The 72,089-nt window shown below is 33.5% G+C and overlaps 1 protein-coding gene and 1 long non-coding RNA gene across 2 annotated transcripts; one reads left to right on the top strand and one right to left on the bottom strand.

Annotated features, from left to right (window-relative positions):
- Positions 1 to 29,773: 29,773 nt before the first annotated feature.
- Positions 29,774 to 40,366, bottom strand: LOC114405955. The gene is made up of 2 exons (XR_003665315.1): positions 40,180 to 40,366; positions 29,774 to 30,113 (listed from the first exon to the last, which is right to left on the bottom strand). It is a non-coding gene; the product is annotated as an uncharacterized LOC114405955 (long non-coding RNA).
- Positions 40,367 to 43,417: 3,051 nt separating this feature from the next.
- On the top strand, positions 43,418 to 46,271 carry LOC114405954 (putative disease resistance RPP13-like protein 1). Its single transcript, XM_028368488.1, has one exon. It carries the CDS (start codon positions 43,668 to 43,670, stop codon positions 45,153 to 45,155), a length of 1,488 nt encoding a protein of 495 aa, XP_028224289.1. The 5' UTR covers positions 43,418 to 43,667; the 3' UTR covers positions 45,156 to 46,271.
- The last annotated feature ends 25,818 nt before the right edge of the window (positions 46,272 to 72,089 follow it).

Genomic DNA, 72,089 nt, shown 5'->3' with positions numbered 1-72,089 from the left:
GAAAGTTAGTTCCTAACACTATTTTATCTTGAATTTATATTTTATCTAAATCTTTTATCTTTTTCTTTACCTTTTAATTTTATCTTTAATTTCTTTATCTTTTTCTTTATCTTCTATTTTTCGCTTTAAATATTTATCTTATCTATTATCTTTCTTTATCTTTTATTTTAAATCTCTTATCTCTTGCTTGAAATTTGGGATTTTGCATTAATCTCAGTACAAACAAAGTCCCTATGGATTCGACACTCGGACTTCCGAGTACTTTACTACTTGTGACAATTTGGTGCACTTGCCAAAGAGTCAACACACACAGACATGTCATGTGTGATTTTTGTCTGACTGAGATTAGGACTAATGATAAGAAACTATAGTCAAAATCCCTTGGGCATCAAAGAATCATTCTTCAACATTCCTCTGCGTTTTCACACAACCCACTATAGTTTCTTCTATACCTTCCTTATGGATTTGTCACTATGACTTCGTCACTCGTGAAGATCCAAGGTGAAAAGGTCCTCACCAACGATTTTTAGGACCTTGCAATCAATTTTACATTTTCAAACCAAATCAAGCCAACTCCCAACTCAAGAAATTCACATGGATAAGTTTCTAACAGAACACATCAAAATAGTTTCATGGGTAGAAGAAGGTCAACAAAACCTTACCCCAAAATGCGATTCTGCTCGGTCCATTGCGTAAAGCACGAAAAAATGAGTGGGATAGCGATGTCTGAACTTGTTGTCGACCTTTCATAGTCGCGAGCTCTTTTTGCAAACCCTTGCTTTCATGATTGTCTCTTCTTGTTCTCCCTTCTCAAGGGTCACCACCAACCTAGCCATTGGCCACCATTGGCGCTGCCAGTCGTGCCACTGCTCGTGCCACTACTCGTGTCAGCGCCAACTACCACCAGTAACTTCCTTCAACTCTCAAACCTCACTTCTCTCTCAGTCTCTCTCTCACACTTGGCCCTCAAATCCACTTGTGTGTCGTAGGTGAAGAGAAGGAAATGATGAAAACAAAGAGGAGGGTTTTCTTTGGGGAAGGGGGGGTCCATGAGTGATTTTTGAGAGAAGGAGATTTGTTGTTGCCATGGGGAGGCACGGTTCAAGAGAAGAAAAAAAGAAAATGGGTTAGAATTATTGTTGTGTTGCTGCCATGGGGTTTCAAGGGAGGTTTGGGGGGCTTTGGAGACACAGTAGCGGTGGTGTGGAGTTGGTGGGGGACTGGTGGGGGTGGTTTGGGGGATTCGGGGACTTAATGATGTCGTTTTTTACTTTTTTCTATAAAAAAATAAAAAATCCTATGTGATCGGTTAACGATCACATATGAAGATAATGGATTTCGACTAACGGCAGGAACTTCGGACAAAGCTTTTTAAATATTAGGGACCCATCATAAAGCAAAAATTTATTAGGGACCAAATGCAAAAAATGAGTATAGAGACAAAAAATATATTTAAACCATTACCTAATTATAACTCACTATGTGATAAGTTTGTTGACTTTTAAAATAATTATTTTAAAGTAATTCAAACAATAATTTATGATAGTGTAAAATTATTTTACATCATCAATACATAAGTATTAAACTCGATCTCTCTCTCTCTCTATATATATTTTTCGTTCGAGATTGGTTGAAATTATCTTATTTGCTTAACATATTAAAATGCGTCATTTTTAATGATATTATTGGTCTATAGTTTTTATGTAATACATTTAATAATGTTTAGAAATATTTGTATATAAATAACTTTTATCTATTATTTCACCGGAGCCTATGAAATGTAAGCACAGGTTTGTTAATGAGTAGCACAACATGGACAGTTTGTCAAAGGCCCAAGAGCATCTTTAATGGGATTCTTGAACTCAAGAACCCTATCCACTAGATCTACTATTATTCTTATTAAGAGTTTTTTAAGATGGAGATTGGGTTCTAGGAAAAGAACTCCTATTTTTTCAAAAATATATTTTTTTTCTTGTGCTAGTAAAATCTAATAATCCAAATTGGATTCTACTACTAGAATAAAAAATGATAGAAGTTCTTGCATTCTATATAACATCATGGGACTCACAAAAAATAATTCAAGAACCTAAAATGAATTATTTGACCAAAAATGTTCTAAGAATCTCAATATTTTCCCACTTAAGAAATATAACTATCAAATCAATATAACATGAAACGAGTTCAATCTTTATTGATTCACTTGACGCAAGCTATATGCACAAGTGACATAATAGACTTTAATTCTAAATAACATGCAATAAAAATATAACAAACCTGCTCTGGAAAAAGCCTCCTCAAAATGAAGCACATTCGGTCCCCGCAATTTTTACAAGTCGGGGTCTTTATAAAAACTTCGTACCCCATTGCCCAGAGGCTCTTCGCTATGCGAAGGTATGGGGGAGGGATATATTGTACGCAGCCTTACCCTTGCATATGCAAAGAGACTGTTTCCGGATTCGAACCCATGACCAACAAGTCACCAAGGCACAACTTTACCGCTGCACCAGGGCTCGCCCTCAAGTCGGGGTCTTTATGCTGCATCAAAATATTCCATCATATCCCGCAAATGTTTCGTGCTATTAAGTTTATGTTAGTTGTCCCTTCATGATGCATGACTAACCAGCATATCATAAACAATCAGTTAATCCCTTATTCTGCGGAAATAGTCAGATTATCGTCAATCCCCCTTAAGGTGATTGTTTGATCCCGCCTGGCAGGGCCCAACTTTGAAAGTGAATCAACCTAAGCCTCTTTTATGGGCTTGATGCGTGATAGAAGATCGGAACATAATCCAATACATTCCAATCTGAACCAAAAGATAACCCCTTAGCTTCAAGCACACAGTGCGTAAAAGCTAAAGATGTAGAAGATCAGAACATGATCCGATCTAGACCAGAACAAAACCTAAAACCAAACTACTAACTGATCTATAATTTTTTATACATCATAAAACTAAAAAAACAAAGCAAACTAAGCACATAATCTTAGAATCCCTACTGCATTTACTAAAAGAGACACAGATAGTTGAGGTGGGAAATGTTGCCAAACCAGAAATGAATTATCACGCTCCAAATTAACTTTGGAAGCCAACCTGCACATACGTGTCTTCATGAAGAGTATGCTGAAGCTGGATCCTCCAATCTTGCTCCAGCAGTGAGCTGATTAAGTTGATGAGGGTAGCATACGTGAGGATGAAACTTGTTGGTTAATTACTTAATTTCTTCCTAGGACGAGTTTAAGAATCAGACTCAAACTAATAGAAGCCTAGATTCAAGGCATGACAGAGACCATAAAAGATGGCATGGAGTTCAGCCTTGAGATTGGTAGACACTCCACACGATCTTGATTTCATATTTTTTTTCTTAAAATAACTACTACATACATATTAAGTAGCATGGTTTTTGTTGTAACAATCATCCTTTGTTCTAACAGTTTTAAATTATGATTGTGATTACATTATGGTGAGTCATAAAATCTTTTTATATATTGCGGCTAATTAGGGAAAATATGGCTGATGTGGTTAAAATTAGGAGTCTTAATTCATCTTAAAGCATTAATATTTTTTAACTTAACAAATATAATTAAAGAGAAGTAACTAATAAGATAATGATCTAAAATTCTTGTATTGATTGAAAATAGCGTAAAAAGATGTTTCAAAGATAATGATACAAACTCTTTAAATGCAAATGGTTACATGCACAAAGCACGTGTATATATATATATATATATATATATATATATATATATATATATATATATATATATATATATATATATATATATATATATATATATATATATACACACGTACATTCATATATGTATGTATATGCAAACATATATACATGGATGCACATACAATGTTAGAGACAGAGTATCAGAAGCTAGAATTAGAGGTCTAGCACCTCAAGAGAAAAAGGAAGAAGCAGGACACGATAAAGGGAGGAAATCTTGTAAAATTCTCATTGCCTTTGCTTGTTATTACAAGGTTCTTATAGAATTCCTAGTACAGAATAATCCTAGGAATATTACAATAACCAATTCTTGATAAAAAGTTGCTCTGCAGGACCAACAATTCCAAGCAAGGTGATCTGGAGAAGATTTGGCAGAAGCTTCTGTTTTGGCAGTTTCGTCAAACGAAGTCGTGAAGGTAAGTGGGTCTCTTCACCTTTCTCTTGGGCTTTACTTCAGTATGCACCCCCTCTTTTGTGGTTTCCACCTCTGTAACTGCTGTGTCTTCTTCCTCCACTATTGGTGCAATGGTGTTCGTATCATCCCTCGGGCCTTGGAGAATCACCTTGTCCTCAAGGTGATATTCCTCCTGTAGTCTGGTCCAGTCTTCCCACGAGGTCTCATCAGGGGAGAGGCCCTGCCATTGGACTAACACCTCCCAAGGAGCTTTTGGTGATGTCCTGCGTTGGTCCAGAATGGCCAAAGGAGAGACCAGAGGTTGATCATTGAAGAAGGCTGATGGAAAAGCTCCTGTAATTGGAGGTATCAGTGTTCCTCTAAAGGGTTTGAGTTTGGAGCAATGAAATACTGGATGTATCTTAGCTTCGTCGGGTAATTTGAGCTTGTAAGCAACAGGGTCAATCCTTTCAACAATTTGAAATGGGCCATAAAATTGTTTCGCAAGCTTGGCAGAGGCTGATGAAGTACCCTTGGCAGATGACTGGCGGTAAGGTCTTAGCCGGAGTAGGACCCAATCTCCCACCTAATAATGCACCTCTCAACGCGTGTGATCTGCCTGTTTCTTCATGAGGTCATGTGCTTTGAGCAGTTTCTTGCGAATAGTTTGAAAGGTAGCATCTCTATCAGTTAACAAGTTCTCGACAGCTTCGATATTTGATGTGCCAGAGATATATTCCGGGAAACTAAATGGTTTCCGGCCAAACGTCACCTCGTAAGGAGTTGTGCTCGTCCCTGCATTCCACGAGGTGTTGTGTGACCATTCAATCCATGGAAGGAGCTTACCCGACCTATTGGGTCGTCGGGGAACGAAGGCTCACAGGTATTGTTCCTCAATTTTGTTGAGAACCTCTGTTTGCCCATCACTCTAAGGATGGTAAGCAGAGCTCATCCTCAAGTGAGTGCCGCTAGCCTGGAAAAGCTCTTGCCAGAAGCGGCTAATGAAAAGGGGATCACGGTCTGAAACCAGACTTTGAGGGACGCCGTGAAATTTGACCACCACTTCAATGAATAAGGTTGCCACCATGTGTGCCGTGTGGGCTGTTGGGAGCATGCCCAGATGAATCCCCTTCGAAAAGCGGTCCACCACAACGAGAATGGTGGTGTTTCCCTGGTAAGGTGGCAATCCAACGATAAAATCGAGGGAGAGGTCCTCCCATGGCCGATGAGGTATCGGAAGAGGGCATAATAGCCCCACCACCTTCTGTGTCTCGTACTTGGTCACCTGGCAATCCAAGCAATTAGTCACAAATTGTTTGACATCCTTTTGGAGGTCCGGCCAGCTAAAATTTTCTAATATCCTGGCCAGAGTTTTCGCGATTCCTGCATGATCCCCTGTGGGTGTAGTGTGGTATTCCATGAGCAGTGTGGAAGTGATAGGTAATCCTCGAGGCAACCAAATACGACCATTATTCATCACCAAATCCTGCGAGACCGTGAAGGTGGGGAAATTGGCCGGGTTCTGAGTGATCTCTTGTCGACGACGAGTGTAGTCTGGATGGGCATTCAATTGGCGACGAAGCTCTTCGAGGAAGGTTAAGGATGGAACAAAGAGAATCATGAAGAGAGAAGGATCCTGTTCTGGGAGTTGCGATAATGCGTCTGCGGCTTGGTTATGATTCCCAGCCCGATATTGAATGGTGTAGTCATAGCCCATGAGGCGAGCTAGGTACATGTGCTACTCCGGCGTCTGAATAACCTGGGCGAGGAGTTCTTTGAGACTGCGATGGTCGGTCAGAATGGTGAAGCATTGACCAAGAAGGTATTGGCGCCATTTCTTGATTGCGGCGGTGATGGCGAACAGCTCGCGGATATACGTCGAGGCGCGGAGGAGCTTGGGGCTGAAGGGTTTGCTGAAAAAAGCAATGGGGTGGCCATCCTGTGAGAGAACCAAACCCATTCCAATGCCGGAAGCATCAGTTTCCACCGTGAATGGAAGCTGAAAGTTTGGTAAGGTCAAAACGAGAGTCGTTGATAGAGCTGTTTTAAGGTGATTAAAAGCTAATTGCGCCTGAGGTGTCCACTTAAAGGGGTCCTTCGTGGTGAGCTTGACTAAGGGGGCAGCAATGGTGGCGTACCCCTTGATGAAGCGCCGGTAGAATCCCGCGAGTCCCAAGAAGCTACACACGGCCCTTGTAGACTGAGGCACTGGCCATTGAAGTATGGCCTCCACCTTCGAAGCCACAGGCTCCACTCCTTTCTGAGAGACCATATGTCCCAGATATTCGACCTGCATCTGCGCAAAGAAGCATTTGGATAATTTTAAAACAAATTGATTATCAAGGAGGATCTGAAATGTTGTTGCCAAGTGTTGAAGATGGGCCTCAAGGGAATTGCTATATATAAGGATGTCGTCAAAGAAGACGATGATGAAATGGCAGAGGTATTGTCTGAAGATGTTGTTCATAGTCGCCTAGAACGAGGATGGTGCATTGCAAAGACCAAACGGTATTACCTTGAACTCGTAATGGCCGTGGTGAGTTCTGAAAGCCATTTTAGGAATATCGGGGCCATGCATTCGTATCTGATGGTAACCTTGTAATAGGTCAAGTTTCGAGAAATATTGAGCACCGTCCAGCTCATCCAAGAGGTCGTCTATTGTTGGGATGGGAAACCGGTCTTGGACGGTGACTGCATTGAGGGCTTGATAGTCCACGCAGAACTGCCAGCTACCATCTTGCTTCCGCACGAGAAGGACCGGTGACGAGAAGGGGCTCGTGCTTGGTTGGATCAATCCCTTATGAAGCATGAGATTGACCTGAGTTTCAATTTCATTTTTTTGGTAGTGGGGATAGCGGTAGGGTCGCACGTTCACCGGTGTGGATTGGGGAATTAGGTGAATGTGATGATCTGTGTCCCTAACCGGCGGTAGCCCCTGAGGTTCCTGAAACAAGGCTGAGAATTGCTAAAGCAAGTGCTGAATGGGCTAAGGGAAAGGCGGAGGAGTTGTGGAGGAAGTATGAGGTTCAGTGAGGATGGCGATATGGAAGTAAGAGACTGGTTCCTGTGTGTGGCGAAGACGACAGAGCTGATGATGATTCAGAAGGCCCAATTGTGCTTCACTTTCCCCTTTTAACTGGACCAAGCGGTTCTGATAAAAGAATTGCATGCACAGGGAATTGTAATCAGTGAGGATGTGGCCTAATGTTTTAAGCCATTGGACACCTAACACAACATTTGCCTCGACAATGGGTAAAACGTAAAGGTCCACAGTGAACTCAATGTCCTGAATGGAGATGGGGACTGCTTCACAAATGGTGGTGCATTCCATGTGGTGGCCGTTACCTACCATGACTCGTAATGGTAGTGTGGAACAGCAAGGGAGTCCCAGTCGAGTAACCAGCTGCTGTTGGACAAAGTTATGGGTGCTACCTCCATCAACGAGGAGCACCAAGTGGTGATCTGTGATGACACCTTCAAAGCGCAACGTTTCAGGGGCGAGATGGCCTGATAACGAGTGAAGGCTTATTTGGGCCGGGTATGGGTCGGGTGCATCAGGTGGGTCGGGTTGTGGGTCATTAGGGTTAATATTAGCTGTTGCGGGTTCCTCTTCTTCAGTGATGAGAAGGAATACGTGAGAGGCGCAGCGGTGACCTCTGTGGTACCGCTCATCATAGTTGAAGCATAACCCACACTCTCGGCATGAGGTTATCTCCTCCGGTGTCAAGCGCTTCATCACAGGGGGTGGTTGGTGTGGTGGTGCGGGCAACAAAGGTGGTAAGGGAGGGGAGCGAGGTTGTCAGTGGTGTGGCTAGGGTTCGTGCGGATAAGGGCTGGTGGTGGTGGTGGAGGATGCGGCCGTGGCGGCGGACGGACGTCCACGAGTTTTTCTTCTTGCAAGCGCGCCAAGCCTGCTGCCTGCACCAAGGTCAGGGGCTGAAGGGCTTGGACCTCGCGACGTATCTCCGGGGATAACCCAAAGATAAAGCAGCTGAGGATGAAGGGAGGAGGGAGCCCGATGATGCGATTCGCCAGGTCCTCGAACTCAGACAGATATTGACCCACTGACCCTTTCTGAGTAAGCTTGAAAAGTGCACCCGTAGGGTCTTCGTATTGCGACGGGGCGAAACGGGTTTGCAATGCCTGCAAAAATTCAGGCCAGGAGGTGAACTGAGCATTGCTGGTCATCCATTGGAACCATGCAAGAGCTCGTCCCTCCATATAAAATGAGGCAATGCTGAGTCGGTCACGTTCCGGAGTGCCATGGTACTCAAAGTACTGATTAATCTTGAAGATCCAGTCATCCAATTTCAAGGTCACAGTGTTCATGGTGTCACCCAGGCGGAGGAGAATATCCTCAAGGTTACGGGATGAGTTGTCATGGGAGTGAGGGTCTGTCATGGTAGCACAGACAACGAGAGCACCAACAATGTTAGAGACAGAGTATCAGAAGCTAGAATTAGAGGTCTAGCACCTCAAGAGAAAAAGGAAGAAGCAGGACACGATAAAGGGAGGAAATCTTATAAAATTTTCATTGCCTTTGCTTGTTATTACAAGGTTCTTATAGAATTCCTAGTACAGAATAATCCTAGGAATATTACAATAACCAATTCTTGATAAAAGTTGCTCTGCAGGACCAACAATTCTAAGCAAGGCGATCTGGAGAAGATTTAGCAGAAGCTTCTGTTTTGGCCGTTTCCTCAAACGAAGTCGTGAAGGTAAGTGGGCCTCTTCACCTTTCTCTTGGGCTTTACTTCAGTATGCACCCCCTCTTTTGTGGTTTCCACCTCTGTAACTGCTGTGTCTTCTTCCTCCACTGTTGGTGTGATGGTGTTCGTATCATACAAACATATATACATCTGGATAGAGATAGGATCAGAATAGCAGGACAAAGACAAACTTGTATTTGTTGCTTCCATAGTAGAATTGCATTTTCTTCAGGGTTAGATGCATCAACTGTGTGGAAGGGAAATTTATTAACAGTGCTAAGTATTCTCCTAACCTTAAGCAAGATCTCCTTCTGGTCTCTCGCCATCTGAGCTTGCATGTCAATGATGAAAAACCTGACAAGCGAGTCCGCAAGTGCCTCAAGTTGTTCCTGGTAACAAAGCTTTGTCACATTGATCGAAAAAAACCAAGGTGATGTTGACCAAAAAATAGTCCTAACAAGATGTTGGTAAAAAAATATAATCGGTTGATATCGATCACAAACATCATTGATTATGGTTGACAAAAAAATTTCTAACTGACATTGGCCAAAAAATAACTTCGATCGATGTCGATCGAAAGAAACCTAACCAATTTCGGCCAACAGAAATATTTTATATGATAGCCTTTAGTTGCAAAAAGTGTGAACCAGGGGGTATTTTGACAGCCGTAAAACATATCTCATGGCAGTGGTTGTTATATAAGGCAAAAAACCATGAATTTTCTTCTCTTGCTGGTGTTTGGAGCCACTTCAAATGTGATTGATGTTAGAGAAGTTAACTGTGGCATTTTTTAGGACTGAAAGTTAACTTAGGAGAAACCATTTTTTTATGTATGTAATACGGTAACACATGTACCTCTTGCACAGATTGGGGAGAAATTGCAACTTTTTTTTACATTTTGCCTTAAAAAAAAGTGTTCATATTTATAAAAATAATTTTCTATTTAACTTGGATATTTTTTCTCATACTACTACACTAAGGTATATACAACCTAAGGCGTGTTTCTTAATTTGGAGAGTGATGCTTGATTGATTGACTACCAACGAAGGATAATCTAAAAAGGAGAAACACCATTTATAATCCTCATGAGTGCTTATGTCTCTTTTGCCTTGAGGTAGATGAGTCGGTATCTCACTGTTTCTTCTCATGTCATAAAATTCTTGGTATTAATTTGGAGGCAATGTTACTCTTGGCTGCTGGCTGCATGTAAATGTGGTGTTGCCACAATGACAAGAATCACATTTTTGGCAAGATTCTGTATTCGTAAGTTCAAAGAAGGAGGCAGATGTATGGAGGGCGGTGTGGGCATCAGAAATTTTGGAGTGTATTTTTTTTTGGTGAATGTCATTTTGGTGTGTATGGAATGCTAGGAATGAGTGTATGCTAAGGAATTAATGGCTCTTTCAATGCTGAGAAAATTATGCAGAATATGTTATTCTTTGCACGATCGTGGATTAATAAAAGCTAGAGTCCCTAATTTTAATTATTGTTTTACTTAATGATATATGGCACCTGGAGCTTGTTTCATGAAGAGACAATTTTGAATGAAATGTGAAGTTAACTTGATTCGGTGGTACCTGCTCTTCGAGTGGGATCATCACAAATGCAACCGATGTTTATGTGCACGATGGTGGGGGCTGGTTAGTGATGCCGCATCAATGTTGCATGGCTTTAGACATGATTTTAAATTGCAATTATGATTGCGTTGCATGCAATGGACCTAAAAATTGTTGAAATTGCTACAAATTTCTAGAATATTCTTAAATATAATATGTATGAAAATATTAGAATATCCTAGAACTATAGAATATGGTAGAACAATCTAGAACTATAAGTGTATGTATAAGATAGAAGAATCTAGAACTATCATGATACTAATCTATCATGAAAACTCTAGAAAGATCTAAAGTAATGTAGAAACATTCACCACCATTGAGAGGTTGGTGACTTGAGCCTATAAATAGGCAATTGGTATGTTGTAATTGACAATCCAAGAAATCAATGACATAGCCTTCTTTCTAAAACAATTCTCTAAAACTATCAACTATCATCTAATCAACTACCAACAGTGGTATCAGAGCTACGTTCGGTCATACATTGGGCGTAGTTATATTACCTACCTACCATTCCAAAATCCTCCCAACTACTTCAAAAATTTCCTTTGTACTATTAACCCACTCTAATAATATTTTTTCTAAGCTATGGATAACACTACTCAATCGTCAACTATTTCTGTCTCTATCTTCAATGGTGAAAATTATGATTTATGGCGTGTTAAAATAGAAACATATTTTTCATCTCAAGATTTATGGGACATAGTAGAAGAAGGCTTCACCATTCCCGCGGATACTTCAGCTCTTAATGCATCTCAAGAAAAAGAGTTGAAGAAAAATAAACAGAAAAATTCAAAGGCGTTGTTCACCTTGCAACAAGCGGTGACTGATCCAATTTTCCCAAGAATTATGGGAGCTAAGACTGTCAAAGAAGTGTGGAACACATTGCAGGAGGAGTTTCAAGGAAGTGTTAAGGTACGTGTCGTTAAACTTCAATCTCTAAGAAGAGATTTTGAACTATTGAAGATGAAGGAGTCTGAGACAGTTAAAGATTATTATTCTAAAGTTAAAGAAATAGTTAATCAAATGAGAGCTTTTGGGGAAGATATTCTTGACAAGAAAATTGTTGAGAAAATTCTAATTACTATGCCCCAAAAGTTTGACTCAATCGTGACAACGATTGAGGAAACCAAAGATCTGTCCACTCTATCAGAGACAGAACTTGTGGGCTCTCTTGAAGCATATGAGAAAAGACTGTATAGGCATAAAGAAGATACAATTGAAAATGCCTTCCAGTCAAAGTTTAAATTTCAGCCCCAAAACAAAAAAAATGGAGGAAAGAAAAATTATGGAGAAACTTCCAAAAGAAGAGAAGGTTCTAGGAATTTCCTTAAGAATAAAACAGATAAAAATCCTCCATGCAATATATGCAAAAGGCAAGGCCACGCAGAGAAAAATTGTTGGTTCCGTAATATGCCACAATGCAACCATTGCAAGAAGTTCGGGCACGTAGAGAAAAATTGTCGCAACAAAAATAAGCATCAAGCTAATATCGCAGAGGAGCATGATCAAGAACAATGTACGTTCTGCGCCACTCAAGACTCAATAAAAGAAAAGGGAGGAAACTGGTACTTGGATAGTGGATGTAGCAATCACATGGCCAAGGATGAGACTATTTTCAAAAGTATTGATGAGTCTGTCAAAGTCAAAGTTCGACTGGGAAATGGAAGTGTGGTTGAATCAAAAGGCAAAGGCACTGTCACGATGGAGACAGATAAAGGTACACGACTCATCCATGATGTCTTACTAGTTCCCAGCCTAAAAGAAAATCTTCTAAGCATTGGCCAAATGATGGAGAGAGGCTACACACTTCACTTTGAAGGAGGTGTATGCAAAATCTTAGACAACAAAAATAAAAGGTCTGAGATAGCCCAAGTAAAGATGAATAAGAGCAATAGAAGCTTCCCTCTAAATTTAAAATATGCAACAAACATTGCCATGAAGGTACAAGTTGATGATTCATGGCTATGGCATCGAAGATTTGGCCACTTCAACTCACATGCCTTGAAGTTGTTACATGAGAAGAACATGATGAGAGATCTTCCAAGCATAAAGGAGAACAATGAAGTGTGTGAAGGATGTCTTCTTGGTAAGCAACACCGATTTCCTTTCTCAACAAGTGGAGCATGGAGAGCGAAAGATCTATTGGAGCTGATACATACGGATGTTTGTGGACCAATGAGGACGCCATCACATGGCAACAACAGGTACTTCATACTCTTCATTGATGACTTCTCTAGAATGACATGGGTATATTTTCTAAAAGAAAAATCAGAAGTCTTTGGAGTATTCAAAAAGTTCAAGGTCCTTGTTGAAAATCAAAGTGGAAAACGGATAAAAGTATTAAGAAGTGATCGCGGCAAAGAGTACACCTCTCACGAGTTTGAAAGATTTTGTGAGGATGAAGGCATTGAGAGACAACTTACAGTCGCATATTCTCCTCAACAAAATGGAGTGTCCGAGAGAAAGAATCGCACAGTTATGGAGATGGCTAGATCGATGCTCAAGGAAAAGGGACTACCTAACACATTCTGGGCTGAAGCAGTCTACACTGCTGTTTACATACTCAACAGATGTCCAACTAAGTCTGTAAAAGACAAGACTCCAATTGAAGCTTGGAACGGGAAGAAGCCATCAGCAAAGCACCTAAGGGTCTTTGGATCTATATGCTACATTCATATTCCAGACGTGAAGAGGCACAAGCTTGAAGACAAGACTATACGAGGTATCTTCCTTGGGTATAGCAATATCTCTAAGGGCTACCGTGTCTACAACTTGCAAACTAAGAAACTCGTCATCAGTCGAGATGTTGAAGTTGATGAGTACGCTTCTTGGAATTGGGATGAAGAAAAAGTGGAGAAAAGCGTTCTTATACCCGCTCAACTACCTCAAGAAGAAGCTGAGGAAGAAGACCCAGGTGAACCACCTTCACCTCCATCACAACAACAAGATCAAGAACTATCATCACCAGAGTCTACTCCAAGACGAGTAAGATCTTTGGTGGACATATATGAAACCTGTAACTTGGCCATACTTGAACCTGGAAGCTTTGAAGAAGCGTCAAAGCAGGAAGTATGGGTCAAGGCAATGGAAGAAGAGATACAGATGATTGAGAAAAGCAACACATGGGAGTTAGTAAATTGTCCCCATGGAAAAGATATCATTGGGGTTAAGTGGGTCTATAAGACAAAGCTCAACCCTGATGGCACCATATAGAAACACAAGGCGAGGCTAGTAGCTAAGGGTTACTCACAGCAACCCGGAATTGACTACAATGAGACATTTGCACCAGTAGCTCGTCTTGATACCATAAGAGCTCTAATAGCTCTTGCGTCACAAAAAGGATGGAGTATCCATCGACTAGATGTCAAATCCGCCTTCCTTAACGGCGTACTTGAAGAAGAGATCTATGTGGAGCAGCCACAAGGATTCGTGTCTAAAGGCAAAGAAAACAAAGTGTTAAGACTAAGAAAAACACTCTACGGTTTGAAGCAAGCACCTCGAGCATGGTATAGCAGAATAGATTAGTATTTCATGGATCGAGGATTCAGGAGGAGCAAGAGTGAGCCTACACTTTACATCAAGTCTCAAGGTCAGTACACTCTCTTACTCTCTCTATATGTAGATGATCTTATCTACACGGGAAACAATACTAAGATGATGATGGAGTTTAAAGAAGACATGATGAAGACCTTTGAGATGATCGACCTTGGTTTGATGAGTTACTTCCTCGGCATAGAGGTAAGTCAGAGAAATGAAAGGATATTCATCTCGCAAAAGAAATACATAGAAGGCTTACTTAAGAAATTCAAGATGTATGGTTGCAAATCTGTTGCTACTCCACTCATAACAAATGAGAAACTACAGAAGAATGATGGAGCACTAGAAGCTGATGCATCCAAATACCGAAGTCTAATTGGAATCCTCCTATATTTGACAACTACACGGCCTGACATAATGTATGCTACAAGTCTTCTATCAAGATTCATGCAAAGCCCAAGTCAAATACACTTTGGAGCAGGAAAAAGAATTTTGAGGTATCTACAAGGAACAAAAGAGTTTGGTATATGGTATACTACCGAAACCAACTCAGAATTACTTGGCTACACCGACAGTGATTGGGCAGGTTCAACAGATGACATGAAGAGTACCTCTGGCTATGCTTTCTCACTAGGATCGGGAATGTTCTCTTGGGCGTCGAAGAAGCAAGCTACAGTAGCACAATCAACAGCAGAAGCAGAGTACGTGACAACTGCTGAAGCAACGAGTCAAGCTATATGGCTTCGTAGGATACTTGAAGACATGGGAGAAAAACAAGATAAGCCTACTAAAATCAACTGCGACAACAAATCAGCAATTGCAATGGCGAAGAATCTTGTTCATCACAACAGAACAAAACACATAGCAATCAAGTATCACTTTATCAGAGAAGCTAAAGCAACTAAAGAGATCAAACTCGACTACTGCAGAACAGAAGATCAAATTGCAGACATATTCACGAAGGCTTTGCCGAGACCAAGATTTGAAGAATTACGAGCTATGCTCGGAATCACAGAAATTTGCATCAAGGAGGAGTGTTGAAATTGCTACAAATTTTTAGAATATTCTTAAATATAATATGTATGAAAATATTAGAATATTCTAGAACTATAGAATATGGTAAAACAATCTAGAACTATAAGTGTATGTATAAGATAGAAGAATCTAGAACTATCATGATACTAATTTATCATGAAAACTCTAGAAAGATCTAAAGTAATGTAGAAACATTCACCACCATTGAGAGGTTGGTGACTTGAGCCTATAAATAGGCAATTGATATGTTGTAATTGACAATCCAAGAAATCAATGACATAGCCTTCTTTCTAAAACAATTCTCTAAAACTATCAACTATCATCTAATCAACTACCAACAAAAATCTTACATTGTGGATAATTATGGAAAAATACAACTGATGTGATCATAATTATAATTGTGATGTGATTACAGAGTCAAAATACATTAGCGTTATGACTGCAATTAGGTTGCTGACTACAATTTAAAACCATGACTTTGGGTGTAATGGTCCATGTTCGAAGCTAGCTATCTTTGTCGAGATAGAAATATAATCTAACCATGGAATTTGCTTTCTTTCTACTTTCACTGGTGTATATGTTTTTGGATCTTAGGTACTTTTGGTACCATTTAATACAAATCATTTTGTTGGAATAAAAAACTACGGTAGCCTACATGCAATATACAAAATAAAATAGAATTACTATATTTTATCATAAATAGTAGAGTATAAGAAGTAAAGAAAATTGTAAAGATAAACATGCATTTAAAAACATATGAAACTAATATATATATATATATATATATATATATATATATATATATATATATATATATATATATAACATATTTAATTAGCTTAATAGAAATGCGAAACTACAATAAAAAAGCAAAAACATAATAGGCGTGACAAATCGGTTACTAAAACCTTATCCAGACTATCCAAATATCCCTAATTAATCATGCAAAAATTAGAACAGAAGAAATTTAATAACTATAGCAACAGTAACAGCAGCAGCTATAGCTAATGCCGCGATCACCGAATCGGAAAACTTTTCATCATTGAAGTATTCTATTTCACTAACCCTAAGCAAGATCTCAAGTTGATCGCGTGCAATAAGAGCTAGCATTTCAATATTGAAAAACCTCTCAATTGAGTCTGCAAGATCTTTAATTTTAGTTTTCCACGGTAAGAATTCTTAGCCACAAAATTGTATTTCCCTATTTTTGAACACTTGTAAACAACCTCTTTGCTCTTCCTCAATAGTTGTATCAGTGGCTCAAGTTCCTGCTGTGAACGGCCCAACATATTCCTGTACTTACCTATCTCCTGCCATGTTTACCGCTACATATTTTCTAGAATGTTATTTGAATTTCATTAAAAATCATAAGAAGCAAGTTTGAATTTTTCAGTGAAATTTTTACTTAGGTTTAGTTAGACAAACCCTATTTAAAAGCTATATTGTTTTGCTTATCGGAACCAAACCAATTAGTTCGGTTTGAATTTCTTAGTTAAATCAAGTCTGGCTTAAACCAAATCGAGCTAACCCTAGATTAATTGTTTCAAAGGTCGGGTTGAAGCTCTTTAAACTTGAGAACCTGTTCTACAAACCGAAGTACCTTATTATTTAAAGAATATCTAATATTTTTTTGTTTTTACAGTATTGTTGAATCCATTTTATATGATTTTTTTTTTACAAAATATTAAACTTTATTTACTAAATAAGATTTATATCAAATTCATGAAGGTAAAAGTAATATTTTTATCTTTTAATGTAAGGCTTGGTTTCATTTTCGTCCTTCAACTTTTTTTTATTTGATTTATTTCAGTGATCATTTAATATTTATGGGTTCTTCCTTAAGGAATCTTAATTTTTCTATAGTTTTAATTGTTCTTCGGTTATTTATTCGGAAATTGAGAGGGGATCATCACCTCCAAAGATTTCCTCGCTCCCATTAACAAAAATGTCTAAACAATTACCTTCCTTCTAAAAATTTTGTGAAGTACCTCCACTAATTAAACTCAACATATTCCCCCCAAACTTCATTTTCTTTGAAAACAATGTTATCTAATTCAAGACGCTTCGATATAAAATATTTAGTCGCTAGAACGAGAAAAAAAATTGAATAAATAGAAGGGATTTTTTTCTTCTTAATGTACTTCATGCTACTTATTTGTTGGCAATCATTATTAATATATATTATCTTATATGAGACAATTTTCAACATTTAAATGTTAATTTTGTAAGTATCTTGGTAGTATCCTTTTCTGATAAGGAATAGATATTATTTTGAGATTATATTATGATGATGAATGTCTCATAAAAACACGAGGCAAGCACTTGAAAGGAACAAATTCTCTAATTTCTTAGTGGGTAGTGGGAGAGAGGAAGTAAACTTGCTTCAATATGCAAATGACGCATGACACACTCTTTACAGGAGAAGCAACCCTTTCTAAGGTGCTTACCATAAAAAGCATTTTAAGAGGCTTTGAACTTGTCTCGGGTCTCAAAATGAATTTCCATCAAGGCTTTTGTGGTGCATTGGGAGTGGATATTGATACCTTGATGAATTATGCAAGTTTGTTGATTTACTTGAGACAAACTATATGATTTTAAATACTTACATATTTATTCACTTGTAACTATAAAGATTTAGTAAGAGCATAAATAAAAAATGTTGTTATAATATATAATTTTAAATTTAATATAATAAAAATGTGTTTGCAAAATAGAAATATAAATATAAAGCGTGACAACACATGTTTTTCGTTAATAATAATAATAATAATAATAATAATAATAATAATAATAATAATAATAATAATAATTACAAATATTAAATGGGTTTTGACAAAATCATACCTGGCGAAAATATGCAGTTTAGTGACGGAATTAATTTGTGATTCATGCAATACAATTTGTACCAATCATCATCATCATCATAATCTCTTTTTCGTTTTATTTATCAACGTTGCTACTTAGTACGAAAATTATTTGCACAAAATACAAACAGAATGATGCAATCTGTTATGAAAAGTAAATCCACACGAATTTCACGAAACATAGAATGGACGATTATGATTTTATAAAATGAATATCGATTAAAAAAATTTATAAAGCATGTAAAAAGAGATTTACAGACATCAAACTTCGTGCGACTTTTACAAAATCCTCTTTCCTAACACAGCATTATATTTTCCATACACAAACCGTAAACTATAGATTCTAAACGGTACACCTGACTTATTAACAATTTTTTAAAAACTAATATTAATTAAAAATACCAAATAGGTTTTGACATAATCACACCTCGTGCAGATTTGACAAAAAAGAATTCTTACTATTTATTTTAATTTCCTCAAATTGGTGTTAAAATTAAATATATGTGACTAGTCAAGTAGGTGATAACAAGTTGCAGCACTTGTATATATGAGTGATGCAAAGGATTCGTGCAATTTATTTACGAAAATTATATATTGGCATGAAACACACGAACTGTAAACTATATATAGTCACTAACCTGTATACGTACGAACTGTAACAATAAATTTTAAAATAAAATATTAATTACAAATATAAAATGGGTTTTGACAAAATCGATCACACCTTGGGCAGATTTGACAAAAGATAATTCGCCACAATTCTTTTTCATAAATTATTTAACACAAAACCTTCCTTGCACGAATTGCACAAATCCACTTTTAAAATACAAGACAATTTTGTTTTAAAAATTCAGCCAGCCAACATAGAGGTGTATGCAGGTAAGTTTGGATTGAGTTTCATCATACCTATGACTTAATTCAATTATAATTGAATGAGTTGATTTGAGTCATTTGTATACGATTTCAATTAAATTATTGGGTTAAAATATTTAAATTTGTATGTTATTTATTAAATCCAATATTTTTATAAGCTAGAATTCTTATTAATTAGAATACTGATCGAAAACATTACTTATAAATTAAATATTATGCCAGGTGCTGCGACTAAGTGAGGTAGCGGAAATGTCAAGATGGTAGTTGAATTCTAATTTTTGAAAGAATAACAATGACACTCAATACTTATTCAACTCTCTTGTTATGCACGAAACATATATTTAATAAAAAATTCGCGCGCGTATTTATAAAATTATATGAGAATTTTTTTATAAAAATTTAAACACATAAATTATATTAAATTTAAATGTTATGATAATTTTAAAATATGAATGATAAAATGATTCAATTATTATACTTTAATTTTTAAATAAAAATTGATTTTTATAATATTTAAATATAAATTAATTAAATTAAATGAAAAAAACTGAAATTAAATATTTCTTAAAACTAATTAATTATTATATGAATCTCTAATATCACTTAAATTAATTATTATTATGTCATCTGCTCCATTATAATTGTCGTGTAAAAAATAATAATTTTAAAATAATTGTTATTTTGACTTTTTAATATAAAATTAATTTTTTTATTTATATTTCTTATATATGAATGATGAACTATAAAATTTAAAAATAAATTAATGATAATATAAAGTTAATTTTATAAAATTATTTTTTTATTTTTTTATTTATATAAAATAACGTATGACGATAATTATTTTTAGCCAAAAGAAAAGTAACACTTTTGTAAGATGAATTGTTATAGATGTTTAATATTATATTTTGCTTGTAAGACAAAAACATACTAACTACTAAATTATCTAATTTATGTATATTTTTAGTCCTTTGCATAATCGGGCGATAACTTATCATATGAAAGAATACTGGTGGTGATGATAAATACTTTGAAGAATAATAATTTTTATGAAATATTTGAATTAGTTTTACATTAAGAGTTTCTAATGATCTTAAAATGATTAAATATATTATATTATATTTAGTAACATACTTAAAAATTTAAATATTGTTGTAATTTTAAAATATGAAAGGATAAAATAATTGAATTATTTTACAATGGTATTTCAAACAAAAATAAATAGTTATACTTTTTTTTGATAATACTAGTATATGTATAAAATAGAAGAAGATAGATAAATAATACTACAAGTTATATCCAATTACTACAAGTAGGCACCGATCAATTTCAATAAAAAAACAAGGTGTGAGTGAAGTCAACAATTAAGATAGAAATGAAGTTCGAAGAATCATCGATTTTAAGATTGCATTATATGCTAATAATTGGGCTGACTATATATACCCAACAATTAATGTTGTTTTCGTTGTTGTGCTTGTCTAGTGAATGATGGCAGATGTTGTATTTCAAGGTATGGGAACTGCGTGGCAATTTCTGAACGTGATTATGGTCATAAAAGACAAAGTTACGTTCAAAACAGCATTGGAAAACCTCCAATCCATTCTAATACGCAGCTTGTTTCTGATTGTTCCAAAGTCCACTGCTTAAATTTTGTGGCCAGGTATCGTTACAATGTTAAACTAAAGGCATCTACAAAGTCATTTCGGAATATTTACTCCACGGTCATGTTAGCTCAGATTGCAAGAGATCAAAAAGAGAACCGTAGGAGTCAAATACTACTTGCCTACAATAATCCTGCTCAGTCTCACAAGATTGTAAATATTGTTGATATATACTAATATTAAGGGTCTATCTGCATAAATGTATTTAGAAGTACGACTAAAAAAATCCATCTCAAAGCAGAAAACGCCCTTATTAGCTTCACAACAAAGACAGAAATCCACGTCAAAAACATTAACAGCGTGTTTTCAATTGCCTCCCCAGGGTCGAAGCACGTTTTCTCAACAACCCTAAGTATTCTCCTAACCTTAAGCAATGTCTCCTCAGATCTCTTGCCATCTGAGCTTGCATGTCGATGGCAAATAGTTTCTCGAGCTCGTCGAAAAACCAGTCCAGTTTGTCCTTGTAACAAGCCCTAGTCACAAAGTGTAGCCACCGGATTTTTGAACACTCGAAAACAAGCTGTGTCCCCTCCACCATCTTTCTGATCAACGATTGGAGTTCCTCCTTCGGAAGCTGCAACTCGTTGTTTTGCTGTTCTATCTCCTTGATCACCGGAGATATAGCTACTATAGTGGATATTGGAGGTGCACCAAAGATGATTTGAAGCAAACTATAGAGGAATAAGTTTGTAACTTTTATTGATAAATTTGATATTAGTTTACAGTGATATATATACAAGTGAACAGCTCTAATATGTAGTGAATCAAGCTACCAATCTCCTAATAATTCTCAACAAATCAGAATTGGAAATAACAGATTTGCACAGATTTGCACGGCTAAATAATTAAAGGAATTGAAAACTAATTATTATTATTGATATCCTCCCGCAAGTTGTATAATCTGGATGAGAGATGCAACTTGGACAGTAGCGATTCGAACCGAGGGCGAAGCAGAAGCTTTGTTAGAATATCAACAAGTTGATCATCGGTAGACACAAAAGACACTCGAAACTTGCCATGTTGAACATGTTCTCGGACAAAGTGGTAGGCTAAGGCTATATGTTTCATCCGAGAGTGGAAGACAGGATTAGCACTGAGATTTGTGGCACCAAGATTGTCACAGTATATGACTGGATTGGCAGTGGACATGTGACCAAGTTCTGTGAACAAGGAAAGAACCCATAATAGTTCACTAGCCGTGTCAGCCAAGGCTTTGTATTCTGCTTCAGTTGATGATCGAGCAACAGAACGTTGTTTGTGGGAGCTCCAGGAGATGGGAGTGTTACCGAGATACAACAAGTAACCAGTGGTTGAAACATAATCATCCTTGTCACCAGCCCAATCAGCATCCGAGTAGGCATGAAAGGTCAAAGGAGCAGTCGCTGAGATGAAGACGCCTTTGTCACAAGAGCCCGCCGAATATCGGAGCACTCGTTTGAGTGCAGACCAATGCGCCGTTCTTGGATTTTGCATGAACTGTGCGAGTTTGTTAGTGCTGAAGGCGATGTCCGGACGTGTAAGACTCAAGTATTGAAGGCTTCCAACCAGTGTGCGGTACTCATTTGGAGAGGGTAGGAGATCACCAGAATCCTTAAGTAATTGAACACTCGCTGACAAAGGAGTGGATGCTGGTTTTGTATTTGTCATGCTTGATTTATGTAGCAGATCAATGATATATTTCCTTTGTGAAAGAAACATTCCTGCAGCGGAAGGAATTACTTTGACACCCAAGAAATAACTAAGACATCCAAGATCTTTTAACGAAAACCGAGCAGCAAGTGTGGCAATGAGTTTGGACAGCTCTGCAGATGAATTTCCAGTGATAATTATATCATCAACATATACTAATAAGTAAAGTGTAACCTCTGGTTTTTGGTAGATGAAAAGAGATGCATCTGCAGTGGAATTGACAAAACCAAGGGAGAGCAGGAATACGCGAAGCTCCGTATACCAGGCGCGGGGTGCTTGCTTCAGCCCATAGAGTGCCTTTTTGAGGCGACAAACATGATCAGGAAAGTTTTTGTTGACAAAACCAGGTGGTTGTATCATGAAGACTTCCTCCTTAAGTGTCCCTTGAAGAAATGCATTGTTGACATCAAGCTGACGTATGGGTCACCCTTGACGAACTGCAAGAGTTAGGACAATGCGAATGGTCACCGGTTTAACAACGGGGCTAAAAGTTTCTGTATAGTCCCAACCAGAGCGTTGGTGAAACCCTTTGGCGACTAACCGAGCCTTGTAACGATCAATTGATCCGTCTGGATTTCGTTTGATTCGAAATACCCATTTACAGCCAACCAAATTTTGATCAGAGGACCGACTGACAAGATCCCAAGTGTTGTTGTGGTGTAAGGCATCAAATTCGGCTTGCATGGCTGAGCGCCAATCAGGGTCGCGAAGGGCCTGGGTGATGGTGTTGGGTTCAATGGGAGAGGAGGCTTGGACATGGAGATTAAGCTTTTGGATGGGTTTGATAATGTTGTTTTTAGACCGAGTGATGATCCCACCTCCATTTGGGTTGACAATGGTTTGGGGTGGTGGAGCAGAGAGTTGCGGGGATGATTGTGAGGTTGGAGGAGGAGATTGAGTGGGGTTTGTGGGTTCGGTGGAGGACTGGGCCATATATGGGGAGTTGGTGATGGATGGGGAGGAAGGGGCAGGAGATGAATCTTCCGGTGGGTTCATGGGTTGTAAGAAGGAGAGTTGAAGTGGGCCTGTTTGTTGCTCCGGACTTGGACTAGCGTGAGTTACTAGGGAGTTGAACGGGAATTCAGATTCAACGAACTTCACATGCCGAGAGGTGTAGATCCTTCCTGTTGTGGGATCGAGACACAAATATGCATGTTGATCAGCCGAGTAACCTACAAAAACACGCATAGCAGACTTAGGTGCAAGTTTATGGTTAGCATATGGTTTAATCCAGGGAAAACACAAACATCCAAAACACTTTAACTTATGATAATCCGGACTAATGTTGAGCAATTTAGAATAGGGTGATTGGTACCCAAGAATTGGAGTTGGGAGGCGATTTATGAGATAAGCGGCGGTGGTCATGGCGTGAGGCCAATAGGTGAGGGGCAAGCCCGAGTGATGGAGAAGAGAGAGACCGGTTTCAACAATGTGACGATTTCGACGTTCTGAAATTCCATTATGTTCAGGTGTATGGGGTGGCGTTGTATGATGACTTATACTATGATTTAGTAAAAAAGGGCGAAGACCAATATATTCGCCACCATTATCTGTGTAAAGAATTTTTATTTTGTGATGATAGAAATTTTCAACTAGCGATTTAAATTTGGGAAATATAGTTTGCACATCAGATTTTCGTTTCATTGGATATAGCCAAATATAGCGAGTAAAATGATCAACAAACATGCAATAATAGCGAAGACCATCAATTGATAGAATAGGAGAAGTCCAGACATCAGAGAAAATTATTTCTAATGGATAACAAGATTTAAGAGTGGATTCATGGAATGGAATTTTATGACTTTTGCTAATTTGACACGAGTTACAATCGGATTGCGGAAATTTATTTGAGCCTAAGGAAAAATGTTTCTCAACAAATTTGAAAATAGAAGATGAAGGGTGCCCAAGCCTATGATGCCATGATGCAGAGGATTCTGTTCGAACCGTGTGGACGGAGGGTGAGGTGGCGGGCCAGAGATAGAGTCCATCCACACATGAGCCTTTATGGGTTGTGTGACCCGTCTGCAAGTCCTTCACATAAAAGGAGTTTGGCAGGAAAACAACAGCAGAGTTAGTTTGTTGGGTAAGTTTAGAGACAGAGATTATTTTTTGTTTCATGGAAGGAACACACAAAGCATTAGACAAGGATAAATCATTAAGTAAAAGTGTTCCAGAATGAGTGATGTTTAAACCTGAACCATTACCCATAAACAGTGAGTCAGGACCAGTGTACGGATGATGAAGCGCCAGATTATCGAGATCATTGGTTACATGATGTGTCGCTCCACTGTCAAACAGAAAATCATGTTGCGATGGGCCGGCAGTTGCAGTATTGACCTGAACCTGTCCAGTGTGAGCCGGAGAGTTACGAGGTGGCGGTGGGACACTAGGATGCTGCTGCTGGAAGGTTTTGCACTGAGAGAGAACATGACCTTTGATGTTGCACCACTGACAGCGGCCGAGAAAAGGTTTGCGAGTGCCAGTGCGTTGAGTTGATTGTGCAGGGTTTTGTCCATGCCGAGATTTGTCATTGGAATTGGGTCGAGCCTGAGCATTCAAGGCTGTCAGCGGGGCAGGAGTTTGTCTTTGGGCAGCACCAATTGAAAGTTCCTGAATCAGAAGCCGTTCATGGAGGTCATCAAAATTGATTGGGGTGTCCCTTGCATTCACGGCATCAATGATTGCTCTATAGCCGTCGTCGAGACCGTGTAAGACATAATCAGTCATGTCTTCAACAGAAACAGGAGAGCCAAGTGATGCAAGGAGATCTGCAGTTTGCTTTAGGTGATGCATATAGGTAGTGATGGATTGGGTACCTTTGGAAGCCGTACGGAGACGTTCCTTTAACTGCTTGAGATGGCTGCGAGATGCTTTGGCATAGGTGTTTTTGAGAAGGATCCAGAGATCATGCGAGGTCTTGGTTTGAGACACCAGGGAGGCCACTTCATTAGAGAGAGTGGTGAGGAGAGCACCATATATAAGGCGGTCCTGTCGACGCTAGGTTTGGTAAGCAGGATTCTGAGTTGTTACCGGAAGTGATGCAGTGGTGGGGGTCGTTTTCGACGGAGTCGGCGTCGAAGATGTTGGAGCGGTGAGGATCGTTTCTGACGGCGCAGGAAAAGATCCATCTGGATATTGGAGGAGATCATAGCCATCAAGGAGAGCTTCAACTTGTTGTTTCCAATTAGGATAATTGTTGGGAAGAAGTTTGGTGACATTGGTGAAAGTGATGCAAGCAAGGGGTTTGGATGGCTCATGGGGGTTGGGAATGAAGGAGTTGTTGTCGGCCATGGGAGGCAAGGGTGGGGAACGACGTCCTTAATTGAAGAAATAGGGAATGGGTGGATCGTTTAGGCTGATACCATATAGAGGAATAAGTTTGTAACTTTTATTGATAAATTTGATATTAGTTTATAGTGATATATATACAAGTGAACAGCCCTAATATGTAGTGAATCAAGCTACCAATCTCCTAATAATTCTCAACAAATCAGAATTGGAAATAACAGATTTGCACATATTTGCACGGCTAAATAATTAAAGGAATTGAAAACTAATTATTATTATTGATACAAACCGTTTTGTTTTTAAATTCCAAAACGGTTCCCAACAACTCGTTGAACACAGCTCCCACTGTTGCTTCTATTAGTAGTGCCATGATATTCACAACAGAAACACACACCCACAAGGATGAAAACAAGATGAAGAAATAAACCTCTCTTTATAATATATAGAGTCAGGTTAAACGTAATGTTAAAAAGGAAGTTTCTTGGAACTCCATTTCTATCCTGTTGACTTTACGAACTTGTAGCTAGGTATACTTGTTTGTATTATTTACCGACTTGAACATATTTTAATTATTTATTTAATTTCCTGAATAGTTATAATTTCCTGAATAGATGTGAGATGCCAAATCTTGTTCCACCCTCTAACCCCAAGAATAATTAATAGTTAAGTGTGAAATAGTATGTGTGTGTCTATCTATATATATATTATAATTTTTTTATACAATTATCTAATTATAACATATTATTTATGTGATAAATTTATTAATTTTTAAATAATTCAAATGATAATTTATAATCAGATGACCGTGTCAAATTATTTTATATCATCAATGAATAAACATCTCTCTCTCTCTCTCTCTCTCTCTCTCTCTCTCTCTCTATATATATATATATATATATATATATATATATATATATATATATATTCTAATCAAGGTTGGTTGAAATTATCTTATTCACTTAACATATTAAAATGTGTCATTTTTAATGATATTATTGGTCTATATTTTATGTAATATATTTAATATTAATTTGTATATAAATAGCTTTTATCTATTATGTCACCCAAGCCTATGAAAGGTTAGCACGGATATGCTAATGAGTAGCACAACATGTATAGTTTGCCAAAAGCCTAAGAGCATCTTTAATGGGGTTCTTGATTGAGCTCAACAATCCCTGTGCACTAAAACTACCATTATTCTTATTCAAGAGTATTTCATGATGAAGGTTGGATTTTAGGAGAACTCCTAAAATTCCTTTTTTTGTGCAAGTAAAATCTAAGAATTCAAATTGAATTTTATCATTGGAGCAAAAAATGATAGAAGTTGTTGCATTCTATATAGCATCATATGACCCATAAAAAATAATCCAAGAATCCAAAAATGGATTCTTTAACCAAAGATGCTCTAAGAATCTCAATATTTTCTCACTTAAGAAACATAACTATCAAATTAATATACTATGAAACGAGTTCAATCTTTAATGATTTACTTGAGACAAACTATATGCACTACTGGCATAATAGACTTTAATTCTAAAGAACAATACAAAGACAACAAACATGTTTCGGAAAAAAGCTTCCTCAAAATGGAGGCTAATTCAATTTAGAACACTCACGTGAAGTGTATTGTATAACATGTCTCCTTAGGTCAGAATGAGAGCTTTTTATTCGTGCTTGAAGCACGCCCCCTTCAATTTTTACAAGTCGAGGTCTTTATGTTGTATCAAAATGTTCAATCATATCCAGCAAATGTTGTCATGCAATTAAGTTTATGATAGTTGTCCCTTCATGATGACTAACTGTCGTACCATAAACAATTTGTTAATCCCTTACTTTTGCAAGCGAGAAAATTGTTGCTGCAGTCCACTGTAATATCATCTGTTGCGAAAAGTTTTGCAACGATATTTAATGTCACTACCACTCTTAACACTTTTCCAACAAAAACTTCTACTACTTGATAACTATGAAAATTGTGTTTAATTGATAGTCAAATTTAACTAAGAATGATTAGAATTTCTTTATTTTATTGTTGTTTTTAATAGAATAATGAGGATTTTAATATCATTTTAATTCTTCTTTCAAGTTTTTAATTTCTCTTCCTCGGTAATCTAGATTCCATAAGATACTTCTGGAAGTGCAGCTATGATCTTTTTTTTTTTTTGTATTTTACCATTCTTTTCTTAAAATTATCATACATAATTATATATGCTATATACTTGTTGATAGGGAAAAAGATAAAAGTTGGTTTTCGAGGACCAGGGCCTCCAGTGAGAAAAGAATAAGGGAAGGAACAATTGTATATTCCATTGATTGATGTTGTTATTACATAGTATTATTTATACTGATTTCTCAATAATCAAATTTGTCTTTTTGTGCTACAGAATATCAGGAAATGGTTAAGTTTGTCTACCCCTACACGACCAGCATCATTCTTCCAGTACAGTGGCGGATCCACCCTAAGTCAGTTGGTACAAATTATAAAAAATAAAATTAATGGGTTCAATTATATAAATATAGATGAAATAAACTATAAAAATATAAGATTTTATTTACAAATTTGGTGAATTTTAAAAAATGAGGGGGTGCAAGTGCACACCCTCAGATGGCTGTAGGTCCGCCATTGCTTCGAGATATGGTGCACCTGCTTGCAATCCTTGAGGTAAGTGGGCCTTGTAATTGCTCTCTTGGTCTTGTTTTCTAATTGCACCCTTGCTTCTGTTGCTTGCTTGCTGCATTCTCATCCTCTGTTTCTGCAACTGGTTCCTTTGCTACGCTATCACTTGTGGGGCCGTTTTTGGCTTTTCCAGTCTTCCCAAGTTCCCACTGATTCAAATTCCAAAAGTTCTGCAAATAAAATTGAAGAAGAAGCTAGAGGTGGGAAATACTCAAGTCATTCTCTTGAAAAAGTTGCAGCAATGATATGCAACAAAATATCACTCTACGGAGTCAAGGTAATTATTGTGTTCACATGAACATTTCTCCCATGAAAATATATATTTTCTGACTTTGTAATCTCTTTATAGTATGCATGGAAAAATAATTTTCTGATTTTTTTTCTCTGTAGTGTTATATATTATTTTTAATCACATTTTCTTATTTATTTAGTTTGTTTCTGATTTGACATCATGTGAATTAGGAGATTTGGGTTAGAAATGTTTTTGGAATTTTCCTCGTTAAAACTTGATAGGTCCATAATGAAGGTATATAAAAGGATAAGGAAAAGAGGGGGAGGGGAATAGAAAAAGAAAGGACAAATGGGCCTCAAAAACAAGACCTGCTTGTGTATGACAAAAGAAAGAATCAGCCGTACAAGTTGCACTAGCTGAAGTGGAAAAGGAACATAGGTTGGCATAATGGAATGGATAGCTTGTAAGGAGAGTGTAGAGGCTGAGAATAAGTTCTTCCTTAGGAATGGGAGGGGGTCTGGGTTTGTTTTTTCCTAATTACCATTCTCAAGATCTGGCTTGTATCCGCCACTCCCCTTCTCTCTGAGTCAATACAAGTCATTACTAATATTCAAACTCTAGACCATTTAGTTAAGAAATACAGGTCATTACTACTTGTGTCAATCATTATTGGTACAATGCACAAGTTTAAAATCTAGTTAGATTCGTAAAGAAATGTTCTGTTACATTTCAAATGACTTCTGACTTTCTTTAGTAGCTATAAAACTTATTTAACTATTTGATAAACAAGTTTTTTCAATAATTTTTAGCATTTTTTAAAACTTTACTTAAATTAATATTTTTAAAAATACTAATTTCTAACATTTTATATTTTCTTCTTATTTTATCTTTAATATATAAACTTAAACCTTGAATTAGTTAGATACAAGACTATATCCGATTCCACTTAGCTAACCTCAAGAAATTAGATGTCTTATATCGTTATTAAATTTATTTAATACATGTCTTTCATTTTATAATGATAAAAGATTTACTAATAATAATGCATTCTTTTTATAGTATTAATTATTTTATTTCTATTATGACATTATTTTATTACTTTAATTTTTAAATATTTTTAATTTATAATAAATATAAGAAAAGTAATATCAAATATTATATTAAAATTAAAATAATTTTAATACGAATAAAACAATTAATCATATTTCTAATTTATGCGTTATGTTTTTAAGCTGAAAAATAAAATTAACTGTAAAGATTTGGGCTTAGTTAAATTTATTCGTAATTGCGTTTAGAAGGGAGTAAATTGAAATACACTTTTAAATTAGTATTTGAGTTTCTCTATCAAAAAAGGCTATTTGAGTTTTATATTTTTATTCCGACGTCAAATTCTTTGATATGTATAGACTATATTTGAGATACTTTTCGATTTAAATTTCTGTCATGATTTTGTTATTATTAAATAAAGTCTTTGGTAGGTTGAGAAATCAAATATTTATATATTTCTCTTGGTCTTAACTTTAAAGTTTAAAGTGATATGAGATTTTTACACATACTAAAATAATTTTTTCACAAATAATGCATCCATTGATATCCTTGTCTTTGTGCAATCCAGTTAGGAAATTTGAACTCTCCCCTGCCAATAGAACATACAAGATCACCCCACATGACCATATATCAGCTTTGGCTCCATCATAACCCCTTCTGTTTATCAGATTAGTAGTCAACAGCGCTGATCAATTGCTGAAAATATCTCCTAGCATCATCCTGCTTGAGCTTTCCTTTGGATACCTTGTTGAAGAGCTGCATTCTGTTTTGAATTACATAGACAAATCAAGTCATTCACACTCATCTGCCCAAATTAATCTTCTAAAGTTGGGAGAGTTTAATGACACTCGAGAAGAAAATGAAAATTCAGTAAGGTTTCAAATAAGCAAGTATAAATATAACTGAGTTGCCACCTTTTTCAGATGCATGTGGTTCCACTTTCCATTACAATCGTTACCGTTTGGCAGTCTATCTACCAATTTTCATGCTTGGGTCACATGCACTAAGTTATTGTCAATACATATTGGCAACAAATTAAAATTTTCCAGATGAAAAAAAAGGAAAAAATTTACAAATTTGCCGTTAAGAGAAAAAGGCAAATAAACACAAACACCCCTCTCACCAAGAGAGAGCTTAACTCGAGAAAATAACAACCATCCACCTATACCAGAATTTGGTTTTAAAATATCATAATTTTGTACTGTTTATTTTTAAACATGTTATTATTTGTAAAAATTGACCAAAGGTGCACTTAGATCTTCTCATGCTACACAAAAATCAAGTTTAATAAACATTAAGAAATATTTGTTACATTTAATAAGGGAGATTTTCATAATAAAAAAAAATTCTGAATTTCAATAAAATACATTTGATGATCTATTTTTTGTAGTATAAAAACTTTGTATAACATTAGAAATTAAGAAATGTAAAGTCATAAAAAGGAATATTGATATACTCTATATTGTTTCTAAGTTTTTTACTATCCACTTTGTAGTAGTATTGAATAAGTAAAATTCTATCAAAATCTTTTACATAAATAAAATCAGGTGAAATCTCAATATTATGATTGGGCAAGATTTCCCTCATGAATGATAGAATCTGAATTTTATTTGATTCTTGCTTGCTGGTTGATTTTTTCTTCATCTTTCTTACAATTTCAATTAAGAATTTAACAAATATATCTTTTATATATATATATATATATATATATATATATATATATATATATATATATATAAATAGAGTTTAATGCATTAATATACTTAAATTAGATACATTGAATTTCTGTAACAACCTTTGTGAATTATAAGGAAAGTCTGGTCAACTAAATAAGCTAATTTACACTCATGCATACAATCGCTTCACTTGAACTTAACTCAATCGTCATCATTATTATTATAGAGAGTTAATAGAAATGCAAAATTCTCATTACTAAAAAAAAATAGTCATTCCATAAAAAAATAGCTATAAGAGGTCTTGTTAATAAATATTCTTAAATACTAAGAAAACTTAAAAATATTAAATAAAAATATAATATTAGTATATTAAAATTGTTTGAAATTTAATTTATTATTCAAACAATTTGCTTTTTTAAAAATCTTAACAATTTCACTTGTTCCAATGTGACAAAACATTCAAGGAAGAAAAAATAAAGTTAACTTAGATGTCAGAGTGAGAAATAGGACAACAAATGACGCTATAAAATTAATATATTGTTAATAAATAGAAAAAATAAGTTATATAATAAAATTGTAAAACAAATTTAAAATTTCATTCAATAATATTTTATCATCTATAATAATTATGATAATTATCTTAAAAATTATATTAATGATGATTTATGAGTGAATGATAATATAAAATTAATTTATACTTAATGCATGAGTTTAAATTATAGAAATATTCTTAAATATTAAATAAAAATATAATAATAGTATATTAAAATTGTTAAAAATACTGTATAGTTTATCGTTCAAACTTTTGGTCCTTTATTAAATCTTAGTAACAGCTCCCTTGTTACAAAGTGACAAAATCTTTTGGGTATGAGATTGGTGAGAATTAGGGACAATGAAAATGATGGCATGCCAAACATCGGTAAATTGACCTAATGGGGTTAGTTTTACAAACTAATTCCCAAAATTGGTTTGTTTTAAAACTATTTTCAAGGGGGTTTCTTTTTTACGTAGATTCAGCCATGCATGCATGTATATCGTCAGCATGCATGGCGAAATACGCCTGCACTGGACACGTGGCTGCTCCACCAGTGTCACCGGCGAGATAGCTGGCACAGTTTTCGCCACTTTGACTGGAGATTTCGGTGCAGAGGGCACATGCAAGGTGCAAAGGGCACAGGATAGCAGTAGGGCAATAGGGTTCAAGCTAAGCTGGTTTCGCAACCAGTGTTGGAAAAACAAAGAGCATATATCGCCAATGGTATTGACAAAATAGGTGTGTTGTGCCCTTTAAATAGCAACTTCGTGTTGATACTTTGTGCCTTTAAAAATTTCTGAGTGTTCTAAGTGTTTTTAAAGTTTCTCTCAATCAGTAATTTCTCTTCTTTGGCATCGTTTTTATTTATTTGAAGTAATTATTTTGAGTTTGGAATAAAATTTGAGTTTCAACTGGCATCATATTTATTTATTAATTTCTTTGGCATTTTTTTATTTATTTGAAGTAATTATTTTGAGTCTGGAATAAAATTTGAGTTTCGAGTATTTTTTGTAATTAGATTTGTTTATTTTGTAGTTATTAATGTTAAGATTAATTATTTATAATAGCAACTTCTTTAATGATTTGTTCTGCCTTTAAAATGTCTACTTTCAAAGGTTTCCATTCTGCCTTTAAATTTTTTACTTTCAAAGCGTTCAAGTTTTTTAAGTTTCTGCATCATATAATTAATTTTTTGTTAGAATAAATTTTTAATCTAAAGTTTGAGTGTAGTATTTTTTTAATTAGATTTATTTATTTTGAAGTTATTATTTTTAAGATTAATTATTTATAATAGCAACTTCGTTGATGGTTTGATGTGCCTTTAAAATTTCTACTTTGAAAGCGTACAAGTTTTTTAAGTTTCTGGCATGATATTTATTTGAAGTAATTAATTTTTTATTAGAATAAAGTTTTAATTTGAAGTTTCAGTAAAGAGGTTTTTTGTTATTAGAATACCCAAAATAACTTAAAATAACAAAAGAAAAATTTAAACAATATATATACCAAATTCATACAAACTAACATACCATATATTTGAATAATAACTTAGAATACCTAAAATAAATATAACATCCAAACTTTATCATACCTAAAACTAAAACAAATAATTTAATTATGACCAACAGAAAAAATAGAACAAAATTGTTTTTAACTACGTTCCAAGTTTGAAAAAACCAAATATGGGCGGGAGAACATGCAACTCACAAGCTTTTTGTCACCACCAAAGTGTAACATAACAACACCAAACACAAATTTAAATAAATAACATATATTTTAATAACAAAAAAAAATTAAACAACTTATATACCAAATTAATACAAACTAACATACCATATATTTTAATAATCTTAGAATACCTAAAAAAAATATTAATCTAAAACAAATAATATTAATACCTAAAACAAATATAGCATACAAACTTTATAATACCTAAAACTAAAACAAATAATTTAATTATCAAGCAACAGAAAAAAAAAATTAACACAACAAATATTAACTATTTACCAAGTTTGAGAAAGCAAGAAGAGAATACCCAACTCATGCTTTTCACCACCAGCACAAGCGTAACAAGCACCCAAGCACTAGGAAATTCACCAGAATACGCAGATGTTTCCATTCATTCGTGTATGATCGTTTTATAGGGGAGAAGCTTATTCCGCCACTCCCACTTGCGAAACCCTTTCAGAAAAGGTTTCTGGAAAAGCCTGCTTCTTATATGCTTCTACTTTCAGTTTGCATGCATGCGCGTCACGTAGGCACCTTTCTCGCCAGCAACAATGGCGAGATACTTTCAAAACAAACTCGTCAGCCATGTTAGTGAAACCATCTTGAACCACTACACCCCTACTCTACAACACCAGACCTAGCTGCCCTAGCCTCACCTGTTTCGCCAGTGCTGCTGGCTAGACCCACCTCCACGTTACGTGTTTCGCCAATGCCAATGGCGAAACACCTCCACGTCAGCACTATCTTGCCAGTGCCAATGGCGACTCAGCTGTATCGCCAACTTCAATGGCGACATCCATTAAAAAACAGACCCCCCTCGTCAATAGTTTTAAAACAGACCCTATTTGATAAATTTTTGTAAAAGTGACCCTATTTGGTTAATTTGCCGCCAAACATCCTTCAACACCTAACCACAAGGCGGGCTCTTCCCGTGACTAGTAGCAAGGTCATCTGATCATATGGCACCACGTGGTGGATGAATATTTGCAGTACCAGCCAGTTAGCGTCTTCTCGTGTTGTGCTTTATATACAAATGGCATCTGCACGAATGATGAGACACGTGTTTGTTACTGATTCGTGGTCGTACCTTACATGTGGATCAGATGGAGATCGCTGTTACAGATTCAGAATCCTGAGTTCACGCGGGTCCAACTCGAATCATTGAATGAGTAAAGGTCTTTCATTTTTATTTTTTAATAACTATTTTCTTTTCTCATGCTTACAAGTTTATCTTTAAAAGATAAAAATTAAAATTTTAATTTTAAAAGTGAAAAAAATATGATAAATTTCTGTTAATTCTTTTATCCTTTTTAATCGCTGTAAACATAATATTACAAGAAATATTTAAAAAAACAAACCTAAGTTAGAACAAATGTAATAATAAATTTTTTAATCAATATTATCTTTATTATTGTGTTTGTTTTTTATTTTATTTTTTAAGTATTTTTTGTAATGTTATGATTGCAATCATAGTTGTGAAACCTGGTTCGGTCATTGATCCAATTAAAATAGTTGATGAATGGACAGTGGTCCAACTGATAGATTAACCATTGGACTGGTTTGACTTAATATATTACAAAAATTCAAAATTATATATGTATATATTATATATAAGTATACAACTAACATTATTTGAGTAAAAAAAATTCATCCATACTTCAAAATCCAAGATAACAATTTATAATAATTAGATATCAAAATGATGTCGTAGAGATGGTCCCTTTTTGTGTGTAAAACTGATCAGGTCGGACCGGTGCAATCGGGATCTGGTGGCTAAATGTCAGAGTTTGGATAGATCATCCCATGTCAATTGCATGACTGATCCAATAGTGGAACTAGTTCGGTTAGACCACCGAGTCTCTGTTGGATCGTTCTGAACGATTGAGTCAAAACGGATTTCGCAATTGTGCTTGCAATGATTAAAAAAGGAGAAAGATAAAGATTAAATTATATTTTGGATAAATAATCATTTTCACACTTGAATGTGTTGAGCGCTAACAAATTTGTCCCTAAAGGTGTCATGTAGGCTCTTTTATTAAAGATAACAGATGAAAGTTAATAGATGAATGAATTTGTCGCACTTTTTCACTTTCGATGACTAAAATTTGAATTTTCATCTTTCCACGACGGATTTGCTAGTGCTCTACATATTCAGGGATGAAAATGACTATTTGCCTTTTTTTCATTCATTTTATTACTACATTTATGAAAATTATATATATATTTCACTTCTTTTACTTCATCTGATTAAAAAATGTACTGTATTTCATTTTTTTATTTTATTTAGTGAAATACACTTTAATACTCCTTATTCATAAAATAAATAAAATGGAATACTTTTAGAAAGTGTGTTTGATCTTTGTTTTAAGAGTATTGATTAAAAAATTAAAAAAAGATTTGTTTTATTAACAAGACTCTAACAAATATTTAGGAGAAGAGATGATACTTAGCTGGATTCTACTAAGCAATAGGGGTGGGAATAGGTCAGACCAGGCTTTGAAAGGCCAGAGTCTAACCTACGATGAATCTTTTGAGGCCTGAGCCTGGCCTATAGCCTATCAAAGGCTTTTATTTTGGTTCAGCCTGACCTTTTTAAAAGTCTGGTCTGGCTTGATAGTCTTTTTAAAAGTCTTCTTCACAATAAATATTTAATATTTTATGGAGTAGGAACATAATAGAAAAGTTAAAGAAAAAAGAAAGTCAATCAAAATAATGAGGAATATAAAAGGACACATGACTCACACCTAAATTGTAATTAAAGTCCTTGATTACAGGAATAGAAGTTATGGAGTGTAATCAAAGTCTGATAGTTTCAAACAAAAAAATTAATTGTATCCAAAAAATAATATTATATATTGGTATCCAAAAAATTATATATATATAGGTCGGCCTATCAGGCTTATAAGGTTTTTTAATAAGCCTAAGTCTGGTCTATTTAATCTAATAGGCTTTTAAAAAGGTCTTAACCTAACATTTTAATTAAATAGGCAAGACTTTATGTAGGTCAGGTCGTAGGCCCATGTAGGTCGGCCTGAACTATTCTCACCCCTACTAAGCAAGTACTCTTGTAAGGTTTTGTTTGGTAGTACAAAAGATAAAAATAATTGTGAGGAGAAAAAATAAGTTAGAGGATAAATATCTTCAAGACTTTAACAAATATATAATTTTTTATTATTATTAGAGTTATATCTATTTATATTATATGTAAAGAAAATTTGAAATTTTTTGAGTTGTTAGATCGAGATTTTAACGACATAATAATCATTAATATGAAGTTCACTTAAATCCATTTCAACTATGGATAAAAACTTATACTTCAAAATAGTCATTGATTTAAAATACAAATATATTTATAGAAATTATATTTATTAAATATGATAATAGAAAAAATATTTTTTTAAATATAATAAAACCTTTTCATTTGCTCACCATTTTTTTCTTGACTTAAATTTTTTTTTTCTCTCATTTTACTATTATTGTTTGAGATAATCTCACTAAATATTTTTTACTTAACTAATAATAGCATTTTTCAATAGATAAGATATGAAGGATCATAAACTAAGAAATTTCATGAAAATATACATCAAATAATTACAATATATATACAACATATAAAAATAGAGTTGAATTGAATGATAATTTTGATGACCACCATTTCAAAGGAATTACTTTAATCACTCCCTCTATATTATTATTATTATTATTATTATTATTATTATTATTATTCACAATATTCTTTACTATATTAGCATCCAGACCAACATGATAAGTCACGCACCACCATAATAATAATATTTAACTTTTTGTTATTTTTTAAAAGAAAAATTAATTCCTTTATTTTTTAATTATTATTTTTACATTAAAAATAAATTAATTATTAATAAATGAATTTTTTTGTTTATAGTATTTTTTTTAAAACAAATGTATAAAAAATAGTTATATATTTTTTTAACAATTTATTTATACTAGAATACATTACATCATAAATAAAATACATGAACAATAATATTTATCTAAGAAAAATCTGAAGATGAAGATATATTGGAATAATTTTTTCTGTTATGTCTTTATTATCGAAAATTTTCACATTTTTTTTTCTAGTATGAATACCATAGTTGTTTGGTAAAAAACTATAATAGGTTGTAACATGTCTCCTTACCAAGGATTAATAATCAAATGAGGTTGGTAATGGGGATGATTGATGTGTTAGTTATTTATGCTTTCATTATTTTCATGTTTCAATTATTATTGTTAGTCCATTATGTTATTTTTGTTTTATTATATGTTTCATTTATGATGTTTGTCTCTTTAATTTTTAGTATTTTATGTTATTTGAGTATTTTAATTTCTTAATATAATATAATTAAGATGTGATAATCATATATTTATTGTGTTTTTAATCAATCTATTTTTTTAATCACTTTGTTTTTTAAATTTATTTTAAGATTATTAATTAATTATTTTCAAACTATTAATAAATAATTAAACAAAAAATATTCTTATTATTTAAAAAACAAAATAATAATATTAAAAAATTTAGTTATATTTTTATCTGCAAATAATATTTAAAAAACAAGTAAATTATTTTTAAAAAATATAAAAAAAAGAATTTAATAATTTTTTAAAATTAAAAAATAATAGGAGCAAAGAGAAGGTGGGTTCCCTAACCCCGACTTCTCTCTGCAAACTAAAAAGGAGTGTTGTTTAGGAAACAATTTTGAGGCAGGTGTATTTTGGAAAAAGAATAAGGAGAGAACAAGTGCACTGGTGTAAAAAAATCCAATATTCTTGTAAGGTTTTGTTTGGTAGTAAAAAGAGAAAAACAATTGTGATGAGAAAAAATAAGTTAGAGGATAAATATCTTTAACACTTAAACAAACAAATAAAAAAGTTTTTCTGGAAGTTCACTTAAATCTATTTTAACTATTGATAAAAATTTATACCTGTTGATTTAAAATAAAAATTATATTTTATAGAAATTATATTTATTAAATATGATAGGAGAAAAAATATTTTTTAAATATAATAAAATCTTTTCATTTGCTTGACTTAAATTTATTTTATTAGTATCTATTATTTATATTATTGATTTTATTTAATAAAAAATCACACTTTTCTTTTTACACACATCTTTGAGGTACATATAAGGATATTCAAATCTTGAATTCAATAATATTATATTTTTAGGGATCAATTAGCATGTGTCCTTTCTTTAATTCTTTCTCTTTTGATTTGTTCAACATTTTTTTTTGGCTTAATAATTTTTTAATCTCATTTTTTTTATTTTTCTCCTAACAAAATTAATTCTATGTGTAAGAATTAATAAATATTTAAATCTTTTACCACTTGATTAAAAAACACAAATTACTATTAATTATTTTAACGGTTTATAAAATCATGATTCACTATTAGATCTTTATAGAATAACATATCTTTATGACAACTTTAATGATCTGTGTTTGATTTCATATTTGATTATAAAAAATCCGGTTGAAATATAAACTAACACGAATTTAAGTAAATATTTGACTATTTACTTTAACAATCCCAAAACCATAAGGCATTAGGTGAGTTTTGATCATATTTAAACAGGACTAGATTAAAAAACAAAGTATTTAGCACATCAATTACATTTCTCAGGTAGTCTACTCGTTTATAGAGTTCTTAAAAATAAACGATTCATGACCAAGAAGAACAAAAGAAGACTAAACAAGTATGACAGAAATGTAAGATTGTCAAAAATCAAGAATAAATGGAAACCAAATATGGCCACACATTACGCAGAAGAAATAAAATTTAATCAAACAATCAATCAGCAGATGGCAGAAAGCACACTAATACAACAAAATACATCAATAATGAACTTGAGATTCATAAAAAAGGAACATGCAAACAAGTGAGACCTGCATTCTGTTTTGAATTACATAGACAAATCAAGTCATTCACACTCATCTGCCCAAATTAATCTTCTAAAGTTGGGAGAGTTTAATGAAACTCGAGAAGAAAACGAAAATTCAGTAAGGTTTCAAATAGGCAAGTAAAAATATAACTGAGTTGGCACCTTTTTTCAGATGCATGTGGTTCCACTTTCCATTACAATGGTTACCTAACTTTGGCAGTCTATCTACCAATTTTCATGCTTGGGTCACATGCACTAAGTTATTGTCAATACATATTGGCAACAAATTAAAATTTTCCAGATGAAAAACAAAAGGAAAAAATTTACAAATTTGCCGTTAAGAGAAAAAGGCAAATAAACACAAACACCCCTCTCACCAAGAGAGAGCTTAACTCATGAAAACAACAACCATCCACCTATACCAGAATTTGGTTTTAAAATATCATAATTTTTTACTGTTTATTTTTAAAAATGTTATTATTTTTAAAAATTGACCGAACGCGCACTTAGATCTTCTCATGCTACACAAAAACCAAGTTTAACAAACATTACACATTTTATAATAATTTATGTGTCTTTTCTTTCACATGAAATATATAGCGTGTTGGAAATCAGTTTGAGAAATAAAAAATCATGTCTTGAGATATGTAGAAGCTATAACTAGTAGCTTCATGAAATCACATTCCCAGAGAATGATCACGTCGATGATGTGAAATCAAACACGCTAATAGATTACAAATAACTCAGAAGCATAAAATTTAAATCCCCTACACCATGATGACGGATGTTTCTCATGAAACAAACAAAGAGAAAAAGAGACAATTTAGAAAGAAAAAACCACTTTAAAACCCACAATAATAAAATCGAAAAGTTTAAAAACCTTGAAGGCAAAAATGAATCCAGATTTCAAAATTTTCAAATAAGAATGAAGATAAAAATAATAATAACTCAGAAAAATATTGAGGAAAATTGAAATGGCTAAATCTCAATTTACCTGCAAGATGGTTTGAGAAGACCTCTCTCTCTTTGTGTTCTTTGCTTTATGGTGCAATGAGAGGAATGATGATCATAGAGGCGTTATAACTAAGAAGGAGGAAGAAAAGACAGAAGTTGATGTCAAGTTTAATAAATAAGAGCATTAGAGAATATTCTAACACCTTCTAGTTCTAACTTCTAAGCTGTTTCTCAAACCCACATTGTTAGCATATAAAAATGTTGTCTCAAGCATGTGTTTAATCATTTTAAAGACCAAATATTATAGTATGGTATATTCTTTATCTTTATGTATTCAAAATAATAATTTTTTTATTAAATGTTCTTTAAGCATTGACTAGTATTTATAAAAATAATAGAGTAAAATATTTAATTTGTTACTTTTAATAAGGGAGATTTTCATAATAAAAAAAATTCTTAATTCCAATAAAAATACATTTGATGATCTACTTTTTGTAGGATAAAAACTTTGTATAACATTAGAAATTAAGAAATGTAAAGTCATAAAAAGGAATATCGGTATACTCTATATTGTTTCGAAATTTTGTACTATCCATTTTATAGTAGTATTGAATAAGTAAAATTCTATCAAAATCTTTCACACAAATAAAATCACGTAAGGTCTCAATAATATGATTGGGCAAGATTTCCCTCATGAATGATAGAATCTGAATTTGATTTGATTTTTGCCAGCTGGTTGATTTTTTCTTCATCTTTCTTACAATTTCAATTAAGAATTTAACAAATATATCTTATATATACATATATAAATAGATTTTAATGCATTAATATACTTAAATTAGATACATTGAATTTTTGTAACAATCTTTGTGAATTATAAGAAAAGTCTGGTCAACTAAATAAGTTAATTTACACTCATGCATACAATCGCTTTACTTGAACATAACTCAATCGTCATCATTATTATTATAGTGAGTGAAATAAAATGCAAAATTTTCATTACTAAAAAAAATAGCCATAAAAGGTCTTGTTAATAAATATTCTTAAATACTAAGAAAACTTAAAACTTAAAAATATTAAATAAAAATATAATATTAGAATATTAAAATTGTTTGAAATTTAATTTCATTCAAATAATTTGCTTTTTTAAAAATCTTTACAATTCCACTTGTTACAATGTGACAAAACATTCAAGGAAGAAAAAACAAAGTTAACTTAGATGTAGGAGTGAGAAATAGGACAACAAATGGTGCTATAAAAGTAATGTCTTGTTAATAAATAGAAAAAATAAGTTATATAATAAAAGTGTAAATCAAATTTAAAACTTCATTCAATATTATTTTATCATCTATAATAACTATAATAATTATCTTTAAAATTATATTAATGATGATATATGAGTGAATAATAATATAAAATTACTTTATACTTAATGCATGGGTTTAAATTATAGAAATATTTTTAAATATTAAATAAAAATATAATAATAGTATATTAAAATTGTTAAAAATACTGTATAGTTTATCATTCAAACTTTTTGGTCATTTATTAAATCTTAGTAACAGCTCCCTTGTTACAAAGTGACAAAATCTTTTGGGTGTGAGATTGGTGGGAATTAGGGACAATGAAAATGATGCTATGCCAAACATCCTTCAACACCTAACCAGAAGGCGGGCTCTTCCCATGACTAGTAGCAAGGTCATCCAATCATATGGTGCCACGTGGTGGATGAATATTCGTAGTACCAGCCAGTCAACGCCTTCCCGTGTTGTGCTCTATATACAGATGATAGCTGCACGAATGATAAGATACATGTCAGTTACTGATTCATGGTCGTACCTTACATGTCGATCGGACGGAATCGCTATTCCAGATTTAGAATCAGGATTCACGCGAGTAAGACTCGAATCATTGAATCAGGAGTAAAGATCTTTCATTTTTATTTTTTAATAACTATTTTCTTCTTATGTTTTAGTGTTGGACAAGTTTGTCTTTAAAAGACAAATTAAAATTTTAGTTTTAAAAGTAAAAGAAATATGATAAATTTATTTATCTGTTAATTTTTTTAATTGTTGTAAATATAACATTATAATAAATACTTAAAAAAAATAGAAAATCACACATAACTTAGAATAAACATAATAATAAGCTTTTAAATCAATATTATGTTTATCATTATGTTTGTTTTAACTAAGTTTTGTTTTTCTATTTTTTAAGTGTTTATTGTAATGTTATACTTGCAACTATAGTTGTTAAACTCAGTTCCATCATTGACCAAATCAAAATAGTTGGTGAGTGGGTCAGTGGTGTTGGACCAGTCATTGGACTGGTTTGACCTGATATATTATAAAAATTTAAAATTATATATTCATCTATATATAAGTATATAACTAACATTATTTGAGCAAAAAAAATCCATCCATACTTCATAATCCAATATAACAATTGATAATAATAAGACATCAAAACAACACCATAGAGGTGATTTATTTATTTATTTTTTTGTAAAATCGGCCAGGTCGGGCTGGTCCAACCGGGATCTGGTGGTTAATTGTCCAAGTTTGGCTGGGTCCTCCCGTGTCAATTGTATGACCGATCCAATAGTGGAACTGGTTCGGCTAGACCACTGGGTCTCAATTGGATTGGTCCAAATAGCTGAGCCAAACTGGATTTCCCAACTGTGCTTGCAACGATTGAAAAATGAGAAAGATGAAGATTAAATTATATTTTGGGTGAATAATCATTTTTGCCCCTAAATGTGGTGAGCGCTGACAAATTCGTCCCTGAATGTGTCATGTTTGCTCTTTCATTAAAAGTAACGAATGAAAGTTAATAGATGAATGAATTTGTCATACTTTTTTCACTTTCGATGACTAAAATTTGAATTTACATCTTTCTGTAACGAATTTGTCAGCGTTCTACATATTCCATGGCGAAAATGACTGGTTACCCTTTTTTTAACAGCATATTTACTTTCACATTGAGGAATTGATTTTAAATTTTAAATTTAGAACTAATTCTAAGTTAAGTATTTTTAGATAACTTTTGGATTACACAAAAAAAAAATTATTTTCAATTTTACTACTAACTTATTTTTGGAATAAAAATATCCAAATATAAATTAGATTTGTGAAATCAACTTTTGTACCGTTCATACAAACACATGTACAATCTGCCTTAACACAACTTGTCTTACAGACCATTAAAGACAGGAACTTAAATACGCACAGTACCCTTGCAGCCATCCATACATATCACAAAGAAAAGGGATCAGTGTTTTGTGAAACCTGCAAACAATTTCAGAAATGAAAGAAAAAAACATACACCACTGCTCCACACGGTTTGGAAACAGAAATGAAACTAGTCATAAGTCACCCACCACCATAATAATACAAATAATAAATAAAAAAACCTTATCAAGAACGACTGAAAGTGAAGAGAGTTGACTTACGAAGAACCAATCCAGTTCATAGCAACCAATTCCTTGCCTTTGTCTTTCTACTCTGATCATCTTTTGTTCTTGAGATAATGGCAGCAGCAGTGGTAGGTGGTGCCTTTCTCTCTGCTTTCCTTGATGTGCTTTTCGACAGGCTGGCTTCACCTGAGTTTGTTGACTTGATCCTTGGAAAGAAGCTTAGCAAGAAGTTGCTTCAAAAGTTGGAGACCACTCTGAGAGTGGTTGGAGCTGTGCTTGATGATGCCGAGAAGAAACAGATCACAAACACCAATGTCAAACACTGGCTCAATGATCTCAAAGATGCTGTCTATGAAGCCGATGACTTACTCGACCATGTTTTCACCAAAGCTGCCACCCAAAACAAGGTAAGAAACTTTTTTTCTCGCTTTTCCAATAGGAAGATCGGTAGTAAGTTGGAGGACATAGTTGTCACACTTGAGTCTCATTTAAAACTCAAGGAGAGTCTTGATTTGAAAGAGAGTGCAGTGGAGAACGTGTCATGGAAAGCTCCATCAACATCTCTGGAAGATGGATCTCATATATATGGTAGGGAGAAAGATATGGAGGCCATAATCAAGTTGTTGTCGGAGGATAACAGTCACGGTAGTGAAGTGTCTGTGGTTCCTATTGTGGGCATGGGTGGGGTTGGAAAAACTACTTTGGCCCAATTGGTGTACAATGATGAGAATTTGGAAGAGATATTTGACTTTAAGGCATGGGTTTGTGTTTCTCAAGAACTTGATATTCTGAAGGTCACAAAAACTATAACAGAGGCGGTTACTGGAAAGCCTTGTAAATTGAATGATCTGAATCTACTTCATCCTGAATTGATGGACAAGCTGAAAGATAAAGAATTCTTAATTGTCTTGGATGATGTTTGGACAGAGAATTATGTTAACTGGAGACTTCTTAAGAAACCATTTAACCGTGGGATTAGGAGAAGTAAGATTCTTCTAACAACCCGCAGTGAAAAAACAGCCTCTATAGTCCAAACTGTTCACATCTATCATCTAAACCAATTGTCGAATGAAGATTGTTGGTCAGTGTTTGCGAACCATGCGTGTCTTTCCTCCGAATCGAACGGGAACACAACAACACTAGAAAAAATTGGAAAGGAGATTGTTAAAAAGTGCAACGGACTGCCTTTAGCAGCACAGTCGCTTGGAGGCATGTTGAGAAGAAAGCATGACATCGTGGATTGGAATAATATTCTCAATAGTGACATTTGGGAACTTTCTGAAAGTGAGTGTGAAGTTATTCCAGCACTGAGACTTAGTTATCATTATCTCCCTCCACATTTAAAACGGTGCTTTGTTTATTGTTCCTTGTATCCACAAGATTACGAATTTGAAAAATATGAATTAATCTTGTTGTGGATGGCCGAAGATCTTTTGAAGAAATCAAGCAAAGGTAGGACTTTAGAAGAGGTTGGTCATGAGTATTTTGATGATTTGGTTTCGAGATCATTTTTCCAACGATCAAATACAAGTCGTTGGTCTCATCCGAAATTTTTTGTGATGCATGACCTCATGCATGATCTAGCGACGTCACTCGGTTGAGATTTTTACTTTAGATCAGAAGAACTTGGGAAAGAAACAAAGATCAACACCAAGACTCGTCATTTGTCATTTTCCAAATTCAATTCTTCATTCTTGGACAACCCTGATGTTGTTGGTAGAGTAAAATTTCTGAGAACTTTCTTGTCCATTATCAAATTTGAAGCTGCTCCATTCAACAATGAGGAGGCACAATGTATCATAATGTCAAAGCTTATGTACTTGAGAGTTTTATCATTTCATGACTTCAAAAGTCTGGATTCTATGCCTGATTCAATAGGTAAATTGATCCATCTGTGCTATTTAGATCTTTCTCATTCAAGTATAGAAACACTGCCAAAGTCATTGTGTAATTTGTACAATCTGCAAACTTTGAAGTTGTCTCATTGCAAAAGCCTGACTAAGTTGCCCAGTGACATGCGCAATCTTGTTAACTTGCGTCATCTTGATATATTTAATACTCCTATAAAAGAGATGCCAAGAGGAATGAGTAAATTAAATCATTTACAAGATCTCGTCATATGCAACTGCCCAGAAATTGAGTCGTTTCCAGAACAATTTGGATTGTCAATTGTGAGAAACTACTAAGCGGCCTAGCATGGCCATCCATGGGCTTGCTTACCCATCTCAGTGTTAGGGGTCGATGTGATGGCATCAAGTCCTTCCCTAAGGAGGGTTTTCTGCCTCCCTCCCTTACGTCTTTAGAGCTATATAACATGTCAAATCTGGAGATGTTGGACTGCACGGGGCTTCTCCATCTCACATCCCTGCAAAAATTACAAACTGATACATGTCCAAAGCTGGAGAATGTGGCTGGAGAAAGGCACTCTCTAATAAAATTAACCATGAGGGGATGTTCTTTGCTGGAAAAACGATGCCGCTTGATGCACCCTCAAATTTGGCCTAAAATTTCCCACATCCCTGGCATTTGGGTTGGCGATAGATGGATTTAGCCACCAAGGATTATCAACAGGTATCTTCTAAGTCTAACCAACTAGAAAACTATTTCTGTCAAGGATATGTTTCATTTCATGTCTTTCTCCTTTTACGTTTTACTAAATCCAATTCATTCTGAAATGGAAATTGGCCTTGTATATATGTTACTGAATCTACAGATAATTAACAAATCATCAAAGGCAACGTGGAAATTGACCTTGTATATATGTTTCGAAGAAGTAACGATACAGGTATTAAGTAACAACATTGATAAATACTTAAATATAATGATTCTCCGGAAAAATGTTATATATCACTGTTGTTATATTTTAACTTAATTTATCCTTAAGATTATTGAGGCTAGAGTGAAAATGACCGTGGGAAACTTACTTTTGTTTTTCAGATATGGTTGATTGACCCAGAGAAACTGTACCTACTCATGAATCTAAGTTCAAATTTAAACTAGTGCTAAATGTAACTTTTAATTTAATTGACGTAAAATTGACACTTTCTCACTAGTTGAATTTTCATTTGTGAGGTTTATCGGTGGGTACAATGTAAAGGATGAAAAGGTGTACCAAGTGAACTTCAGAAGGATTGGATGATTTCAGCTTATCTCTTATCCTCTGTCCTATAAATTAATAGTGGTATGATTATTCTAAAAATATGATAGATATGTAGATATGTAAGAATTGATAAAAGCATAATAAATATACAATTGCAATTCGGTAAATTGAAGAACATACATACTTCTTAAACATTACTAAAAACAAAATAAAAAAATTGTAGATCATTTTTTCCTATTCATCACAAATAAGAATGGTACTATCAATGATCAATCTCATTTCTTTCTTGAAATTATCTATAAACAAAACCATTTTCATATTTGGTTCATCAAGAAATAATACATTTTATATTTCTATATTATACTTACTTCTATGTTACATGTTACTATATTTGATTATCATAATTTTTTTAAAGAATTCGTCACTTCACATATATGTACCAGTGAAATATATCAATATATTGGTATCAGATATAGATGCATGAAACAAATTAAAGTATCAGTACTTTGTAGCAAAACACATTCTCAAATCATGACATGAGGTAAAAAGATAAGATGATATTTTTGTAAGTATTGGAAAAAAAAAAAGTAAAGCTTCTGAAATCAAAGAGACACTAATTTTCCACAACATCCTTCAATTGGGCCCAAGCTTCCTTTCCTATCGACAAATAACTGGTTGTTAGTGCCAGCCTTTTCTTTTTTCCAGTTTTCCATTGATGATTAAAAGCTAATATGAACCTGTCACTCCTTAGAATTTCCACCAATGTTTGGTAAATAAATATATAGGAGAGCGAATAATACAAGCCTTGCATTCTATCTCTAAGTTACTAGGTATATGAAACAGGTATGGGTATTTGGTTTTAGAAGGTATGTGGTTCATCACTATTTATATTATTACTATAAGAACCAGGTAAACTTTATTATGGCACAGTAAATTTGGTGTGAGGTTGTAATTACGTTATATCAATCTCACTTAGCATGATAATTATATTTAAAAGCAAAAAGATAAGAAAAAGGCCAATCTAACAATTGTTATCTCTCTTGCATGACAAAATTAGAAACAAAAGCCCCACTCTTTCCTTCATGGTGCCTGTAAATAGTCATATTTTTACCAAAATCATAGCAAATTTTGCAACAAAAAAAAATCATAAAAATAATAAAATAAATTTGCATGAAAAACGCAAGAAAAATTCATACACGCAAGAAAAATCTATCGACTAAGTTATATTACGTAAACAAACCTATATAATAAAGATATAAAAGTTATAGAAAAAATGAGTTTGAAGGATAAAAAAATTTATTTTAAAGACAATTGTTAAACAAAATATTTTATATATAGAGAGAAGGTAATGTTAATGTTTAAAATTAGCCATAAACATTGATGTTATCAAAAGCAAAAACTTAACTATAAAGTGCAATTTTTTTGGGTGCATACTTGAAATTAAAGAAGATCCGACACTGGTTAAGTGTATTTTGTGTTTTTGTATATTATATTTTTAATTTTTATCCGCTAATCTAATGTAATCAACAACTTTAAAGAAATAAAAATTAAAAACACGATTATACTAATTATTACCTGGCCTTTGGAACCGAAGTCCACTAGGAGTGTTTCCCCAAGCAATGAAGAGAATCTAGGCAGAGAGCATCTAAGTTGATTAGTAATTGAGTTTAATGTTTATACATTTATTATGAACATCATTTCAATCATAAATCATATTATTTGAATTACTTTATTATATTTATTTTAAAAGTTAATAGACTTATTATACATAATAGATTATGACTTATGACTGAATAATTTTTTTAAAATTTCTAAATAATTACTAATATTGATTTTAGAAATGAAAACCAAGCACGTAATTGGTTAATTAATCTGGTTATTTTATATAAAATAATTTCAAGTCTTGATTAAGTGATCATTTGGATGTAAGTATTGTTGATATATATTAATATTAAGGGTCTATTTGGATAAATGTATTTAGAAGTACTAGTAAAAAAGGAAAATAAAAAGAAAAAAAATTAAATAAACTTATCTATAAGTTAATGTTAGTTTATACATAATTTAAAAATATCTTTTGAAAAAAACTAATATGAAAGAGCTTCTATCATTAGGTTGTGTATAAGGTAATTATGAAAAACTTTTCTTTTCTTATTTTGTTAAAAGTCTTTCTGAAAAAAATTACCTAGACAGGTTGTTCTTAAAAACTTTATAGAAATTTAAGAACATTGTAACACATACATTACAAGCTTGTAAGTTACAAAATAGAGAAATTCTAGAGAAATAAAATGCATCCTTTTGTATTTAATCATTTTATTAGATTATGTAACTACTACCAACTAACTTTAATTAAAATAAGTTTTATTCTCTTTATATATATTCCTCATCCTATATCACCACTTATTTTCTTAGTATTTAATGGTTCTAAAGAATAATTGATCTTGACAAATATTATGGAAAACAATAAGTGCTTCAATTCTTTCACAAATTAGGAAATGAAAATTTGGATTTTTTTTTAGGTTTCAACAGCAACACCAAAGGTAGGAACCACGATATAAGGGCAGTTCCATTTGATTTTGATCTCAGATTTTGTTTACAAAAACCAACTTGAAAATGTAAACATAAAATATTAAAGAACTTGCAGACATATCCTAGCTAGCTGGGAATACATTGTAATTGTATATAGAAAACATACCGTTACAGTGTAGTCCCAAAAAAGTTTGGACGTGTTGGCATGGCATCATTAATTGGTGAAAGAAGATTCTCTCTCTATATATATATCTCAAGGATCAAGCTTGCATTATGGTTTATAGGCGGACAAAATAATGTGATTAAATGAATAACTGCAGTATAATTTCAAGGATCAACCTAGCACAAAGCTTGAAAATCGACTAAAAGTAGCACCGGTAATAGTTTTCTTTTGTGCCAAACTAATTTGAAATTCCTAGTACTTTTAGAAAATGAATTTAATTCCTGTCAAATTGAGACAGGTTTGATTCCAATTTTCAATAATAAACTCTTATCCGATGCAAACTTATTGAACGCTGTTTAAATAAGATGTCTTGCCAACAGCGTTGGAGAAAAACAGTAGTTTTAGGATTGGACAAGCCAGGATCCACGTCGGGCCTTAGTTTTAGTGAAGTCCTCCATAGGGGAATTGAAGAGCCTCGTGGGGTGCTTATTTGGAGGACCCAAACCCAAGTCCTATTCTCCTTAAACGCTACATGGACAAGGTACTATGATCAATTTCTTATAATTCTTTTAGTGTGTGTTTGAACGGCAGAATTTAAAAATATGAAAAATTTTAAATTATAATAATTTTAAATACTTTAATTAAAATTATTTTATTTTCAAAATTATGTTTGGATAAAAAAAATTAAAATTGTGAAAGTGAAAAAAGATGAATGCAAAAAAAGAAGATAAATTAGGATTGATGTGCTAGTTATACGTGTTCCTCTATGACCACACCCGACCGATGTTCCACGAAATGTTTCTTGAAGAAAAGAATCATTGACGTGAGGGTAGAACAGGATTTTGAAAACTTTCACGTAGAAAAATGATGAAAGTTAGTACGTAAATACGTGAATGTTTTAGAAAATTCTTTTATAAGAAGAGAATTTCAATTTCTCACCTTTTAGGAGGAAATTGAAATTCCACATTTTTAGTTATTTAAAATTCTGTTTTAAAATTCCAAAAATTTAAATCTTTCACAAAAAAACATCCAAACAATGAATTCTAGATTACAGAAATTTAAATTCTCTGATAAATTACTTTTATTAGTTAAACTTATCTATCCAAACATACTATTAGTGTAAATCTGATTTAATGACTACGATTTAGAAAATTACAGAGGTCTACTAACTTTTAATTATGCCATTTTGATGATACCTTAATTTGTAGTGTCAATTGACAGAATTTTAAATTGCTTGAACTAGTTGATGGAGTACTCCTACTTGTTAGAATTTTAACATCAATTCAAGATCGTTCTTAAAAACCTTTTGGAATCATCATTAAAAGCCTTTTTTTTAAGTAATGATTTATGATATATTAAAAATATATTGTCAATAGGTTGACCCAAATTTCTTTAGCATTACAAATTGGTTAGTCCCCCAAACTCTATGTTGGGCCAACAACCATAATTAAATACAAAATAAAATAAATTAAACATGTTTAATGTATAAAATACTAAAAAATATATAATTTTAGGAAAAAATTAAAAATAGTTAATCAGATGGAGATTAATAGGCCTTTTTTTTGTTTACATTTTTTTAGCCTAATCTAACCCATTGGATAGAGCTCGAGCCGAATAAGCCTAGTTTTATTTGCCATAAATTAAGTTCCCAACCTGTAACGATCCAGTGTCACTATTAATTACTTTATACTAACATAATGTTACGATCCATTTTATAAGAAAACTCTCCATTAATTTGCTTATAAAAATGTGTTACTTTTTTTGTAAGTTATGCAACCACTATCCAACTATGGAACAAAGATACGCCACCAAGAGATAGATTGTACATACAACACAAAGCGTCGAAAGCATAAATATCCACGCCTTATGGCACTACTACACCAACATAGTTATCATACCCTAGTTGGTCGCATACTACACTAGACTAATGGGTGCATGGAGAGTTAGTAGGCGATTAAGCACGAGTACCTCCTCGTCCTGCAGGGGCTTTTAAGCTTTTAAAGTTAAGATGGATGGTTCTTACTATGCCTCCTCGAACCAAGCTTTTTGCGGAGGTCTTATTCGAGATTCCTTAAGTGTTCCCATAGCTATTTCCACTTCAAAGGATTATTATTGAGATGGATTCTCTTGTGGCGGTTTGTATCATCCAGAAATTAAGATTTCTACAAGTCTGTTTTGTTACGACCACTTATTGAGACCCTTCTATCTCTCATATTTATAAAGAGGCTAATATGAGTGCTCATTTTTTTGGAAAATTTAGGTCACCAGGATAATTTTGTTTTGTCCAGAGTTAAAGTTGATGCAGACTTATTTAATATAGTTAGATGCCAGATGCGAAATCTTGTTCCACCCTCCAACCCCAAGGATAATTAATAGTTAAGTTTGAAATATGCGTGTGTCTATAATATATATATATATATATATATATATATATATATATATATATATATATATATATATATATATATATATATATATATATATATATATATATATTATAAAAAGATTTATATAATTATGTAATTATAACTTATTATTTATGTGATAAATTTATTAATTTTTTAAATAATTCAAATGATAATTTACAATCAATGACAGTATCAAATTATTTACAATTCAAATGATAATTTACAATCAATGACAGTATCAAATAATTTACAATCAAATGATAATTTACATTAATCTCTATATATATATATTCTAATTGAGGTTGGTTGAAATTATCTTATTTGCTTAACATATTAAAATGTGTCATTTTTAATGATATTATTGGTTTATATTTTATGTAATATATTTAATATTTTTAAATATTTGTATATAAATAGCTTTTATCTATTATGTGGCCCAAGCCTATGAAAGGTTAGCACGGATCTGCTAATGAGTAGCACAACATGCATAGTTTGCAAAAAGCCTAAGAGCATCGCTGAAGAACCCCCCGTCCACTAAAATTACCATTATTCTTACTCAAGAATTTTTCATGATGAAGGTTGGATTTTAGGAGAACTCCAAAAAACTCCTTTTTTTTCTGTGCAAGTAAAATCTAAGAATTCAAATTGAATTTTATCACTGGAACAAAAAAGGATACAAGTTGTTGCATTCTATATAGCATCATATGACCCATAAAAAATAATCCAAAGCTTGGTTGCTTTGGTCTCGCCTTAAAACTATTGTTTAATTCAGAGGTGTATTGATTATTTTGTTCTTCTCTAGGACAGGGTGGAGTGTTGAGATCGGTTGGTTTTGTGAATTTGAAGATATAGTTTAATAATCATATTTGTCAAATTTCATATTGGATTTGGTATTTAGTACTTTTATCATCTGGGAAATTTTAATCTTTGTGTGGAACATCACTTGCAAGTTACATATGTAAATCTGTATTGTCATTTGGTTTTGATATGCAGTTGTAAAGGAAAAATACAGACTAGTTTTCGAGGAACCAGGGGCCTCCAAAGAAGAAAAGCTCAAAAGGAACAATTCTCATTCATAACTTGCTTGATTTATTTACATATCTATTTGTACTAGTGTCTCTAACAGAATTTGGATATTTTGAGCTCAAGGGAATCAGAATTCGTTAGGCTTGTCCCCCACTACCAGACAAGCATCAAGCAAGGAGAAATACAAAGCTAAATTCCCATCTCACCCCTCATACATAGTCTCTCAGGTAAGATGGCTTGATAACTGTTCTCTTGGGCCTATTTACTAATTGCACCCTCTCTTCTATTGCCTTTGCATATTCATCCTGTTCCTGAGTCGCTACCATTGTAGTAGCTTGATCCTCTGTTGTATTAGTCTGCAGTGATTGATCCTCTGTATCAGGTTTCCTGGTAGAATGCATCAACAGCAACAACAACATCAGCAAACTCCTGCTAAAGATGATTCTTAAGGCTCAGGAGGACACTAGTAGAGTTTTATTATGGATTTGGATGAAAAGAAAGAAGCATTATTATGCAGATGCTGGCTTAGGTTTCTACTATGGCTTTTGTATTGTAGTATAATTGCGAGACTCTGAGGGAAAAAAAAGGGTGTCTCAGAGAATTCAATAGAAAGCTGGATTTGGTTTACCCCCTTATTGTTCCTTCTCCCCAGTACTCAAGTCTCCATATACAGGCACTTCAATAAGCCCTTTTTTGTTGTTGTTTTTGTTACTAAAAGAGAAGCATATGGAAATTCCTAGAATACCCATGCCTGAGACTGCGACAACTGTCCATTTTCTTGGTTTTTTGGTCTTATGGTATATGGAAATTTCTAAAATGCATGTGCCTGAGGCAGTGGCAGCTGTCTATTTCGTTGGTTTTTTGGTCTTATAGCCCTTTCATTTCCGATTCCCCAGCTTCATACGTGTGTCTGATTTTCCAGATTGTGCAGCTGTTATCGTTTGCTTCTTTAGGTTGTTACGTGTGTAATTTACGACACTTTGTACATATTTTCATTTTAATTCGCTTCCATATTTTCTCTCATGCTCCAGTTTCTAAGTTTGTCTTCTCTTTCGGTGCTGTTTTTGTGTATGATTTCTTACATGCATGTTAGTTTTTCATTTTTTTGGCTTCTCTTTCAGTGTTGTTTTCATGCATCCTTTCTTACATGCATGTTAATGGTGGCTTTGCTGTTGCATTTTTTTTTTTATAAATGTGTAACTTTGATTTTAAATGTGTAACTTTTGACTTCCTGATATTTTATAAATGCTTATAAATGTGTAACTTTTGAATTCCTGTTATTGATGTTTGTGTTCTTCATTTTTTCAGATGCATATGAGGTTTGCCTTTGTTTTGGGTGCTGTTTTCATGTATTGTTTCTTACGTGCATGTTAGTTTTTGGTTTTTTTTGTTGTGACAGGTGTTTGCTTTTGTTTGTTGCGTTCTTCAGTTTGTTACAAGAAGTCAAGGTAATAGTTCATGGATGGTTGTGTTTCGCTTCTTATGCTATGGCATTTTGGTTCATTTCATTTTGGAGTTGGAAACCAAAAAGTCCTTTTTTCCTCTTTGCTTGCTTCTCCATTTCAAGCTGTGAGCTTTTTTTTGTTTTGATGTATTGTTTCTTAAATGCATGTTAGTTTTTTGTTTTTTTGTGTTGTCACAGGTGTTTGCTTTTGTTTATTGCATTCTTCAGTTTGTTATGAGAAGTCAAGGTAATAGTTCATGGATGGTTGTGTTTCACTTCTTATGCTGTGGAATTTTGGTTGATTTCATTTTGGCGTTGGAAATCAAAAAGTCATTTTTTCCTCTTTGCTTGCTTCTCCATTTCAAGCTGTGAGGTTTTTTTTGTTTCAAGTTCTTCTCATGCATGTTTTCTTTTTGTTCTGATGCATGTTATGTTTTCCTTTTTGTGTGTTTTTGGTCGAGGTTTTGATCCCCTGTTACCCTTTGTTCTGTGAGATTCTCACCAACTAATAGGTGTTGAAGCTCTTTTTGTTCGATGAAGTATGCTTTGTGCTCTCCTTTTTTGCATGTGGATTTTTGTCCCTCCATTAATTTAATTTAACCCCATTGTATTTTTTTAATGGATTTGGCATCGGTGGTTCTTTTTTATGGCAAATGGGTGGCTGATTCTGATGTGATTGGGGGAATACTCAAGGAAAAGTACCGAGAACCCTCTCTCATCACTCCTCCTAAATTTGTCTCCGTGTATGTTTCATTCATCACCCTTTCTTTTTCTTATTTCAAGCTTCACTTTTTTTGCTGTCGGGAACATTTTTTATGGTGTTTCTTTTGTGTTTGACTTTTGTGTGTGTGTCTGTTTCAATGTTAAATAGAACCGATTTTGACACTGGAACAGGTAGGGGCTCCCAGTGTTGTCACTATTGTTCCCTTTAGGAAATATGATTTTCAAGAAAATGTTGATTCATATACTCAGTTTTATTTGATGCACTATTTATATTACTCATAATCCTTTTTGAGTTTTTTTTTCTTTTTTAGGGCAGTGAGTGGATTATGATTTGTGGTTACCTAAATAATTGAAAAGAAAAAGGGTACTTAACTTATACATTGTTGTGCTCTAATTTTTCTTATAAAATATTATTTGAACTAAGTTGTTCTTAAGCACTGAATTTGAGTATACTCAATATGTTTACATTTGCAGGGGATCAAAGATATTTGGGTCTTTTGTGAGTTTTTTGAAGATCAAGCTTCAATTCTGTTTGCCAATATGCATAAAATTTCTTCAAAATGATCGAAGTATCTATTACTATATATATATATATATAGTATTTCTGAATGCATCATGGTCTACCTTTATGCATGCCATTTATAAGATTATATTATGCCAGTAACACAAAATCAAACTGTGGGTTCTTTGATTGTGAAGAAAAATCTTTGATGCAATAGGTACTATGATGGTAGGCTCTCTGATCAGCAAATGGCTTTGCTGCAATATCAGCGTGAAAATCTTCATTTTTTGAGTGAAGAGGTATACAAAGATTTGAAGCACTCATTTACTGTTTATTATATAACTTATAAATGATACTTATAGTGTAGACATTCCACTAATTATATTTCATTTAATTAGTTCTCCATCAATATTTGGTCTTGCAGATTCTTCGATTGCAAGAGTGTCTAAGCAAATATGAGGGAATTGATGATGGGAGCACACCACAGGTATAGTTAACATGGATAATAATGCTTACTATTTTTTTGGGTGAATATGGTACTTAGTATTTAATTCCTTTCTGTTACTTCAACAGTGATCCAAAGGTAGGTTTTTTCTTTTTTCTTTTTTTATCATGCATATAAAAAAGGTGTCTCAGAGAATTCAATAGAAAGCTGGATTTGGTTTACCCCCTTATTGTTCCTTCTCCCCAGTACTCAAGTCTCCATATACAGGCGCTTCAATAAGCCCTTTTTTGTTGTGGTTTTTGTTACTTTTGATATGCGATTTGCAATTTTTCTTGGGTTATAAACTTATAATTGTGTGTTGTTTTGATGGTGTTAACTTGCAGGTGGAATTGCATGGCCAGATGGCTTGGCTGCTTTGATCTGGTCTTAAAACTATTGTTTAATTCAGAGGTGTGTTAATTATTTTTTCTTCTCTAAAACAGGGTGGAGTGCTGAGATCGGTTTGTTTTGTGAATTTGAAGATATAGTTTTATAATCATATTTGTCAAATTTCATATTGGATCTGATATTTAGTACTTTTATCATCTGGGAAATTTTAATCTTTGTGTGGAACATCACTCGCAAGTTACATCTATAAATCTGTATTGTCATTTGGTTTCCTGGTAGAGTGCATCAACAACAACAACATCATCAGCATCAGCAACAACAACATCAGCAAACTCTTGCTAAGGATGATTCTCAAGGCTCAGGAGGACAGTAGTAGAGTTTTATTATGGATTTGGATGAAAAGAAAGAAAAAAGAAAGAAGCATCATTGTGCAGATGCTGACTGGCTGAGGTTTCAACTCTGGCTTTTGTATTGTAGTATAATTGGGAGACTGAGGAAAAAAAAAGGGGGTGTCTTAGAGAATTCAATAGAAAGCTGGATTTGATTTACCCTCTTATTGTTCCTTCTCCCTAGTACTCAAGTCTCCACTCTCCATATACAGGCGCTTCAATAAGCCTTTTTTTGTTGTTGTTTTTGTTACTTTTGATCTATGATTTGCAATTTTTCTTGGGTTATAAACTTATAATTGTGTGTTGTTTTGATGGTGTTAACTTGCAGGTGGAATTGCATGGCCAGATGGCTTGGCTGCTTTGGTCTGGCCTTAAAACTATTGTTTAATTCAGAGGTGTTGATTATTTTGTTCTTCTCTAGGACAGGGTGGAGTGCTGAGCTTGGTTTGTTTTCTGAATTTGAAGATATAATTTCATAATCATATTTGTCAAATTTCATATTTGATCTGGTATTTTGTACTTTTATCATTTGGGAAATTTTAATCTTTGTGTGGAACATCACTTGCAAGTTACATTTGTGAATCTGTATTGTCATTTGGTTTCAGGGTCTAGGAATTCGTCCTGGAGTTATGGATGGGGCCATCAGTATATCTGCTATTCAGGTTTATTTTCAATATAAATGACTAAATCAAACTAAAATAGATTATTACAGAATAAGCCCCATGTTAAATGTGAAAAATAAAAGAACTGAATTTGGGCAGAACGCATACTGGATGAATGAAATGATAAGGGAGATTATTATATGTGAATAAGTATTCTTCTCTACCAAGTTTGATAGGGAGCATTTCAGTTGGTTTTTCTTTCAAGTTTTGATTTTGGAAAGTTGGTTTTACTTGTGTTTATTACTGATCATAGAACCAGTGCTTTTGAGGAATTTTGTTTGCATACTGATTTCATTTCTGCAATTCATTTGGATGCAGTTTATATGGGGTTTCATGGATATTTAACTTTTCACTGCATATGGAATAAAATTTTCCCTTTATGATGGATCATAAGAATAGTATAATCACATTCAACCTTGCAGCTTATGGTCCCTTCGATCTTAATATCTCACACACAAAGGGATAGTGAGAGACAAGGGGTAGAGACGAAAGAATTTTTTTTGTCTCTGACTGTGCCAAATAACCAAGCTTAATGTGTTTTCCTTTCCAATTGAAAAGTGATTATTATAACTGAATTGTGAAGGATCAGTTTTCTGATTTGCCATCATTTCCTAGAATTATTGTCTATGTTTTTTTTTCCTGAAGGTATTTGCTATTTAATTTAATGTTTCACCTTTTTGTTTCTTACAGGAGTGATAACAGCTAGAAGTAATATATACTGAAATAATAATTATTAATAACAGGATTCATCATTATTTTTATTTGTCTTATTTTTTTTAAACATCACAGTCTACTAATGGTGGTACATGGGGTGCCCTGAATTTTTATGTGTATGTGTACATTTGATTTTGGATATTGGTCTTAATTTTCACACATCAGCCTTCTCCCTTTGTTTTGTTTTAGGTCAGCAACTGTATTCCTTTTTTTTTTTTGCAGTGTCTGAAACCCCTGCTGCTGCTCCTGGTATGTTTTACCACTTACCGTACTCTTTTTCTACTTTGCTGTATTTTGATGTGTTTTTTCATGCTAGAATTTCCTTTCAAATTACGAAAAGGGTCACATGTTTTGTCTTTTTCTGCCCCATAATTAAACTTCTTATATGGTATTACAGGCAATAGGTGCATACCTACTCTTTGAAAAAAACTGCTTTGCGTTTCAGAAGCATAACAGAACAGAAGTTGATTCCTTCTTCACAGTTATTCATACTCAATTTTGTGTTTCTTGACAGATGTAAATGTTTTTCATTTTTTGCCATAAATCCCTAATATTACATCTTATCTCTTTCTTTATTTCTCTCTCTTTCAACAATCTAACCCGCTTTATATTATCTTCCTAGACTACATCTTATTGTACTGTGAAAGAAATTCTGTTCATTTGACCTCAGGATTAAACATAAAAAACTCAAATCAAGACACTTTACTATCAAATAAATTGGAAATTCTTATGAAAACTTGTGTTTTTAAACATTTTTGTAACATATTTTGATAATTAATTACAAAAATAAATTTAACAATGTTTAGTTTTGTTGGATGCTGTGATACACTAATTATTTCAGGCTATTATTATTATTATTATTATTATTATTATTATTATTATTATTATTATTATTATTATTAAATAAACACTTTTCACCAAATAAATAGTCATCTTATTGAAAAAGAGAACAAATTTTTTAACAAAAAAAAAAAGAAATGGAGTTAAAGAAGTATAAACAAAACTAATTATCACCCTTTATACCATAAATATCTGACCATTTAATAAAGAAAAAATGATATACAATGTTATAAATTTTTTATATTGGTATCGCAAATTTTAAATAAAATTTATTGATTTATATAATAATTATTTTAATATTATTTTAAAGATGGTTTTTCAGTTAATAATGTAAAAAAATTATACTAACATACACATTGAATCCTTTTGTAGAAATATTCTGCAGCATAGAGATGATTCATTTGTTAACAATGTAGTGGATTTAAACTTTTCAATTCAAAGTTAGTTTTCAAGCTTATGATTGGGTGAATGAAGTTGTAATTTTGAGTAGAAAACTATAGAATTTAGAAGCATTATGTTGGTTGCTTTGTTATGCAGAGAATCACTGAGGGACAAAACAAAATGGTAATTACTGATAGAATGTGGACTAGGCTTCTGTCCTCAATAAATCAGCTCAACTTTACAATTGCTAAGGCTGTCTTTGAAGAAAAAAAGGGAGGAAGGAGCAAACAATCATGTCCCTAAATAAGGGCATTGTTCAAATAATCATTTGGCTTAGAAAGAAGTTTGGCTTTGATCTTTGTCACAGTTTACCTCCATACCAAAGTTTTTGTGTAGTAGTTTAGGTTGAGTGCTCCATTATCAATAATCTAATTAATTGAATACATATTTTTAGCTCATTAAACTCCTTGATTATCTTCGAGTACTATGAATATATAATTATTTTATATGTAATTACTTATAAGATTATAATTTATAATATGTTATACATTTTTATGTAAATTTATTCTTAAGCATTTAAATTTTAACTACCTAACTAATAAAATAGATTCCATTCATAATGATTTTAATTAAATATTTATAATATATATCACTTCACTATCTAAGATCAGGTCAGCTTCTAAATTCGCAGTCTGAATCTGTAGTATCTGTCTTTGCGGTGGCTGATGAGACCCCTTTGATAAGACATCTTGATACCTCAATTTATCAATCTATATCACTTCTAGCTGTTATCACTCCTCTAAGAAACAAAAAGGCGAAACATTAAATTAAATAGCAAATACCTTTAGGAAAAAAAATAGACGATAATTATATATAACAGCTCAACAATCGTCCTTACAAAATAATTTTTTATTTGAATATATGAAATAAATATTTTTTATCCCATTGAAAATAGATGTTGTGCTAAAAAAATATTTATTTAATATAAAAATATGAAAAATTATAAAAGGTAAAAGAAAAAATAAATTGATATTAATTTTATCCTTTTAACTTTACTTATTTTCAATTTGTCTAATACTTTTTTAATCAAAAATTGTATTATTTTTTTCGTATTAAACAATATTAAACAGTTGCTGCTTCCATTTATCTACCCAACATTTATATTTTCAAAAGATTACATTTTATTATTATTTATAGTTATTTCTTTCATATTTTTCCTTCCACTGTACTTTAAACTTCCAATCACATAATATTTTGTCTCTCAATTTTTTCTTTTTCCATCTTTGCCTCCCTCAGTCTTCTCCTCTTTTATGTTTAATTTCTTGTTTTTCCTTTGTTTTTTGGGGTTTTTTTTACCTTAAAAATTATTTTATATTATTTTTTCTATAAGAACTAAGGTTTTAAATGCGCTGACTTAAGGTTACAACTCTGTTTCTTCCCAGTTCTTTTAAAAACAAATATTTTTTTAAAAAAATTATTACATTAGTTGTTGCTGATATATTAGACACCATAATTCACTATTTTGTAAATTAATTACTTGCAAATTAAAAATTAAATTATGATATATTTGATAAATTAAATCCATTTAAAACTAATCAACTCACTCAACGATAAATTACAGGTATAAAAATTATTATTTTACTTAATCAACCTCAATTTATTCAAAATATAACAAGATATATATTTTAAATAATTTAAAACACAAACATACAAAACCAATTGCATCTACAACTGGACGTGCGATATGATTATAATATATTATTATTATTATGACTTCTATAAAACTAAAGGATACCAAAATTGCTGGTGTGCTCATAGCTAGGAGATTCACATGTGACAAATTTCCTGCCTTTTTTTGTCATTTTATACCTCTTTAGCTTTGATCTTTACTGGTACTCTTACATCTTTTACTCTTTAGAAGCAACATACTAATACACAAAGAACCAAATGATTAAACTATATACAATCCATTGTTCACCTCTGATCTAGTGTCGATGTTTAACTTGTGTTGGTGGATTTTGCCGGGCTTTTGACCATTTTATAGTCCTTCAGCTTTGACTTGGTTTTGTGATACCTAACATGTTATGTTGCTTTGTTTTCTATCGGTGGCTTGCCTTGTTGTCTTTATTTCTTGTCACCTTGAGATTTTTCCTCCCTCTTTATTTTTTCTTTGCACAAATTAAGCCACAGGGTTCTAGAAGTGTCGTAGCATTTTCTGTTTTTGCTTCTCTTCTCATCTTCATTTTATTTTTTATTTTTACCAGTTTGATTTGGCTTTGAAGATGGGTTGGGTAATCATGTTTTATCTCGTAATAAATCTATACTCCACTACAAAATTGATTTCTTTTGTGCTAAAGACTTCCATCTTCATCCTATTTTTAAAATTTTGGCTTGGATTTTTCTTTAAATTGGTCTATTTTTTTTTGTTTTGTTTTTTTAATAGGCTACAATAACAACGACTTTGGCAACTAAGTTGTCAAAAAAAAAATAAAAGCAACATAAAGGCTTTTAGCGTGAAAATTAAAAGCAACTAAGTTCTCCTCATCAATCCTTAATCTTGCAGAAGTTCATTTTATAGAATATAATTTCATAAAAATTTACTTGAACTTGAGAATTTCAGAACTAATTAAATAGTTCTTCAAATATATACGGATATCCTTATGCTTTTCCAGAACCTTCTCTTATCACTCCTCCTGAATTTGCCTCCGTGTATGTTTCATCCATCACCCTTTCTTTTTCTTATTTCAAGCTTTACTTCTTTTTGCTGCTTGGAACATTTTTATGGTGTTTCTTTTGTGTTTGACTTTAGTGTGTGTCTGTTTCAATGTTAAATAGAACTGATTTTGACACTTGAACAAGTAGGGGCTCCCAGTATTGTCACTATTGTTCACTTTAGCAAATATGATTTTCAAGAAAATGTTGATTCATATACTCAGTTTTATTTGATGCACTTTTTTCCTTTTGTACTTCTTGATAATAGTTTTTATCTTTCTTTCTTTTATGAACAATTTGTTCTGCTATGTAAACATATTATCAATGTTTTATTTTTTTAATTTTCACATTAGTTTTCATTTTATTTTGTTTTGCAAAACAAATTAACACACAGCTGAAAAAAATTATAAACAGTGCATATGCACGGGTTACAAACTAGTTATTATTATTATTATTCAGTGGAAATAATTTATTGAAATGACAAACATTGGTAATTACCATTATTAAACATATAAAAAATGCAAGAATTAATGAAATGTCAAGCTAAATAAAGTGGAAAAGTATTTAAATTTTAATGAACTGAAAAGAGAACAATACTATAGGCACTAAACATGAGTTATCAATAATTTTTAAAATAAATATTAATTAAAAAATATAAAATGGATTTTGAAAGAAGAAAAGAAAAACTTAATACTTTGTCATTTTGACTTTTTAATGGAATATTAATTATGTCTTTTCACTTATATTTTTAATATATGAATGATCCATCATTCATAAAGTTATTAATGATGATGTAAAGTTAATTTTACAAAATAATTTATTTATTTATTTATTATTTTTTTCTTATTGAAGAATAATATTTTTTATAAAATATTTCAATTAGTTTTACATTAAGAGTTTCTAATGATCTTATTGTATTTTCTTGAAATACAATATATCACACTAGAAATGAGATAAAATGGTGTGTTAATCAAAATATAAAACCTTTTAAAATGGAAGATTTTTATAAAAGCCCTCGCTAACAAAAATTGGATTGTCGTCCAATGATGTATAAAACTTATTTTTTTAGTAAAAACTTTGTGTATCAATAATTGACTTTGAAATACTTTGATGGCTTAAAGAAAAGCAGTAACAATACTTCAGTTTATATTAATTCATATAACTTAAGCCACGTCTAGTTTTCCTTCACCAACTAGTAAAGGGTTCCACTATAACAAATATTTTTTCTTTTCATTTTTGGCTTATAAGCCTTTTCAAGATCATTACTGACATAATCCTTAAACTCCTCTTGAATCTAACATTACCTAAGTATTATTTGTTAGTAAGCCACCTTGGGTTTGTACAAACAAAAAGTTTGATATAAAATTAGAGACTTTCTATATCAGTCAAAGAGTGAATTTACAATAAAGTTTTAATCTCTCACAAGTACTTTGTATATCACAAAGAATGAATTCTTTTAAGCACAATGTATATTTCACGATTGCTTTTCTTTTCTCTTATTTCTTTGTTCACGACTCTTATTTTTTGGTTAATTTTTGTTATTATTCTTCAATTCTTGATGTCATATTTACATGTAAAAAAGTTGGTAATTGTAAATAATATCTTCAAAATTAAATAATATAACTTTTGTGTAGATTGATTTTATTACCTCAAATAAGTAAATACCGTACATTTTGTCTAATAGGATCAAAGCTTTTCATATTTATGATTGATAACTTAACAGTGTGGTTAGACTTGTAAAAGGAAGTATTAATTAAAAATATCAAATAGGTTTTGACATAATCACAATTCGTGCAGATTTGACAAAAAAGAATTCATACAACATATTTTTCTTCAAATTGATGTTAAAATTAAATATGTGATTGTTGCAGCACTTTTATATATATATATATATATATATATATATATATATATATATATATATATATATATATATATGAGTGATGCACGTACTCTAGGCAGATTTGACAAAAGATAATTCGTAAAAATTCTCTTTCTTCAAATTGGTGTTAAAATAAAAAGGAAGGCTATTTAAACACAAAACCTTCCCTGCACAAATCCACTTTTAAAATACAAGATAATTTTGTTTTAAAAATGCAATCAGTCATCATAGAAGTAGAGGTGTATGTGGGTTGGTTTAGATTGGATTTAATCAAATTCGTGATCTAATTTAATTATATTTGAATGATTGATTTTAATCGATTTTTTTTTAAATAAAATTTAACTAGAATCAATCTATTTGTAAATAATTTGGATTGATTCGACAAATCAAAATATTTAAATGTTACTTTTTAAAATTCAATATTTGTATGAACTAAACTTTTTATTAATTAAAATACTAAAAACATTACTTGTATAGAAATGCGAGGTGTGCGACTCAGCGCACAAAGATGTCAAGATGGGAGTTGAACCCTAAATTTTGTGAGTAAAATTGTAATTTTTTGTGAGAAGTTAATGAAAAAAGAAGAAAACAGAATGAAACAATGGATTTTTAAAAAAAACATTAGATATTATATAAAAATAAAAATAAATATATTATATATTATTTATTCTATATAATAATAACAATTAAATACAAATGGGTTAAGGGGACCAAACCAATGAATTTAGATATTAAAATCTATGATGCAACCTAAAATTTAATGAGTTTAATTTAAATCTGATTCAAATATAAAAATTATTCTACCAAGATTATTTGGATTGATGTAGGTTAATTTAAATTCGTGAATGACCATACAAACGCGAACATTCTAAGCCACCATCCTTCATTTATCATTTTACAAAAACATAGTCTTACAAAGTAGCATATTTGTAAAATAAATATCCCGATTCCAGCTCCGCTTTCATGAATGGGTCTTGCCATTGACAACTACTTTCTCCATTCTTTTTATCCATCTTGTAGAAATTAAAAAATGTAACTTAATTTTAATATCATAGTTATGAGATATCCTATTTCAGCCTTTTATTTCATTTTTACTTCTCAATAAATACATATATATATTAATTAATTATTAACTGAAAACTAAGGGCATAAATATATTAAAGAATTATTAAAGTTATTTTGAACTTTAAAAACGATATATAAATAGAAATAAAATTCTTTCACAAATTCAAAAATTAAAAAGGATTAGCGAGAATAACATACTACAACACTTATTATTAATATTATTGTATTGTTGTGCCTTTGTTAATGGTGATTGTGGAGCTTCATTCGTAACATTCCTCTGTGCTTCGAAAAGCACCTTGTCCTCAAGGTGGTATTCTGCTTTGAGTTCTTCCCACGATTCCCATGTAGCATCATTTGGGTGGAGGCCTGCCCATTGAACCAGTACCTTCAGGTTAGGAGTGCCCCTTTCTGAGTCCCATTTGGTGTTGAGAATGACAAGTGGTGAGATAAGAGGATCATTGTCAATCGACGATGGGGGTAACTCCACAGTGTCGCCGGTGTCTGAGGGATCATGACATGGTTTGAGTAGAGAGCAGTGGAAAACTGGGTGTATGCGCGAGTGTGAGGGAAGTCGAAGTTGATACACTACTGGGCCCACTCTCTGAGTAATCTGAAAAGGACCAAAGAATCTCTTGGTCAACTTAGGATGGGAATTTCCAGTTACTGACACCTGGCGTCGTGGTCTGAGTTTAACAAATACCCAGTCATCCACTTCAAACTCGACATCACGCCTGTTACGATCTGCAAAGCGCTTCATGTTATCTTGTGCCTTGAGGAGCTTCTTTTGAAGTTTTTCAAATAATTCCTCACGATTACTTAAAAAATCGTCTACTGCATCCATGCTCGAACTCCCTGTGATATATTGAGGAATGGATGGGGGTGGTTTTCCAAAAGTCACCTCATATGGAGTCATCTGCATTCCGAAATGAATGGACGTGTTGTAGGACCATTCAGCCCACATGAGGTACCTACCCCACGTCGCCGGTCGGGAGTGGACAAATGCCCAGAGATATTGCTCCACCACCCTGTTCATCACCTCAGTCTGCCCATCAGACTGCGGGTGATAGGCCGAACTCATGCGGAGTTTCGTGCCACTTAATCTGAACAGCTCTTGCCAGAAGCAGCTTAGGAACAACGGGTCACGATTGAAAACTAGATTGTGAGGCATCCCATGGAGCTTCCCTACGATTTCCATGAAGAGATGGGCAACATTGAACGCGATGTGGTGGGAAGGAAGTGAACCCAGGTGGATTCCCTTCGAGAATCTATCCACAACAACTAGCACCACTGTGTGACCCTTGAAGGCTAGCAATCCTCCGATGAAGTCCAACGATAAGTCTTCCCATGGTCGTACCGACACTGGTAAGGGGCAAAGCAATCCTGGTGACTTCCGATGGTCACTCTTAGTTTGTTGACAATCCTTGCAAGCGAGAAAAAACTTACGAACGTCGTCCTTCATCCCTGTCCACGTGAAGTTGTCATTGAGACGCGCCAGTGTTTTTGTTATACCCATATGTCCCCCTGTTGGGGTTGAGTGAAATTCATGGAGGAGGGGTTCAATGAGGCCGAGGGACCTTGGAAGCCAAATTCGCCCCTTGTGCATGATCCAATCCTGAACAATGATACTATCAGGGTGTTTCTCCGGTTCCTGGTCAATCGAAGCTCGAAGAGCGATGAAGTCTGGGTGCTGGCAGAGCTCCTTCTGAAGTTCCTGCAAAAACATGAAATTTGGTGTTGTTAGCAGAAGTAATTGTCCTGGAGTCGTGTCTGGGATGCGAGATAAGGCATCTGCCGACGCATTGGCCTTGCCGGAGCGATACTGAATTTTGTAATCATATCCCAATAAGCCCGCCAAGTAGAGTTGCTGTTCTGGAGTTTGAACCACTTGTGACATTAATGCCTTTAAACTCCGATGGTCAGTGAGTATGATGAATTGGTGGCCCAGTAGGTACTGGCGCCACTTCTTCACGGCGAACGTTATGGCGTGAGCTCACGAACGTAAGTCGAAGCGCTGAGCAACTTGGGGCAAAAGGCCTTACTGAAAAAGGCAATGGGATGATTCTGCTGAGAAAGAATGGCCCCTATTCCGATTCCCGATGCATCCGTCTCCACCACAAATGGCAGAGAGAAATCCGGCAGCCGTAAGACTGGGGCGCTGCAAATGACGGTCTTGAGTTTTTCAAAAGCTTCTTGAGCTTCCGGTGACCATCGAAACTTGTCTTTGGCCAAAAGCTGAGTTAGGGGTGATGCAATTGAAGCATACCCCTTAATAAACCTGCAATAGAAGTCGGATAACCCAAGGAAGCCCCTTAAGGCCCTGGTCGAGGATGGTGTTGGCCATTGCTGAATTGCATCTACCTTCGTCGAGACCGGTTGAACACCAGACTGAGAGACCACGTGGCCCAGATACTCCACCTGCTGCTGGGCAAAAGTACACTTGGATAATTTGAGGAAAAATTTTCCGACAAGTAGAATCTGGAAAGCTTGTTCCAAGTGACTCATGTGCTCCTGAAAGGTTCTGCTATAGATTAAGATATCATCAAAGAACACGATGATAAATTTGCGTAGGTGTGGTCCAAAGGTACTGTTCATCGTCGCCTGAAACGATGATGGCGCGTTGCAGAGCCCAAAGGGCATCACGCAAAATTCAAAGTGATCGTTGTGGGTTCTGAAAGCGGTCTTGCCAACATCTTCCTCCTTCATCCGTATCTGATGATACCCTTGCAATAAGTCTAGCTTCGAGAACCAGCATGCACCACCTAATTCATCTAGCAGCTCATCAATTGTTGGTATCGGAAACCGGTCCTTCACGGTGATGGCATTTAGCGCCCTGTGATCAACACAGAAACGCCAGGACCCATCGCGTTTCTTTACGAGCAGAACCGGGGAAGAAAAAGGGCTCGTGCTGGGTCTGATTATCCCTTGTTGTAGCATGGTCTCAACTTGGGCCTCAATCTCGCATTTCTGAAAATAAGGATATCTATAGGGTCTTACATTTACAGGTTCTGATTGAGGGAGAAGATGGATGGAATGGTTGGTGGGACGCGAAGGGGGTAGCGATGTGGGTGTCTGAAAGAGAGTGGTGAAGGTATTAAGCAAGGCGTCAATCTCTGGGTAGTGTTTGGGTTGAAGGAAGCTCAGGTGGGATTAGGCTGATATGAAAATAGGCACTTGCAGTTCGAACGATACGGCGGAGTTGTGGTGGTGTTATTGCTTGCAAGGTATCATCAGTATCCCCTTTTAACTCCACTATGTGTCCGTCTGAATTGAATTTCATGGTGAGGTTGTTGTAGTCTGTCAAGACCAGACCCAAAGACTTAAGCCACTGGACGCCAAGAACAATGTCGGCGCCGCACAAAGATAATGCGTGAAGGTCCATGGTGAAGTCCTGGTTCTGAATTGTGACTGTCACCCCCGTGCATAGCTGCTGACAGAGTACCTCATTGCCATTTCCGACCACCACGCGAAGTGGTTGTGTGGCCTGTGCCATGAGGCCCAATGGACGGACGAGACGGGTTTGCACGAAATTGAGCGTGCTCCCGCCGTCGATCAACACCACCACGAGTTGGTTAGCGACCCGGCCCACCATTCGCAAAATTTCTGGGGCTAATTGACCCGATAGGGCGTAGAAGCTTATCTGGGCCTAGAGTGGGTCAGGGTCACTATTAGTGACTTCTACTTCCATAGGGTTTGAGCTTACGGCCGCATCATCTGCTTCAGCGATGAGAAGGAAGAACTTGGAGGAGCACCTGTGCCCTCGCGAAAACTTCTCATCGCAGTTGAAGCATAGCCCTTTCTCGCGGTGCATCGCTATTTCTTCCGGGGAAAGGCGTTTGAGTGGCGGAGGGGGAGGTTTAGTTGGTGGCGGCAGAAGAACAGGAACCACTGGTGAGGGCACGACGATTATGGATGCGGGTGGCATGAGCGACGACCGTGGCGACACGGATGAGCCAAACCTACCGCGGTTCGCGTGGTGTTGGTCTGCCAGCTTTTCCTCATGCAGACGAGCCAGGTCCGCGGCATGTGTGAGGGTAAGGGGTTGTGCAACCTGCACCTCACAGCGTATCTTCGGTATTAGACCGGAGACAAAACAGCTGAGTAAAAAGGAGTTTGGAAGCCCTATGGTTCTGTTGGCAAGGGTCTCGAATTGAGATAAGTACGTTGCGACCGTACCGGTTTGGGTGAGCTTCGAGAAGAGCCCTGTGGGGTCTTCATACTGAGAAGTCGCAAATCGGCCTTCAAGGGCTTGCAAGAACCCCAGCCACGAAGAAATTTGCCCGCTCCGTGACATCCATTGGAACCATGCGAGGGCGGGTCCCTCCATGGCAAAGGCAAGGACGGTGAGGCGATATGGTTCAGGGGTTGCGAGACAGGCAAAGAACTGGTTTATCTTGAACATCCAGCCGGAGGGGTCAGTCCCATCAGAACGGGGAACGTCCAACTTCATGCGAGGTAAAGGATTTGGGGTGTGAGGAGGTGTCGGGTTAGCTGAGGAAGATGAGTGAGAGGGGGTATTGTGTTGGTTGGCTTCAATGGCGGAGACTCGATTAAGAAGATCGTCGAGTTTGTTTGAAACGTTGAGGTGGTTGGTGGCTAATTTGGCAATGGCTTCCTCGATTCGTTCCATGTTGGACTTGGATCAAGTGGATTCAGCCATGGACACCTCTCAATGAAAGCACCAAAGTTGTTATGGCCGAATATCCCTTTCTGCAATTCCTAGAGTTTGAGAGCTAGGACTCTCCAGAAACAAGATGAAGAAGATGAGTTTTATTCATTCTGCCCCTTTTGATTACATAGTAATTGCTTTATATAGTATGTTTTTGAATTGTTACTAACAGAATTGATAAATTCTGATGCTAGGGCCTAACAGAAAAAAGATTCACGAAGATTCCATTCTAACAGAATTACAAAGCTCGTGGGATAATTCCCTTCTGGACCACTCTATGCCACGTCAGCTTCCTTTCCCTTTAGACAATAAAGTCCTTCAGGTACTTTGGTTTAGTTCTCTGCCTTTGATTCCTCTCTGTTAATGGTTGCTTTGCTTGTGTCTCTGTTAATGGTGATTGTGGAGCTTCATTCGTAACAATATGACTTATCAATAATGAACTAAAAAGAGAATAATATATACATATGACTTTCAATAATTTTTAAAATAAATATTAATTAAAAAATATAAAATGGATTTTGAAAGAAGACAAACAAAACCTAATACTTTCTCATTATGGAACATTAATTACGTCCTTTCACTTATATTTTTTATATATGAATGATAAACTATAAATTTTTTAATGATGATATAAAATTAATTTTATAAAAATATTTTTTTTCTTAATTTGTATAAAGTAATCTAGGACGATAATTAATTTTTAAAAAAACATACAAACTACTAAATTATCTAATTTATTTATATTTTTAGTCCTTTGCATAATCGGGCGATAAGTTATCCTATAAATACTTTCAAGAATAATATTGGAAGTGGAATTCTGATAATCCAGATATCGGGTAATTATTTCTTATTTTACTATTTGTACCACTGTTATTATTATTAATCTGAAATTAAATGATATGCTTCAATTTACTTTGTTGTTCTTTGAGGTAGGGAGGTGGCAGGACTTGTTAGGGTGTATTTTCTGGCAATCAGCGACGGGATAACAACTAGCACCCTAATCCAAAATACCAGCTACGAGGCATACTTAGTGTATAGTCTAAGGAATAATGCCACCGGGTTCAAGAACAAGCCTCTTTAGGTGTAAATTGCAAAACTAAAATAGGCAATAAATTATTAATTTCATCTAGAAGAATTACTTTTATCTTAAACAGTCACTAAAATAAAATATTTAATAACTTATATAAATTAAGTCTTTCAAGTATTGAAATATTCTTCAAATTAATCCTTATACATTGATAAAATATTTCAATGTATGGATTAAGATGTTGGATATTCAATACTTTAGATATATATCAAATTGATAGTTAATTTACTCTTGAAATAAGCATGCTCAATTTATAATATGTTGCTTTGTTTGAATACATGTAGCAATTAATGGCGTGTATGTACTTTTCATTTTATAAGTCAAGTGTGTTGTACTTTTTCTTTATGAAATTAGAATGATCGATCGATGTGTGCTTTACAGTATTATAAAAGCTAGACTGGTGATATATACAACAAAAATACTAGACTCGTGTTTAGCTCAGTTATGATATTGATTTAATAGGTTATTGATGAAAATAATAAATTACTAATTGAACAGTATATATATTAAATTAAATTTGTAAATTTTATAATAAGGTTATTCCATATAATCATATTAGGCATTTATGCTTTAATAGATTTCTTTATTTTAATGTTAATACTAAGGTTAACTTAATTATTTTTTTAGTCTTTTTCAGTTATTGTAATAGTATAATTTTGATCTTTATGTTTTAATTAGGTTGGAGAAGTGACAACGGTGGCGGAGTAGTGACAGAGGCACAATTGTGAGATGTGGAGAGGGGAGTAGTCTATACAAATATGATCAGACTTGGGGGCGAAAGTATAAAGTACGGAGGCTATAGCGTAGTAAGGTGAAGAGAAGATTAATCCAATGGTTACTAATTATGATCCATCCCATATCATATGAGGATCTTGCTAATTAGTCCCTAGGGCATTGATTTATGAACTAAAATAAGAAAATATTTAATCTGAAAATCATAAGAGAAGGTAAAAAAGTCATGAATACTATTTTATACATTCAAATAAAAAAATTATCGTTTTAATTCCTTATAACAAATTAATACCTTAAGAATATTAATTAACATTTATCATAATTAAATTAATTAATTTTGAAATAATTATTCAACTATGTCTTAATAAGCTTGATTTTTCCTATTATTGCAAGTTTGCATCCTGTATTAAATATATATATATATATATATATATATATATATATATATATATATATATATATATATATATATATATACTCATTGATGAAGTGATGAAATGTTGTGTGTCATTTACAAATTGAAAGTTGTTTTCCAGTTGAATTTATAATAAGTTTTTTAATCGATAAACGTATATTTATTTCAAAAACAGACATTGATAATTATTATTATTATTAAACATATAAAAAATGTAAGACATAATGAAACATCAAGCTAAATAAATTTAAATTTTAATGAACTAA

The sequence above is a fragment of the Glycine soja genome, chromosome 3, assembly GCF_004193775.1.
Source record: "Glycine soja cultivar W05 chromosome 3, ASM419377v2, whole genome shotgun sequence".
Taxonomy (NCBI): domain Eukaryota; kingdom Viridiplantae; phylum Streptophyta; class Magnoliopsida; order Fabales; family Fabaceae; genus Glycine; species Glycine soja.
This window is presented reverse-complemented; position numbering and strand designations above follow the sequence as displayed.

Excerpts from the sequence above, each read along its gene's own strand:
- LOC114405954 (XM_028368488.1), top strand. The coding sequence starts at position 43,668 with ATGGCAGCAGCAGTGGTAGGTGGTGCCTTTCTCTCTGCTTTCCTTGAT.